General features: G+C 39.4%; 5 protein-coding genes and 1 long non-coding RNA gene across 12 annotated transcripts; 3 read left to right on the top strand and 3 right to left on the bottom strand.

Moving 5' to 3' along the window:
• Nucleotides 1–6,310: 6,310 nt before the first annotated feature.
• On the top strand, nt 6,311–7,511 carry LOC112174706. Its single transcript, XM_024312502.2, has one exon. The coding sequence runs from the start codon at nt 6,559–6,561 to the stop codon at nt 7,018–7,020; it is 462 nt and encodes a 153-aa protein (XP_024168270.1). The 5' UTR covers nt 6,311–6,558; the 3' UTR covers nt 7,021–7,511.
• A 9,960-nt stretch (nt 7,512–17,471) lies between these two features.
• Nucleotides 17,472–19,463, top strand: LOC112174373. 2 transcript variants are annotated; one of them, XR_005802318.1, is made up of 4 exons: nt 17,472–17,643; nt 17,728–17,822; nt 18,724–18,786; nt 18,945–19,463. It is a non-coding gene; the product is annotated as an uncharacterized LOC112174373 (long non-coding RNA). The 2 variants fall into 2 exon arrangements; XR_002925997.2 differs by lacking the exons at nt 17,472–17,643; nt 17,728–17,822 and having other exon boundaries at nt 18,477–18,786.
• A 10,155-nt stretch (nt 19,464–29,618) lies between these two features.
• LOC112174070 (probable disease resistance protein At1g61300) lies at nt 29,619–37,443 on the bottom strand. 4 transcript variants are annotated; one of them, XM_040507732.1, is made up of 4 exons: nt 36,954–37,443; nt 33,438–36,360; nt 30,005–30,778; nt 29,619–29,886 (listed from the first exon to the last, which is right to left on the bottom strand). In XM_040507732.1, exons 2-3 carry the CDS (start codon nt 36,348–36,350, stop codon nt 30,029–30,031), a joined length of 3,663 nt encoding a protein of 1,220 aa, XP_040363666.1. In that variant the 5' UTR covers nt 36,351–36,360; nt 36,954–37,443; the 3' UTR covers nt 29,619–29,886; nt 30,005–30,028. The 4 variants fall into 4 exon arrangements, with proteins under 4 accessions (XP_040363666.1, XP_024167536.2, XP_040363667.1 ...); XM_024311768.2 differs by having other exon boundaries at nt 33,438–37,443; XM_040507733.1 differs by having other exon boundaries at nt 29,619–29,863; nt 33,438–37,443.
• A 13-nt stretch (nt 37,444–37,456) lies between these two features.
• LOC112169384 lies at nt 37,457–40,233 on the top strand. Its single transcript, XM_024306408.2, has 4 exons — nt 37,457–37,821; nt 38,201–38,841; nt 39,458–39,655; nt 39,900–40,233. Exons 1-4 carry the CDS (start codon nt 37,572–37,574, stop codon nt 39,930–39,932), a joined length of 1,122 nt encoding a protein of 373 aa, XP_024162176.1. The 5' UTR covers nt 37,457–37,571; the 3' UTR covers nt 39,933–40,233.
• Nucleotides 40,234–40,960: 727 nt separating this feature from the next.
• Nucleotides 40,961–45,656, bottom strand: LOC112169383 (calcium-dependent protein kinase 26). Of its 3 annotated transcripts, none has more exons than XM_024306407.1 (8): nt 44,146–44,911; nt 43,662–43,805; nt 43,430–43,582; nt 42,876–42,991; nt 42,529–42,696; nt 42,158–42,382; nt 41,501–41,670; nt 40,961–41,349 (listed from the first exon to the last, which is right to left on the bottom strand). In XM_024306407.1, exons 1-7 carry the CDS (start codon nt 44,909–44,911, stop codon nt 41,536–41,538), a joined length of 1,707 nt encoding a protein of 568 aa, XP_024162175.1. In that variant the 3' UTR covers nt 40,961–41,349; nt 41,501–41,535. The 3 variants fall into 3 exon arrangements, with proteins under 3 accessions (XP_024162175.1, XP_024162173.1, XP_024162174.1); XM_024306405.1 differs by having other exon boundaries at nt 40,961–41,254; XM_024306406.2 differs by lacking the exon at nt 40,961–41,349 and adding an exon at nt 45,429–45,656 and having other exon boundaries at nt 41,536–41,670; nt 44,146–44,984.
• Nucleotides 45,657–49,236: 3,580 nt separating this feature from the next.
• LOC112172664 (mitochondrial phosphate carrier protein 1, mitochondrial) lies at nt 49,237–52,698 on the bottom strand. The gene is made up of 6 exons (XM_024310099.2): nt 52,441–52,698; nt 51,228–51,577; nt 51,106–51,149; nt 50,048–50,262; nt 49,832–49,956; nt 49,237–49,737 (listed from the first exon to the last, which is right to left on the bottom strand). Exons 1-6 carry the CDS (start codon nt 52,579–52,581, stop codon nt 49,683–49,685), a joined length of 930 nt encoding a protein of 309 aa, XP_024165867.1. The 5' UTR covers nt 52,582–52,698; the 3' UTR covers nt 49,237–49,682.
• Between the last annotated feature and the right edge of the window lie 14,363 nt (nt 52,699–67,061).

Genomic DNA, 67,061 nt, shown 5'->3' with positions numbered 1-67,061 from the left:
TTTCCAATTGCCTTCGCCGCTTGATCGAGGCTGTCTGGGATGTCCAAAGGGTGCGTCCGGCACCCGCAGCGCAGCGATCACCTCCTTCCCAACACCGGAGGAGGGACATCCGCACTTTTTCACCTCTCGATCGAGGCCGGAGCAGCGACATCTGCACTTTTTCTGGGTTGCGGACGTCCTCTCTCAAACGGTGTGTATATATATATATATATATTGGAGATATTTTAGAAAACAGTTAATTTACTGGATTTACATGTAAATTTAGATGAATTTTAACTTCATCTACATCCAAAGAGAGAATCTAAGTGGTTGAAAAGTCACTCATTCGTCTTTGAAACTATAATAATCAAATCAAAACATGTGACCCGTACAGTATGACTTGTAGTGTATGATAGTCATAAATCTTTTTGGAGTTGCTGACTATTTCTCTTATAAGAGGATAATAAAGATGAATCTAATGGATGACTCGTCATGTACTTCTCTACATTTTTTTTTTTGAAAGTAATGAATATATTCATAGCAAACACAGGCTAGAATGGCCCAATACATAGTTCTTGTCAGGGGATAGGTGCCATTACACTTGAAATAATTCCGCTCTTTTTGCAGGAGCCTAGCAGAATAACATAATTCTAAACTAAGAATAGTAGCAGGCAAAGGTCCTGGTGCCAATGCGCTCAATTGCGGTACACCAAAAAAACTTTGCATCTAGATGTGTAGAATCACTGATCATTCTGTAGGCAAAGTACCAAAGCGATGATCTCTAAAAACATAGGGAATTATTGAAAGTAAACAAAGCTACTAACATAAAGTTGGGCCAAAGTCAAAACAACCTAGCCCAAAATAGTAGTCCAGCTAGGGCTGGGCGTTCGGACCCGAAAGACCGAGGACCCGACCCGAACCGAGGAAAAAAGCCCGATTCGGTTCGGTTTTAGAATAGAAATTTTCGGTTCGGTCTAAAGCCCGACCCGAATTCATGTAATCGGTTCGGTCTCGGGTTCCATATTTTCAGGGCCCGAAAGCCCGAACCGACCCGAAAGTTTTCCTTACATAAGTTTTCCTTTCTCTTTTCTTTGCAGGATGACTTGTAAAACGTTCCAATGTACAACCTAGAAAGGTTCCCTTGTAGTTTCCATTAGGATAGTTATATTCTTGTGATACTTTACAATTTATATATTACAACACAGTGACACACCTTATATTAGGTTGCCAGAAAGAGACCTATCCAGGGGCCCCGTGGCTGCTGGTGGCCTTTGATTTTGTAGCTAAATGAAATCTTTATCTTGATCACATGTAACATATACAATGATGTGGTGTTGGGCATTAGAAAAGGAAAAAAAAAAGTTTCGTTTTTGTTTTTCGGTGGAAAACTGAAAATAAATGTTTGGGCCTGAAAAAGCCCGAAAACCGAACCGGCCGGAATGGGTTCGGTTTCTGTCGGTTTTCAGTTTACAAAAAGACCGAACCGGCCCGAACCGACATTTTCGGGTTCGGTCTCGGTCTCACTAATTTTCGGGCCCGGCCCGACCCGAGCCCAGCCCTAAGTCCAGCAGCCCCAAGAAAGAAAAACCAACTCCGGCCCAAACAAAGGGTGGCTTGACCCAAGCCCAACCCATCTCCAGCCTCAACTGTGCAACCGCCACAACCCGAAGCTTGATGTCGCCGCTGTAAAAACCGAAGCCAGCCCCCGTCGCTGCAACCTACAGCCTCAACGCCCTTCCTAAACCTCGTTGCCACAAAAACCTCAGCGAAATTCGAGCAAGTCACGTCGAAACCGAAACCAGTTCGAAGCAGTCTGATGCATCACGCCACTACCACCGTCTAGTCCCTCCATCATGTCACCGATCGTGAAGGTGCCTCGACGACGCTCACCCCGCGTTGTACCTCCTCCCACCGAGTCGAAGACCTCGTCTGGTGTTGGTCACCAACAACCACCCAATTCGCACCAAAGTCAGAAACTCTCTCCAAGAAGCACCAGTCCTCTAGTCATCAAATTCCCCGTCCAGCAGCAGTCACTGGCCGGTGAGGCAAGCCCCCTCCACCCATGGCTGCCACCGGACAAGAAGAGAGGTTTGCAACCGTAGACCAAAAACCAGTCCGAGTTTTTTGGATCTCTCCCGTAGAGTATGTTTAATATCCGCTTTCTTATGTAGTTCTCTACATTGATTATATCTATAGGCGTCATAGCCAAATTGATTGTTACCTTCATCAGATTCATTTGAGGTCCCATTGCACTTTGTGCCTAAACTGATAAAGTCAAAACTTAAGGCAACTGAAACAACATCAAATGAGCTACTTTGATCATCAGTTGCACCTCTAGTCCTCCTCCCATGAACAATATTCTCTTGAGCACCATAACTAATTGTTCTATAGTTTTGTGTCTTATCTTAGGTGGCATGATCCATATAATTGAGAAAGATGAAGTGAGTGAGTTGCTTTTTGAAACATGTCTCCATTAGGTTTGTTTTCTTTTGCTGATATTGCTCCATCATGAATTCTCCTCACCCGAATTCCCCTCAAGAGGATTACTTCTCACCCAGATTCGTCTTTAGGAGATTTCTCCTCACCTATATTCGCCTTGATAGGATTTATCGTCACACAGATTTGCTTTTAGAGAATTAATTCTCACCTAGACTCACCTTGAGGGGATTTCTTCTCCCCCAGATTCGTTTTGAGGAGATTTTTCTCACCCAAATTTGCCTTGAGATGATTATTCCTCTCCTATATTCCCCTTGAGATGATTTCTCCTCACATAGATTCCCCTTTAGAGAATTACTTCTCACCTAGATACGCTTTGAGGATATTTCTTCTTATCTAAATCCGCCTTGAGAGAATTTCACCCCACCTAGATCCATCTTGGGAGGTTTCACCCCAAATAATTTATTCCAAACAAGTTGTGCTACCTCTCTATTAGACAATTTCCTAATTAGAAATTGTTGTTAAAATTTTACACCCACATAATCTCCATGTTCCATAATATATGTTTGGTAACTTTTTGATTTTTTTTTTCTCATTAGAATTTGCAGATATTTCTTCATTTTATTGAGATATATCTTAAATATCTTATACATTGAGGATATTTAACTACATTGGAGAAATTTGACAGAAATGGTGGAAGATAAATTATTTTTTGTATAATATATCAGTCACTCTAAAAAATATATATATATATATTTAGGAATATATTAGAGGTTTTGCATATATTTAGGAATATATTAGAGGTTTTTTGGTCAAGACGGACTAGGCTGACCCCAAAAAAGTTTATATATGAAAAGTTGCACGCTTTTACCTGATTTAGAGCATCTTTAGAAGACTATTTATTTTGGCTCTTTAGTTATTTTAGAGAGCATGTTTAGTTTTTTATTTATTTTAGCAATTGCACCAGACTCCTAAGTGGCTCTCCATTATAACTTTTAGTCATCTCACTCCTAAATATGGAGAGCGAGATAAGAGTCTCTATACTTTAAAACATTATTTTTGAGTTATTTTATGTAATTTATAAATATATTTAAATTATTTAATCTTCATTAAAAAATAATATAAATTCAAAATTTGCTAAAATAGAGAGCATTGATATAGACATATTTGTAAAGTGGTTAGTCAAAATAACTTTTTAACTACTTTGGCTAATACTTGACTCAAACATGATTAGTATTGCTAAAGATGCTCTTATTTGTCTCATGTAAAAAATAAATATAAATGAACTGTACATTTATTGATGAAAACTTTGTTAGTGACAACTCCCATTAAAAATTAATTAAGAGGAACAAATTTTTTTTTTTTGCTGATCACTGGAAGGTAAAAATTCATAAATGGAAGAGAATGATTACAAATTTAATTTCAGCTCCAACTTCTTCAATTTTCCTCTCTTCAGTAGCTGGAATTGAAGTTTGAAGTTTTTTCATAGATAATATTATTGTTTTATGCATGTTATGAAATTAATATTTTATTTTTAGATTTTTAATAATTTGATCTTAGTCCTCAGTTTGAGAAAACTGTTTTTGATTCATTTATGTATTGTGCATGTTATGCAATCTTTATTTTTAATTAATTCAATCTAATCAAAAGAAAAAATTATTCAATATATTGAAAGATTTCGAGCACCCTAAATTTATTTCTCCTTGAATTCCCGAATTCTCAAAATTTGCCCAAGAATGATTGATGTGTACATAGTGAAGAGTCTGTATAGAAGTGTAGGTACTAGTATTAGTGTAGCATTATTTGTGCACATTAACAACGTTGAATGAACACTAATGCAAGCAATGAAAGAGAGGGAATGTATCGAAATATTTAAGCGGCAGATCCAGACTTTACAACCGACAATTGAAAGGTGGACCCTGCAATCACACTCCGGCTCCTTCTCCCCACGTTTTCTGGCCGATACGATAAATTTCTGAATATCTCGCGATATATTCCTTTATATTATTGCTTTGCTTTGTGGTAATTATGAAGGCATCGATGCGTATTATGTTTAATCATTGAGTCTTGGTGATCATTGGGTGAGCAACAATGCCAACAACCCGTCCCAGCCAGAAATAACGGCTAAAACGAACAACGCAACAAAAATTTGTTTGTTATGTGTCACTAGCTTAGTAATGCACCAACCAAAACTCCATTCCTACCACGTAAACCTATGATTCACGAGGTGTAGTAGTCTAATTTTATGTCTCTTTCAATTGAAGTATTACAAAGCTATCCAGTCATTCAATGTAATTAAGACTAAATAATTTACTAACGTGTAAAATGATTCCATATTGTTCTAACTATTTTTTATTTTTTTTGAAAGTATCTCGTCTTTTATTTAAATAGTAACAGAGAATACAACAATGTCTTCCGAACTTGATGGTTAGGAGAACCATTATTCCATCACAGAGCTGGTGCCCAACCATATTTACTACACAACATGTATAATTAATTGAAACATTAAAAAGAGCATCCAAATGTGCAGGGGCCAACCTTAGGTCTAATTAGAAAAGATATGAGTCTAGAAAAAATTTATTTATAAAAAGAAATGTACTTTTGCTGATGAATTATTCGTATGTGAGGTGAATTAGGTAAGGATAAAGAAAAAGAAAAAGAAATAGATGCAAAAATGTATAGAAAAGTAGAAAGTAATAAAGCAAACTAAGATATATAGATGCATGAAAAATAAACGTAAATAACCACAACCAAATGTCATGAGATATCGACCAACACACTGCAAATGTTAGTTGAGCAATGGAGATTGTAATTGTATTTGTAACAATAATCAATGTAAACTATTCAACAATATTGCTTCTTTTTTTTTTTATCTGAATTCAACAATATTGCTAGTGTGGAAATATTTGAAAATAAACATTGTAAAGCGGTGATCCAAAAACCAAGAAGACACCTACCAAGTGTGTCAGGGACTTGGTGGATGGCAAATGAACTCTTTAGAACCAAAAATGAAGACTCGAAACCTTGCCAAGAACAATGATTTGCCATAGTTCGGTTCCAACCCAAAAGCTTGCTCAGAAATCAACATAAACCCTCTGAATTCGCTGTAGGATACGACTTGGCCACTATTCAATACTCTAGGTTTTGCCATCGCCATTTTCAAAATATTGCACAGTAAAGATTTTTTTTTTTTTAATTAAGAGCATCTTTAGCAGACTCTCTATTTTGGCTCCTTAGCTATTTTGGAGAGCATGTTTAGCTTTTTCTGTATTTTAGCAGCTGCACCAGACTCCTAAGTGGCTCTCTATTATAACTTTTAGCTATCTCGCTCCTAAATATAGAGAGCGGGATGAGGCTCTCTATAATTTAAAACATTCCTTTTAAGTTATTTTATGTAATTTATAAATACATTTAAACTATTTAATATTCATTTAAAAAATAATATAAATTCAAAACTAGTTAAAATAGAGAACATTGCTGCAGATGTAATTCTAAAGTGGCTAGCTAAAATAACTTTTTAGCTACTTTAGCTAAAATTTGACTAAAAAATGACTAGCATTGCTAAAGATGCTCTAATAAAGTAATCTAAAGTTAGAAATTAGTGCTTTATTACCCATTCTAGTTGAGGAGTTAACCGAATACTCACCATATTTAAAAAGGTATTCATGGACCCAGAAATGAGAAATCTTTAAATTTAGATTTTAAGAATAGTACTAATTGATGACTCCAGCTAAATTAAACCTGTTCTCCATTTTAAGAACCCTATTCCAATTAGCACTTAAACCCCCAAATAAAGAACCCTATTTTAATTAGCACTTAACCCCCAAATCAAGACCCCCCCTTCAAACATATCGCGAGAACGAACCTATAAACTCCCGTGATTCCAAGAAAACACGCCCCCTCCCTCTGTCCTGTCTCCCATCACAGAGGAGAAAATGCTGTAAATCGCAGAATTCAGAATTCCGAAGAAGAAATGGACCCCACCAGAACCCAAGCCCCACAACTCGAATACGAATAAGAACAGCCTGTTATGGAGGAGCTCTGATCACAACCCCTCACCACCCCCTTCACACATAAACACCACCAAACCCCATTTTCCTTCCTTCATTCTCTCTCTTCTTCTCCTCCTCCTCCATCTTCATCATGAGCTCCATTGTTCAGAGCCTCCAGAAGAGAATGCCCACAAACCAGGGCGCCCTACCCGTCTCCCAGGGCTCCGGCCTCGACCAGGCTCCTGCTCTCCGGCGAAGGCTGTCGTCCCTCTCCCTCAAGCTCCAGCCCATCTCCTCCCCGGCCACCACCTGGGCCCTGCAGCGGTCCAAGTCCGTCTCCGCCATGGGCGAGTACGCCGGCGGGTCCATTAAGAGGTGGTGGGACTGGGGCTGGACTTGGGTCCTCTCCAGAAAGCCCATCTTCGCTCAGGATCTGGAGATGAACGAAGAGGAGACCAAGATTCTCGGCTCCGACAACAGAGGCAGCTGGCGACATGTCTTCTTCAAAGTCCGGTCCGAGCTCCGGAAGCTCGTGAGCTCCGACAACGTCACCACTCTTCCTCAAACTTACAGGCCCTACAACTCGTTGAACTACCCCAAGTCGAAGAAGTGAGGATCGGAATAAGGTTGCTATGTTCTTGTTCGGAAATCCAGAATGAATGAAGAAGATTGATTATATGATTGTAATTAGATGATATCTTTTCTTGTTCTATTATGTGTCTGTGGGGACTGCTTGTTATGGAACTACGTACTTGCTGCTTTGGTCGTTGCTCATCGGATCGAAATCCTCTTGGATTCTCTGCAATTTTTTCTGTCGGTGCGGGTCTCGGGATCCGGAAGAAACGAGTTCCGGTCGTCGGCGCCGGTGATGATCCAACTGAAGGAAATTGAGGGTTTTGCTGGTGCTTATTATCATCTTCTTAATTAGATTTAGACAGCATTTCATTCATTAGTAAATACCGATTTATTATGATTGTTATTATCTTTAATTTTTTTGGATTAAAGGCAATTACTTTTCCAGACAACCTCCCATTATTAATTTGTATCAAATATTATGTGCTAGTTTTTCTAGTGATTATGGAATATTTATTAGCTGTTCTTTCATTCTTCCTGGAGATCTTGCTTTTAGTCCACATTTCTGAATATAAATACATGTTCTTATTGCGGTGGTAGATCTAAGGTGAGGGATATGCCTTGCGAGTGAAGTTAGCTTTGTCTTTCCAATTCATTGAAAGTCTTTGTTACTTCGTAAAACCCCTAGGAAACCTTTAAAAGTGTCATATATGTTTCTCTTCACTCGCAAGGAACTAACATGAAATATTTGGGTTTACAATTTATTTCACGCAGCTTATGTTTTGGAGTACTTTACGTGTGTTTTTCTTCTCCTATATCTCAAATGAGTATGTTAATTTTTTTTTTCTACCTTAAAATCGTAGACAAAGCCAAAAATATAGTTGTGTTTGGCATTTCAATTATAGAAATTTGGATCGTCGGTGATGTATGTCATACATTGCCACCAAACAAATAACATCATGAACAACTTTCTGTAGACAAAGACTACCCATGAAAGTTCAATTCTGATTCTGCGTTTATACTCTCCTTGAATTCGTACCAAAATTTAGTATTGTGGGGTACGTTGACATGTTATATGTAAGTATGTAACTAGAGATTTTCATGACAAAATAATTGGGGTGAAGGACTAGTCCTTCTTTTTCGTTTACAGCTGAAAGCCTGAACCTGGACCAAGTAGAAAGTGTCGGTTGTGTATAATTGGAGGGGTAATTCTGTGTCCAAAACACAAAATGATAAAAAGGGCAAAGAGATTATATATGTGATTTGTTTTAGTTTTGTGAGTAAGCTTTCTCTTTTCAATCCATTGATGAGGAAAAGTCTTGTGAAACCCTCAAAAAACTTTTGAAGTATCATGTTTCTCTTCACCCGTAAGGAATTAACATGAAGTATTTTGAGTTTATAAATTATAACTCATTTCACACATCATATGTTCTAGGGTACTTTACGCGTCTTATATCTCAAATGTGTATGTTAGTGTATTTTTTTTTTTTTTTCAAATACCTAAAAAATGTAGACAAAGCCAAAGATGTAGTTGTGTTTGGCATTTCAATTATAAAAATTTAATTCGTCGGTGATGTATGCCAGACATTGCCACCAAACAAATGTTATGAACAACTAATTTCTATAGACAAAGATTACCCCATGAAAGTTCAATTCCGATTCTGTGTTTATACTCTCCTTGAATTCGTACCAAAATTTAGCATTGTGGGGTTGACATGTTACATGTAACTACAGATTTTCATGACAAAATAATTTGGGTGAAGGACTCGTCCTTCTTTTTCGTTTACAGCTGAAACAAGCAGAAAGTGTCGGTTGTGTATAACTGGAGGGATAATTCTGTCCAAAACACAAGATGATAAAAAGGGCAAAGAGATTATATATGTGATTTGTTTTAGTTTTGTGAGTTTGACCAAAGCATGGAAGCACATGGATCCCATGATTTGCACCGACTAAATAGTTGGAAGAGAACGAACTTATTTGAAAGTCAATTATGCTCTGATCGAGCTGCCAAATGCCAATCATCGGTTTCTTTCTTCCTTAATTTAATACTAATCTATTACGATGAGGGATTGCAGGACGGACATGCTAACCAATATGTATTGTTAATCTATCAAAACTTGTCCTGGAGGACCACATTCATAAGCTTCTATGAATCACATTTTAATAACTGAAATGGTTAATTTGCGGTCGCCGGAAGACGAATCCACCGCACAAAGTAAGGCTCATTTTCAGTTTATTACGGTAATTTCGTAAAGTGAGGGATTGCATGCGAGGTCAAATACTCAATCTCGTTTAGATGATTCGCATTCTTCATTTTCACAATGTTTTCCTGAAAAGAAAATAGAAAAGACAGTAATTTGGGTGTCTTTGAATTGGATGGTACCAATTGATAGCAATCCAAATTGCCAAAACAAAGCACGACATGTGTAGGTGATTGCAGGGCATACTTAACATAATAACTATCAATTTCCTAACCTTATAGTCAAATTGAGATTACAAATTGAACACCATGGACGGGTTGAGATTACCTTAAGAGTGAACCGATCTCAATCTAAATTCCAAAGTCCAAGCTTCTACGTTTGGCAGCAAGAGGAGATGGGGACTTTGGTGACTTCTAGGGCCGGTCCTGAGATTCTGAAGGCCTAAGGCGAGAAATTAAAATGTGGCCTCCTACACACACACACACAAAAATAACTAAACAAAATAATGTGTCTTGAATAAAAGTAAAAATAAAAAAACAAAAGTATATGAATTGAATGATTGGACAAATAATTGAATATATATGTGGAGATTTTTTTTGCTAGGCTTGCTGCTCAAAAAAGCTTGGGCATGATCTTAGCAGTGGCCATGGTAAGTTAGAAAAATCCAATGTATGAGTTATTAACTTATTTCATTAGAAATGAAAAAAAAAAGAAATGACAAGTAGGTAGTAAGAATCGAACCTAGGCTGCTATGACATGGACTTGTTGCAGTAACGCTGGAGTAACACAATGGAACATATTTAAAACATCAAAAATAATATATATATATATATATATACACACACTAAGTTTAATGTATGTACATAATCTACGGAGGCCCCCAGAATCCAGTGGCCTGAGACTGCTGCCTCAGGTAGCAGCCCTCAGGGCCGGCCCTGGTGGCTTCTAACCCGTTGCCATGGCTGGTTTCTCCGTTCTTGGAAAGGTTGGGTAAGAAAGGTGATTGAGTTTTGGGTGGATGCAGATGAGATGTAATCTGTGGTTTCTGAGAAGTGAAGGAGTATGGTTTGCATGCAAGTGACAGAAAAGTCGAGAGTTATAGGTGGAGAGTGGTGTCAGTAAGATGGTAAGTGTTGTCTGCAGATAATCTCAATGCGTGGAAGTCTCAAGCCAGGTGTTTCCCCTTCTGGCTCCTTAATCTCAAGTAGGTTATTGTAAGCTCTCATAATAAGGGAAAATTTTAAGAACAGTACATGAAGTATAGGCTATTCCGAAGTTCAGTGTATTTGGTTTCAAAGAATTAACTTTGGTACATGAAGTTCCAATCCCGACCCACTTTTAGTACATGACGTCAATAACACCGTTAAACCTATGAAATTATTCAATTTTCAAAGGGTAATTTTGGGTTTTCATCTCTCTCTCTCTCTCTCTCTCTCTCTCTCTCTCTCTCTCTCTCTCTCTCTCTCTCTCTCTCTCTCTCTCTCTCTCTCTCTCTCTCTCTCTCTCTCTCTCTCTCTCTCTCTCTCTCGGACACCCATTTCTAGGTATCTTTCTTCTTCTTCCTCCTTTTTCTCCTTCTTCTTCTTCTTCTTATTCCTTCTTCTTTCTCTCTCCCTCCCTCTCTCGGACACCCATTTCTGGGTATCTTTCTCCTTCCTTCTTCTTCTTCTTCTTCCTTCTTCTTCCTCTCTCTCTCCTATTTGATTTGGATACCCAGATTATTTGATTTTTTCCTCCTCCTTATTCTTCTTCCTTCTTCCTTCTCCTCCTCCTTCTTCTTCCTTCCTTCCTCCCTCCCTCCCTCTCCGATATCAAGTTTTATTTGGACACCAAATCTAATTTTCTTCTCCTTCTCCTTCTTCTTCTTCTTCTTCTTCTTCTTCGTTCTTCTTCCTCCCTCCCTCCCCGATTTGATTTGGACACCCAAAATCTGGGTACCCAAATATGATTTTCTTCTTCTCCTCCTTCTTCCCTCTTCTTTTTCTTCTTCTTCTTCTGCAATTTTTCTTCTTCCTTCTCCTTCTTCTTCTTCTGCAATTTTTCTTCTTCTTCTCCTTCTTCTTCCTTCTCCTCCTTCTCCTTCTTCTTCCTTCTCCTTCTCCTTCTTCTTCTGCAATTTTTCTCCTTCTCCTTCTTCTTCCTCCTTCTCCTTCTCCTTCTTCCTCCTTCTCCTTCTTCTTCCTTCTCCTCCTTCTTCCCTCTTCTTTTTCTTCTTCTTCTTCCTTCTCCTCCTCCTTCGTCTTCCTTCTCCTTCTCCTTCTTCTTCCCTCTCCTCCTTCTTCCCTCTTCTTTTTCTTCTTCTTCTTCCTTCTCCTCCTCCTTCTTCGTCTTCCTTCTCCTTCTTCCTCCTTCTCCTTCTTCTTCCTTCTTCTTCTTCTGCAAATTTTTTTTGTTAATTCATGAAGAGACGAATTTGCCCTTACAAATTTGACTAAAATCAGATTGACTAACGGGGGCCGTAACTGCATACACCGATTTTGGGTCGGGATTGTAATGTCATGTACCAAAGTTAATTCTTTAAAACCAAATACACCGAACTTCGGAACGGCCTATACTTCATGTGCTGTTCTTAAAATTTTTCCTCATAATAATTCCTCTAAGCTGATCACTTACCTCCTTGAGCCCAAGTTACAAACAAATCACACTATTACTATTACTTCCTAGCTCAGTTTAACCGAAACAAGCCCAACATTATTATTACTTCCTAGCTCAAATATTTTGGAACTAACTCAACTTCCAAATTCTTGGAAATAAAATTCGAAACCAAAGCTTAAGAAAATTCAAAGTAACTAAACAAAATCACCAGGGTTCACAATAACAAAGTGATGAGGAAGAGTTTCATTTTGCTTGATTAGAGATACAATATAATTTAGCATGAAGCATATATGATTGGCTTGATTGGATCCACAAAATGCATCTACTTGGTACTAAATTATGTGGATAATGAAGAACTTTCCTCAGAGAGCTGGTATTTTGCTACAATACTAGTGGAATGGAAAATATGGTTTGAAAATGAATTGCGGTGTAGAGTGGATATTGGAAAACAAAAATGTCTATAGCAGTAAGACAAACTTGAAACATGGAGTTCCTCATAACATAAGGTTATTTGGCTATGGCAGGTGAGCCTATGGTGCTGAAGCTTTTGGCTGGCAAAGAAGGAATGAATTTTAGCTTGCTGGACTTTGGTTGGAGATTTTCTGAAGCCAAGAACATCACTGAAGTGATGGGGGAGTAAAAATCAAGGATTTAAACCAGCCTCCAGTAGAGTCGCTCAAACTCTGGGATCTAAACCCAGGGATGTAAATCATAAATCAAGAACTTCCTACAGCACATCCCTCACACTCAAAGGGATAGATAAAATCAGTGACAAAATGCATTGGCTAGAGAAAGGCTTGTAATAAGAATTTTGGTTTTACTTCAAACATATCTCTCCTTGGTTATTATAGTGAAAACTTGTATATTAAATTTGGTTTAATAAAGGCTTGAAATAGTTGGTTTGATTTGATATCAAGCTTATTTTACTTTGAGCTTGAATAGTTTCATTACTGCAAGTAAGGTTTTGGTAACTGCGGTGAGAGCTTTGACTCTGATGGTAGATGTTTTGGTTTGACTTTTCACATCAGGCTTATTTAGGTACAAAAGAAGGAGGTTTTGGTTACATAATGGAAGTTTTAGTTGTGGCATAATCTGCTTTGGCTGAGGAGGCTTGTAATAAGGATTTTGCAAACTATAGTGGAAATTATTACTATGCCTTGATTTTGGTAATGGGAATGAAATATTTGACTATAGCTGTGAATATTTCCTTTTGGAAATGCTAGAATGTGGTAAAGCATGAATTGATTAAATCTTCATTTGGCATGAACATGAGTGAATGATACTGACCAAGAGTTGAACCTTCACCCCTCAGCTCCCAAGTTCATTAGCATGAATACAAATGTAAATCTAGGTATACTTAAATATAATTCAACATTGTACAATGTTCTTAATGTAGATCACATAGAAGTGCAACTTCTAATCAAGCTTGTTGGCGAGGCTTGAGTTGCTGTGGTGAACTATAACTGCGGGGCATCAATGCTTCTCTTCTGAGATTGATTGAGCACAATCATTTTTTTTAGGGAAACAATAATTGCTTGTTGATCTGCACTGAGTATAATGGATTAACTAACATGAGGATCTTGTTAATTGCACATCGCTTGAGTGTTAACCTTATTTGCATCTCCTTCATTTTGAAATACAATCCACTGTAGTGCAATGATACCATAGTAAAAGTACAATTTTCAAGATTCATCAAGTGTGTGTTATAACAGCAGAGGTTTTGTCTAGATTTTGGTATACTAGTTTTTATTGCAATAGGAGATTTGGCTAAGAGGATAAAACTTTGGGTAGGCATTGAAAGTTTTAGATCTAAGACAAGCTTGTAATAAAGATTTCTGGTTTGAAACATTTTTGAATATGGCAGTGAAAATTTTGGTTAATTCTTTGAAGACTCATGCTTTGGCAAGGAAGGGTACAGCTTGGAAAAGAGACTTGCATCAAGAACTATTTTATTTCGACATTAGGCTAACTCTGGCTATAAGGCTGAATATAATGACGACTGCAAATTAGATCTTAAATATTGCAGTGGAAACCTTGGCTCTATAATGAATTTTTTAGTTTGTGAAACACTTGCAGCAATGGTTTTGGTATTGCATAACCTTATTTGGCTAAGATGACAATTTTTTCTCTAGAAATATATATTGGTTTGAAGAAAGCTTGGAGTAAATGGTCTTAAGTGGAATGAAGTATGGTTACTACAGTAGAATTTTTAGCAATGCTTGCAGTGGACATTTTCTATTAACCGCAGTAAAGGAGGGCTTGAATATGAGTGTGAGTAGATGGTTGCTTTACCTCTTACTATGGTTTTGAATGCTTCTTCTTGTGATGACCTGGATTTTCGTTATTTAATTTTGGTAATTAATAATGGACCAGTTGTACGAATAATTGTTATTGTGCTTTATTCGTAAGTTGTATGTGAAGTGGAATGGTTTTCGTACGTATAATTATTCGAATTTCACGGTTTGGGGGTCGTGTGAAGTTTGAATTTTTATACGTTGGGATACTCAAAACTTCCTTCACGAAAGTTGTAGAGCATGTCAATACGAGTTCGTGGACATGAGGAACGCGTCAATCGGAGTTCGTATGAGAAAGTTATGGTCTGCGGAAGTTTTGGAAAAGTTCTATAAATAGGGGTTTCCATTTTTAGAAACTTACTATTTTCATTTTCTCACTTTCCATTTCCGGAAATCAGAAAACTCTCCGTTCTCTCTCCTCACCCGCGACTGACTCGACCCGGACCCGATGTTCCAACCTGACTTTTTCAGTGAGCTCCGGCGGTCTCCAGCAGTGAAACTTTCCAGATCAGCTCGTCTCCTTCGTGCACTCCTCCTTGTGGCATCCTCTAGCCTCGATTCTCAGTGGCAACGACGCAGCAAGGCGGCAAAAGTTGGTGTATTCGGACCTGGTCTGAAAACGCAGTTCCGGTGACGTCGTGGCTTCATGCTTCCTGTTATGAGTTCGTAGAAGCCTCCCTGATCGATCTGTGGTGGTTGTTTGAATCGATTTACGTGGAAATTGGTTCAACTCAGATTGAACAGTGATTCACGGTTTGTGAGGTAGTTTTCGACCCTTTTTGCTTAGATTCTGACTTGAGGCTAATAATGAAAGTTGATAAGCATGCTGAGATGAAGATCTTTGATGTTGGGAGTTTTGTGAAATAGTGAGTTTTGGCCGGCGGCAGTGCGCCACCCCTTGTGGTGGCATTCTGGCGGCTTTCCGGTCGTTTAAGGGACCGTTTCTGGTATTATATATCTTCTACTCGTCGATACGACCGTTTCAATATATAATACGCAATTTTTGAAGTTCGTATGAATTTGTTATGATTTTTACTGTTGCAGACCGTTTGATTTATTCAATCCGTGAGGATCCGAGATTCCGATCGACATGTGGTTTGGGCATATCGATTGTGGAAGTATTACGGAGACTTTGGGAAGTCTCAGAAGTGGTTTCACCTAAATTGACGTTACTTTGAAATTTTAGTTCGATTTGGGGATTCGAACTTTATTTAATTGTGATTCGTTGACTAAATCAAGGTACTTCCTTAGGTGCTTGACATAGAGCGTTCTGTAAGCAGTCTAGTGGTGTGAAGACACAGCAGGAATTTCAAGGTGAGTAATCTCACAAGGTTCATTTACAAACAGAATTACCTTTATCATTTCGAGAGTTATTTATTTAACTACAAACTATAGTTGATATTAGTAGGCATTCCTGAGCGGATGACTACGTGTGTGTGTGTGTGTGTGTGTACATATTGACGTGAATATATATGTGTTGTTGGATTTTGTTGATTTATGAAAACAATATGCATGAATGATGCTTTTTATTGTTTTGTGTTGTGGCTTTTCGGAAAACAAATGATTGTGGAATTGTTGATTCGATTTGTTTTGAAAACCGTTGAGATTTGTGTAACATTTTGAGTCCTGTGCGACTTCTTTAATGTTTTATTCCGAGGCACTGAGAAATCCGAGGAATGAAGGTCTATGAGCAACCTTGGGCAGCATATCAGGTAATCACGTCTTTGGCCGGACGAGTGGTTACGAATTCAGTTAGAGCTCTAGTCTGTCTACCAATTGTGATTCATGGGGTAATGGGGCAAAGTTATATCTAACTCATGAGATTACGTGTTTTTAGGGAACAAAGTGTGAGTTACTTCCTTATTAATAGTTTTTAAGGGGACAAGGTGCAAGGTGTTTTCCTTATTAACGATCTGATAGAAATCAAGGAGTGAGTTGCTTTCTATGTTACGTTTTGATAGAAACCAAAGAGTGAGTTGCTTTCTATGTTACTTGCTTTTAGGGAATCAAAATGTGAGTTATTTTCCTTATTTCCAGTGTGAGTTGTGTTGATTGTTTTGAGTTACTCATACGAGCTTTCACAAGCTTACTGAGTTTGTTGTGTGACAACCCGGTGCACTATTCAATGGTGTAGGGGTTAATCCTGCAGGTCAGGATAATCGTGGCTGAAGTTGGGGAAGCATACCTGTAGCTTAACGGTAGGAAGCCAATTTTATGACTTTACCGTTATTTGGACTTCCGTTGTAGTAAGCTCTGAGGAGCATTTACGTTTTATTTTGTTGTTGACAATTTAATTCGTAAGCTGTGTAATATATAACTCTGTGAGCTAGTGTATATTGACATAGTGGGTTTAGGGCATCAGTATATACTTGGTTTAAAGGGGAAAATGATTTCCAGGTATTTTGTATTGATGGCTGTTGGGTTAAAAATTGCACAGAGTGTAAAATGTCACCCAACGTAATTTCATTCGTATTCATTAACAGAATAGAGTTTTAATTATTTCGGGTTCAACCCATTTAAGACAGAATGTGTCTCTTAATTACAATCTCTTGTTACAAGAGAAACACCCTTTGATTCCATTTATAAAGAAACCAATGTGTGGTTGTTTGTTTTTGCGGCTGCACCCGAATTTTGAAATGGGTTGCCTACGTACCCAGGAGGGGATCAAGCCACTCGTAGTTCAAGAGTTCCAATAAGTGAATGACCCATTGGAAGGCTTGGATTTTGGAATAGGAATAGTGTTTAGGATGCGGTTGCATCTAGATTATTTAATTCTAGATTGCCTACATACCCTTGCGGGATCAAACCACATGTGGTTCCAGCATTTGGAATTTAAATGGGTAGATGACCCATTTATTTTTGGATTTGTCTTTGGGATATTTGTGAGGGTTTAGAGCCCTTGCATTTGCTTTTGGGTAATTTGGAAATGATTTTATTTTTCTGGTGTTTGGGTGAATTTGACTGGTGGAGTCAGGGATTCGATTTGAATTTGTGGTTGCATCTAGTGGGTCGCTAGATTGCCTACATACCCTGTGAAGGGATCAAACCATTGTAGTTCTGACGTTTTGGGGATTTTGGATTTTTCTTGGTTTTGTACCAAAATGATATTTTTTAGGTTCCGGAGCATTTTTTACGAAACCAAAGCCTGGGAATTTGGAAATGGAACCCATAGCATCGAGTAAACTCCTAGTTGCACTTTTAAATTTTTGCCTGAAGATCGGAGGCACCCATCGAGGTTTTCTTTTTCTCTTTTGGACACCCAGATTTATTATGGGTCACCATCAGAAGCTCCATGGAGGCCCAAAGTGATACAGAGGCCCAGCTGCTATATTTTCCCAATTTCCTTTTTCACCTCCTTTTTTCACTTCTTATATTTCTTTCTTTCTTTCCACCGTCTTTACCCAAAACCCAGATAGAACATGAGCTCGGCCCTACTGCCAAGTCGAATTGGAGATGGGTCCGAAGATGGAATGTGATTTGGAGATGGGAGCACGCATGGATCTTCAACTAGAGGAAATCTCTCAACACTTAGAAGCTTGAAATTTGCTGTTGTGCTTCCCTGTGAGAAATTGGGTAAGAATACTCCCCACTCAGTTCTTCCGGCTTCGTGATTTAAGGACCCAGGTGCTAATCTCCCCTTTGTATTGCATTTGACAGTGGTTGTGACAGAAGTATTAGCTAGAGCTTAGCCTTAGCGTGCATTGGGTGGGCACTCAATTCAAAGACTCCGTCGTATTCTGGGTGAGTGGTAGGTGAGGCCAAATTCCCTTTTATCACCAGCCAAATCAATTGTGAATTGAAAATTGTGATTGTCTGGGTCTTCTTCCTTTGTGTTCACAAGCCCAGCTCTACATCAATTTAATTGTTGCACTTAATTAAACCTCTTGTCTTATGCATAGCTTAATTAAGAGCTTGCATGAATTGATGGTCTGCAATGCCACTTTGTCAGCTTCTGCAATTGTGTTGGACACTTTATTAATTATGCCCTTTTGTTTTATGCATAGCTTAATTAATCTATCTCATGGCCTGCACATCACCAGAGCACTCGTTCTTCGTTTTTTCTTTATACATATATATTGCTTTATGCTTTGTCAAGTTCTGGGATGGTTTGGATCACATTGACCATACTTAAATTAAAGGTCCATGCCCAGATAAAAGTGCCACCGCCAAGACTTTTTTCATTTGGCTTTTATATTGGCACCGCTTCGAAGCTTTTTGGGACGCAAATATTTCAAAGCTACTGCATTGAACTTTGAAGTTTGCTTAGTCACCTTCGCTGCAAATTCTCATCTTTCTTTCTTCCCTTGACACGCTGCATCCACGAACACATACTTGTCACCTCTTGAAATCAAGTCTAGACTGCCTCATTTGATCGTCTTGGCCTTTTGCAAGTATAATATATAACCTGTGCATCAGATTTGTCTTGGAATTGGCTGCCACAAAGTGTGTGTTTAATTTTGACAACTTGAGACTCGCCTTGCAATTCCACTGCACAGCTTTCTTTCTTGCCTGTCATCTTTTGGTGTTAAAAGCCTCAGACTGCCTCTGACTATTTTGGCCTTCTACAAACATAAAGACTTGTGCACCAAATTTGTTTTTAATTGGATGCTTCAAAGCTTGTATTCAATTTTAACAAATTTGTTTGTTGTGCAGGTTCAAGCAGGACAAGTGATTGTAGTCACAGTAGTTTTAAAGTCTCGAAGCTTTATTTTGAGGGTGAGCTTCCTTGTTTATGTTTCTTTGCACCGATTATGCTTCTTCCTTTTTTTTTTTGAATTGGTGCTTCTGGAAATGAAGTATGGACTCGGGGAAGGCTTTTGGGCTTTTGTGGTATTCAAGGAATGAATTATGGTTTTGTTGTTGTTTGGCAGCAGATTCGGTGAAGCATGTAGCTTTGAGTTTCTTTATGGTTTGAAACTGCTACAGAGACGCTGCTGCCAGGATTTGAGAGAGCAAGGCTTGTTGCTGCTACAATATAGGAAGGCCCGCTGCTGGGATTTGAAAGCGCAAGGCCTACACCAGAAGCGCCACTACGATATGTTCATCGGGACGCTGCCCGACATGTTCATCGGGACGCTGCCCGGCATGTTGGTTTTGACATCATTGACACCCGAAGGTGCCGCTGTGAGGAGGGCCTGCAACAGAAAAGAGAAGGTGGTGAAGAGCTATGGAATGAGGTCCTGAACCTTTTGTCTTCCAAGATCCTTTGCTGCTTTCTCCTTATGCTTTTCCACCCTTGCTGTGCTCCGTTGCGTCCTCCTGTGCCTCTTCACGTTGCGGCCTTCTCCCCCCTTTTTCTTTTCATGTGGTGCTTATATACTGCACTAGAGATGAGTTTGGCTTGTGTACCACGTTGAAAGTTTTAGAGTTCAACTTGAAGTGAAATGGCTGGACACCTTATCTCCTTTCTCTTTTGACGTCCAGATTGGAACTTTTTTTGTAACTGCTTGTCTAGAGTTTCAAACAAGCTAGAAGTCAGATGCAAACCCAATACAAGTAGCTTAAAAACTCTACAGTTTTTTTTGTTTTGTTTAGAGTTTTATTAGCTAATCAACTTGTCCGTCCTTTTTCTTAATTAGAGGCTTTTAAACTTGTTTAAATAAAGCACTCATATTTCTTCCCATGAACGAAATTAATTGCAATTGGGTCTGCATTTTTTCCATTTCAACAATGGCTGAACGATCACGCATGTATAATTATGGGATTGTATATCGATTTTTATTTATGTTAAAAATCAGGGACGTGACACTGGCGTGACACTTCCAAAGAGAGCTTGAATTTGGTGACCATAAATAGAAGAAAATTTCATTCTAGCATGAACATAATTTGATGGTTGTGGTGATAAAAAATTGAACCTCCATCTAGATTCATTAAGAAAATGCATGTATCCATAGCCACAAGGATGTTTGCTTGTCTGTATTGAGTAGCAGATTAACAAGTGGCCTTGTTAATTGCATAAAACATGATGTCAAGTATGGCTGCATCTACTTAACTATGGAAATGAAATACTACTTGCTGCAGTGGTTTGCCACCACTATAAATTCTTGTTTCCAACTTTCATAGTTGAAGTCCCAAGTCTGCAACTGAATATGAAACTGTACTGAGTAAACAATATTAACAAGGAAGCCTCTGCTAGTTTCATCCAACAATAATTGTGAATAACACGAGCATGCTTGAATTGAAGAGTTGCAGGACGAACAAATTATCTGAATCACAACTTAGTCCCACCGTGATAGCCAAAATGTGAGGGTTCTTTTAGAATTAAGCATTGACTATGCCAAAATCAACCCAATAATTGATTAATTGGAAAATTTTGTGTGTGATTCAGATAATGAACAGAGCTTGAAGGCGCAAAGCGTGGTGTGGGAGCTAGATATACATTGCTGTGAGAGAATTTGAGGGTTTTTAGATATGGGGATTCTGGAAAAGTGGATTTGAAGAAGGTTTGGGGAGAAAATGGCCAAGAGCTGGGTTTATGCTTGAAGGCTTGATTGCTTTGGTGCTTCTAAGTTTTCTGGGTTTTGCTCGATGCCAATTCCAGTCCCAAATCTCCCTTTATATTGGCTTCATTAGGAACACATGATTTCTGGATAAAACATTTCTTCTTCAACCTAGACACAATTTCTGTCCTAAAATTGGGGAAAGATGTGCTTACTTGAGAGATGAGGATTTGGGAGAAAGCAAAAGTTGCTACAGCAGTGGACAATCGCTGCAACAGAGGCAACCGTAGTGACATGAAACCTGGAACGAGGTAAACGAGGAAAGTTGAGGATTTTGCCCTCATGGTTTAAGGAGGAAGAAGAAGAATGTTCTATAACTGGTCAGAAGGTTTGCCTTTCACTACCTAGCAGAAGGAATCGATTGTTCTTGAGGATTCTTAGTTCGATCTGTGTGTATACAATTCTGCGGGGAAGAAGGCAAGATTACAATGAAGAGGAAGAAAGTTGGGCTTTGAGTTTTAAAGAAAAAGGTTGGCATAAATCTCATATTCACAATTTCGCTATCGATTTAAGTCATTGGGCTTGGATTTTGTAACTCCCCAAACTGCACCTCACCAGGTTGAGCACATGACAGTGCCGCGAGTCTCTAAAACATAAACCGAATACCAAATTTACGTTCTAGAGAACCGCAAGGCATTTTTGTTTGATAAATTTTTCGTAAAATGCACAGCGAAGATTTGAAATACTTTTGAGGTGAAAACTTCTTGAAATTACAAAATTCAATTTGCTCATCTAGAACTTTGTCATTTTCGAATAGTTGAGGAATAATAGACTTAACAACACAGTGACCATAACAAGTGGCAAGGAACAAGATCGAGATTGACATTTGGAACCTGGCTTCCGTTAGAAGGAGTTATTGAATTCTGCACATCCAGCTCCATCCGCTACGATCCCGTTACCAATGCAAGGTACCTGCAACCACATTGTTGTAGGGGTGAGCGTTCGTCCTCGCTGCTCAGTAGGGGCTTCACCCCGGTTAGGTTTGAAAACTTTTAACTTTAGTAGTGCACCAATATGAAAACATAATCAAACCATTTTACTTAAAGAAACAACAAACTTTTAAAAAAAAATTTGACTCAAAACCGATGCATGAGACATAAATAAATACAGCGCTACATATTACCTGATGGCCGGTCCCATAGACCCACTACACGACCTTACCTCACATTATAATTTAAAACCAGGTAAGCGTAGCGAGAGTGTCCACTACCTAGCTACACACACAGAACTGGGTCGTCATTACGTTCGCGCACCTCCGACCGGTGTAGCTAACCCTCCGGAGGTTAAGGGGATCGAACCCAAGGAAGTCAGTGTCACCCTTCGTTCTCAAGCCATCACACATTTTCTCACGGTTTGGTTAGTATGCATTGCATTTTAACGTAACCAAGCCATTCAACACATCATGCATCATAACCAAATTAAATATGAAAATAACTAACCGAGTGAGTGCCGAATCCCCTACCTGGATTCCGAAACTTTACCATTTTGCGTTGTCCGGAATTCACGAATCTTCCATTCCTCGGGTGACTGGAGTCTTAAGTTCCAACATCGTAAGTGACTAAGTGTTAACAACTCGCCGAATCAAATATTTAAAGTCTCGACAATTAAAATAGTCGTCCGACCAACTTTTTCTTGTTTGACCAGGATATGACCAACATTGACCCATAGTTGACCAATCTTGACAAGTTCGATAACTATCTAAATTATCGAACATTTTCCTTGGAACTAGAATATCAACCACTTACAACGAATCATGTCTTAAATGAAATTATTTCACTTTCATATTCATTGCGCCCAATTTACTAAGCGCACCCAACATTTTAACATACCATGACGAACTTTCTATTTAGATAACAGAGTCTCAGTGTGTAGCGTTCAACATGCAGACAAGCCAAGATAAATAAACCATGATTATGCCAAATTGCCAAGTCAATTTCACCTCTATCCAATATATCATAACATACCTTAGTTAATTTTTAATAACAAAAATGGAACAACCACGTGCAATTCAACCACACATATCCAAAATTTCCATCAACCACACATAGTCGAGAACCTTTAAACAATGATTTGATTCTCAAACTCCAACTGTTCTCAAGCAGCATCACCATTTATATGATTATTCAAAACCAAGCATTGAAGTTAATAACTGCTCAACACAACCATCATCCAGTACATATCCACTCCAAATTCGAAATTCATGACCATCAAACTCACAGGAAATCATCGGATATCAAGTTCACCATTCAAAACTATATTCTGGACAAAACAACCAAGTCGCACAATTTGATTCTCATAATCCCCAGAAAACCTAAAATAAAAAGAATGTAAAACTAGCCTAAAAATATGAAATCACGAATCGGATAATTAAGACGATACATTTTGGCCTAAATCTGATAGGGCTCACTAAAGTGAGTCTTGAAGATCTCGTCGTTCCCATTCTGAAAAGCTATCATACGTCTCAAACGGACATTCTGGTCAAAAGTTAGTCAAATCTGATTCAAAATAAAAACCTGACTTTTTGTACGAGTAACTCGAAAGGTCCAAAACCAAATCTTCTTGAATATTCCAGCGGCTAATAATCTCATTACGCGTGAGTTACCTATTTTCCAATCACTCTTCTCGATTCTACGCCGCTTCTTTGCTTTTATGGTTTTCTGGCTAAACTGGGCACATTCTCGTCCTACATCAGCTCCTCCGACGAAGAACACAGCAACCGAAGGAATTCTTCCAACTTAACCATTCAATTACCAACAAGCCGGTTAGCTTCCAAGATTAACAAACCAACCTCGAATTCAACAAGGAAGTAACGAGAATGGTTTACCTTAACTAGGTTAATCACGGCTCCAAGCAGAAAGCATTCAGATTTCAAGGTCGATAGTCTTGCTACTCTTCGATCACGCTCGGGTTTGCTTCCCACTTCTCAAATGATGAAATTTAGCGTGACCAAGCCCGAGTTCCTGCTCTAGGTTCATTATCAACATCGAAATTAAAGCAAGGAGCCTAGAAAATCTGCTGTGCACGGTGGTTTCGACAGAACCCGTAAACGCCCAAAACCAAATCATTCAAAACTTAAACGATTTCAGAAACAAATTGATGTAGGACGAGAATGGACCCAGTTTAGCCGAAAAACCATAAAAGTAAAGAAGCGGCGTAGAATCAAGAAAAGTGATTGGAAAATAGGTAACTCACGCTTAATCAGGTTACTAGCCGCTAGAATATTCAAGAAGATTTGGTTTTGGACTTTTCGGGTTTCTCGTGCTAAAAGTCAGGTTTTGATTTTAAATCAGATTTGACTAACTTTTGGCCAGAATGTCCGTTTGAGACGCATGATTCCTTTCCAGAATGGGAACGACGAGATCTTCAAGACTCACTTTAGTGAGCCCTATCAGATTTAGGCCAAAATGTATAATCTTAATTATCCGATTCGTGATTTAATATTTTTAGGCTAGTTTTACATTCTTTTTATTTTAGGTTTTCTAGTTTATTTTGGATTTGTTTTGTTTTAATCCGTGGGCTTTAGGATTTCATTGTTAGTCGCCCCAGGGTTTCTTTTCCCATATATAAGCAACCTTAAACAGCTGCAGAACTATCTTATCATCTTTTATCAATAAAATTGAGATTATTCTCTTTTATCTCTGGTGGACTCCAGAATCTTTATTTTTGGTTTCTTGTTGGTAAACCTAGTTATCAATCCGTCTGCGTCAGGTGGTATCAGAGCAGGTCTTCCCTGTCTCTCCTATTTACCTTGGTAGCAATGGGTGAAGTTACAAAATTAGATATCGAAACTCTCACAGCAGCGTTTACCGCTGCCATCAACACCATGAACAATCGGATGGACCAGCAGATTGGAGAAATTCGCGGGTTGTTGGGAGAGAGAAACAACCACAACAACAACGATCAGAATAGAGGCAGGGAAGGAGGCCAGCGAGTTAGGGCTCCACGTGGTGAAGTTGTTGTTAATACTTCAGAGTCTGAGTCTGAAGAAGAAATTGTGCAACATGAACACCAAGGACAAGCTGACCAGGATTACAAAGTCAAGGCTGAGATTCCTTTCTTTTCAGGCAACTTGGGTGTAGAAGATTTTCTGGATTGGCAGGTTGAAGTGGATAACTTCTTTGAGATCATGGAGGTTCCAAAACACAAGCAGGCTAAGATGGTTTCTCGGAAGCTAAAAAAAGATGCTGCTTATTGGTGGAATCAATTGCAGAGTTCTCGTCAGAGGCAAGGAAAAAAGCGTGTTCAAACATGGAGGAAGATGAAAGGTCTTCTTAACGAAAAATTTTTGCCTAGAGATTTTTCGATCAAGAATTACCCTCCTAAGGTTTTTGAGAAGAAGTTAAAGTCCAAAGAGTTTTCTTTGCCTGTTGACATTAATAGTTTATCTGAAGAAAAGTCAGAAGAATTTCTAATGGAAGATGCTCCACAAGAAATCATCCATCATGACCAAGAAGAGGTTAAAGATGAAATTGTTCATGTAGACATGGTTATTAATAATGAAGAAGTCTTGGAGCCTGAAATAAATCACTCAGAACCAGATATCATTCAAGAATGCAACCTTGAGAGCGAGACGAATCTACGAAGGTTGCGTATGAGAGCCAAAATGCATATGACAGACTCATCTTTGGCGTTGGGTTCATGATTGTGCCATCAAAATTTGCAGAGGATCAGGCCAATAATCCACAGGTTCAATTGTCTAATTTTTTCTCAGGTCTTTTGTCTACCTATTCTTGTCTTTTATTCAAGATGAACTCGAGGGCGAGTTCCGTCATAGTGGAGGAGAATGATGTAGGACGAGAATGTGCCCAGTTTAGCCAGAAAACCATAAAAGCAAAGAAGTGGTGTAGAATCAAGAAGAGTGATTGGAAAATAGGTAACTCACGCGTAATGAGATTATTAGCCGCTGGAATATTCAAGAAGATTTGGTTTTGGACCTTTCGAGTTACTCGTACAAAAAGTCAGGTTTTGATTTTGAATCAGATTTGACTAACTTTTGGCCAGAATGTCCGTTTGAGACGCATGATAGCTTTCCAGAATGGGAACGACGAGATCTTCAAGACTCACTTTGGTGAGCCCTATCAGATTTAGGCCAAAATGTATCGTCTTAATTATCCGATTCGTGATTTCATATTTTTAGGCTAGTTTTACATTCTTTTTATTTTAGGTTTTCTAGTTTATTTTGGATTTGTTTTGTTTTAATCCGTGGGCTTTAGGGTTTCATTGTTAGTCGCCCTAGGGTTTCTTTCCCATATATAAGCAACCTTAAACGGCTGCAGAACTATCTTTTATCATATTATCAATCAAAATTGAGAATTTTCTCTTTTATCTCTAGTGGACTCCAGAACCTTTTTGTTGGGTTTATTGCTGGTAAACCTAGTTATCAATCTGACTGCGTCAACTGGGCACATTCTCGTCCTACATCACAAATCATAGTACGACGAAGAGGACGACGAGAGGAGTATTTTTCCTACCACATGCAGATCTTTCCATCGCCGGAATTTGTTGAAGAACAGTCGGAAAACACGAAGCTTCCCGACTTCAATTTTCTTCCCGGAGCCGTCGGTTGGACAATCTGACTCCAGAGAGACGTCGGCGACGAGGAGAGGAAGCTATTGATGCGGTTTCGCCGTCGCGAGGTGGTCGGACGGAGGAGATTCCGTCTGATCTCATTTGCGGAAGCACTATTTATAGCCTCCTTAATTGAATTTCAACGGCTACGATGAAGAGGTGGGAATTTGGACGCCTTCGATTGCACCATGAGTTTTCTTTTTTACTTAAAATGAATTTCTATAATTCTCCAACTTTAGAAATTCATAATAAATAGTTCCTAAGTCCGAAAAATTTTCCAAAAATACTGACGGACTCTTGACATTGTGTACTTCAATGTCAGACCCTTAAATTGAAGATGTAACCTTGTGAAAAATTTCAATAATTTATCCCAAGCATCTTACTAATTACCAAGATTATAAATTCAGTCTAGAATAATTTCACTTTACTACCTTAAATATTTCCAGGGCTCATAGATCTCGGGCCCAAAATCGAGATCACTAACGACGCTAAATCAATAAATGAGCATTATATATTTCCGTAACCTTCCATATTACACACACTTCTGTAAGCCCCAAGATCGTAGTTGTAGCTTGAGCCACATGCGTGGCATGACACTTAATAAGGCATAATCGAAAGAGAATTACAAGATTGAGAGTTTTTTTCTAACATAATGGGTTTTAAGCTATTAAAGCCCATAATTTGTAGTTTTGCGTATTAATGTCATCTATATTTTTGTATTGGACTTTAAATGTCTATTGGACATGAATATTAATTTTCTTGGTATTAACAACTTGTGCCATAAAATGTGTGTTAGTCGAGGGGAGGGGTGTATTCGCATGTAATCAATCAAGACTTCTGACGTCAATCATAGAATGACTTCATAAGTTTACTCCCTTTCTTTGAATTTCTCGCCTAGAATTGAAGATATACATTGAGAGGATTGTCCTTTAGTTTTCGGAAGAAAATTTTACACTAAAAATATTATTCTAATGATTCTTTTTTTGGCATAACAGTTATCATGTATTAAAAAGAAACAGGGCAAATTACAAAAGAAGACCCACCTGGGCCAACTAAGACAAAACTGAAACAAAAGCCCAATGGCAAAGATTCAAATTGAGTAGGCCATCACCTTGTAATCCAAAGGAATACTAAAGCCATCACTGCCTGCAATTTTTTTGATACAATCAAAATATAACCATGAAAACCTTATTTAATGCAATTCAAAACCAATTAGGTCAGTCCTCTGAATGAAATAAAAGTACATACACAAATAACAAAAACATCTCATCTTACAAAATAGGGACACCCATATCTTCAAACAAAAGTTTCTCTCTCACCTCGAGAAACCCTAAGGTCCGAAACCGCTTGAATCCCTTCCCGTCCGGCGGCGCCAGGGCATTGGCGTTGGCCTCCGGCCTCGCCGCCGCCATGGGGTTTGCTGTCAAATGGGAGATCTACATGTCCATAGGAGTCGGTCGGAGGAATATGCACGGGCTTCGTCAGATGGTTCGGCTGGGAGGGTGGCAACGGCGGTGTTAGTGCTTTACGGTTTGGTAAACGATCTCTGCTGCTTGGTTTGGATCGCCGGTGCAATGGTTGATTGGTGGTGGGTTTCGAGGCCTGGATCAAGAATTGTTTCTGGGCTGATGCATGTCGCGACAGCCGGGCACGGAATGGCTTCTATCGCTGGGATTAGGGGTCATCATGGGCCGGGCTAGGGCCGGCCCTACCCTAAATTTTAGGGCTTAGGGTAGGGCCGGGCAGGGCCTAGTCAAAGTCAACAAAATTTAGGGCCGGGTAGGGTAGGGTCGAGGCTTAAATATGCTAACCTTTACCCGCCTGAAAAGCCCGAGTCACTAGGGCCGAAAGGGCCGGGTCGGGCCGGCCTTCCAAATAGGGCCGAAATGGGCCTAAAAGGGCTTTAATTTGTTTAAGTTTAACAAAAAGAAATACATTATTTTTTTTCCTTAAAATGTGTCTCCATAGTCATATAGGCAATATAAGACTCATTGTTTTTTGTTGATCATATTTAATATATATATATATATATATATTGAGATTAGTTTATAAGTTATAACATTTATAAATATTAGTTAATGAGGTTATATTTAATTAACTATCTCTCTAAATCTCTAAATTAATTTTTATTTAACAAAGGAAACAAGAATTAGAGAAAATAAAGCTTAGGAAATCAATTACCAAAAAAAAGATAAGTTGTATGTTATAGAAAAAAAGAAATTTATTTTTTAAATAGAAAATAATTAGGGCTTAAACGAGCGGGCCTAGAGGGCCGGGCCGGGCTTGGCCCTAACGGGCTCAAACGGGTAGGGCCGAAGGGCCGGGCCGGGTTTCAATTGCATGGCCCTTACCCTACCCTATTTGAGAAAGGGTCGGGCCGGCCCGCCCTAATGCAAGGGTAGGGTAGGGCTTCGGCCCTATGGGCCGGGCGGGCTTTGGGCGGGCTTAGGGCCGAAGGGCCAAATGATGACCCCTAGCTGGGATGCTGGCGTGGCAGGGCGGCTTGTGGTGTTGCCGGTTGGGTGATGTGGGTCGGCCGGACCTAGGCCGGATGGTGATGCACGACGGGGCTTTGGTGGAGAAGTTAGACTAGACCTTACCAGATTGATGGGCCTGGTGCTATTCCTTAGTGGATCACCTTATTGGGCCACGAGCAGTTGGGCTTGGGTTCTGACCTAGTCCATTATTTTGGGCTAGGTTTTAGGCCCTTAGTCCAACCCTATATTTATTAGCTTTTGTCTAATTTCTATGTAGGTCTTTTCTGGGGCAGTCTAGTGGATTTTTTCCTATCTAGTTTAGTATTGGATCTTGGTCTTGTCGACTTAAGTCTCAGTGTCTCTAGTTGTACACCAATTGAGGTCTCTAGGCGACTAAATTCACTGGTTTCAAAGTTAGGTTGGGAGGGTCAGATTCTTCTATTTTCTAGCGCCGCCGGCGTAGTACCACATGGGGATCCCTCTATGTCTACGATGTATTCAATGTCAAATGAGTGACCTAGTTCTATGTACCACTGTAAGTACTAACACATCTTCTTGTCTGTCTTATGGCAGCGGAAGGGTATGTTAGGCCATCTTCAACCCTGGGCTAAGGGGTTGGTATAGCCCAAAAAACACCATTTTCCATCTCCAACCCAAGGCTATGCTATAACAAAAACTAATTTGGGGGGCTAAAAGGGCTAAGGGCTGGGCTAAACATAGCCCTTTGTTTAGCCCTTGGGCTTCTTCTTCATGGGGACCACGCTGGTGGCCCAAAATTTTGATCAACAAAACCAATGGCTGAGATTAAAGGACAAACAATAAAATAACATGATATTTAAATTTATAGCCCTAAGGGTTGGAGATGGTAGAAATTATAGCCCTTACCATTTGCATGAATAGTGATTATCGGGGGCTAAAATTTAGCCGGGGGGCTTAAACCCCCACAGCTGGAGATGGCCTAAGAGTCATTCTGGCTTTTGATCAATATATTGACTTTTGTCTTCTTTTCAAAAAAAAAAAAAATCTCATCTTACAAAATAAACAAATGACACACCTTTTTTTTCTTTCTTTTTTCTTTTATCACACAACTATCAATCTTATTGTCTACTAGGTGGACGTAAGTTCGCTTATTCAGGAATTCTTGCAAACACATGTAACAATCTCTCAATGGCCCCAAATTGTGAAATAAACAGCTCTTCTGCCGGAGGAAAAAAAAAAACAACTGCTCCAGATTCACTCCTGCACGCGCTGAAATGCAACTCTATCAAAATCTGAAAATTTGACACATACGACATTTTCTAAGTGGCACGTACATTAATACATGCAGCAGCGCAAAAGTAGTAAAAATTACAGATGATAGTACTGAAGAAAAGAGTTGCAATTACGAACCTGTTAGGGATCTAAAAATTCAGATCAGGCTTTCCTATTACTCATGTCAAGCTCCCTGTGAATATTCTCATCAACTTCACCACTTATTTTTATTTTCATTTTCATTGCTGTGGTAAGCGATCCTGAACAGAATTTCTTCATTTCGGGGCAGTCCTTTATAGTTATGTCTTCCATGGATGGCCAATCTAAAGCACATTTTTCTCTGGAAAAACTTACGAGATTTGGTAGATATTGAAGAGTCAAAAGTCTGAGATGAGGGAACATGTTGTTATCCTCTGCTTTTTCACCCTCTTCTGCTGCTACTATTTCTTCCAACCTGTTGCACTTACTGATTTCTAGTTTTTCGAGGTTCACAAGACTTCTTGCAATGGAAGAAGAGCACACTTTTCTCAAGCTTTCACATCTATAGACGGATAAATTTGTTAGATGCTGAAAGATTTTGATGTCCATGATCTGATTATTTATTTGTAGTATTCCTTGATCAGGTTGGTAAATATTTGACGGTGTTTCCCTTGATCCTTCATCTTCGTTGACCCTCGACCTCCTCAATTCAAAAATCTCTTGTAGCGAAGAACACTTGGACACATGTATCTTCTCCAATTTCTGCAATCTGTTTTGCATATATGTTGGTACCAAATGTGATATTTTGTCACAACTTTCCACCTTTAGTTCTCTTAGTTCGCAGAATGAGTAGGGAGAGAGTTGGTTGTGCCATATCTCTTCAAAGTTGTGCATATGTTCAAGATACAGAAGTCTCAAGAGTGGAAAATCAACCTGCAAATACCACCTAGTCTGTAATTACTTTTCACTACATCAATTTCCTCTTAGGCTGCATTAGTAATAGACATCTTAAAAAACTGAACGAATTCATGGATGTAACAAATACTGTATGATTGATTCAAGGCTTAACACCATACTAATTAAGATGATCAATGTAAAATAATGGCAATGATTTTGACACTTCATTTTTCAATATATTTATTATTTGCATTACATATTTACAAGTGCAGTGCAAGTGTAAAACTGAAACGTCAAAATGAAAAAATCATCTCCCTAAGATTATCTCTACTACTATAAATGGAAACCATTCTTTTGGTGTCAAAGGCTTCACCAAAATTTTGATTGACATATATGCCTTTTGAATAAAATAAACCTTAATTCATATAAAACACATTGAAATGTCATTATGGTAAAATATCAGAATCAAATAAAAGAATATCAGAAAAGAAGAAAAGAGTGGGTTAAAAACACAATTTCAATTCATAAATTGTTGCATGTAGTTTCTTAACTTTTATTCTCTTTTGTGACTGAAATTTGAGACCAAAACGTATCAAATTTTTTACTATTACCCTGGGCATCGCACATATATGAAGCTAGTACCATTAAGGGAAAATGCTCATTTACCCAATTTTAGCTTAAAATTTGCCCACTTGCTCCACTAACTGTTTTTTAACCCCGTTTACCCAAAACACTCTAAGGGATTATTTCCCCTTTACCCAATTAATTCTTTTTTTCTTCTTTTTATTTATTTTTGGGACTTTTTTACCCTCTCCCCCCTCACCGATTTCTCTCTCCTCCCCCCTCACCGATCTCTCTCTCTCTCTCTCTCTCTCTCTCCAGACGACGTCGGATTTCTCTCTCCCTCCCTCCATCCCTCCAGCAGGTTGCCCACGACGCCTGCTCTCGCCATCGTGGCGCCGAAACTCGTCGTCGTGCTCTCCGCGGCCAAGCTCGACGCTAAGCCAACGGTCCTCGTCGCTTAGAAGCTCGGCAAGGCCGGGGTTGACCTTCTGAAGGAATCGACTATGGACTGAAAACTGTTATCTGGGACTGAAAACTGCCATCTGCTATTGTGCAGTCATAACCATAAAAGTTGTTACATTAGTGCCCCCCAGTAGACTTTGTATTGGGGGCCAATGATGACTGCTTTATTTATTGACGGACTGAAAACTGCTATTCCAAAGTAAATGTAATGTTAAATTGCAGTAGTCGATAAATGAAAAAAATTGTGTGGTTTGTGTCAGTCTAGTGGGGGGCAGTAGACAGAATATTGACCCTCAAAATGTGGGTTTTTAGACATTATCTGTTGTTTTGAATGTGAATAACTTTTATAATCTGTGAAACATAGGAAGCGGTGTAATGTTTGATGGTCTATTGGGGGGCAGTAGACACATTAGTGCTACCCAATAATGTCTTTCTTAGGAGATAGTAATCATCTCTTGTTGATTTGTTTGTGATAAAGTGCAATACACTGTGAATCCTTGAAACTGGTGCAAGTTTTAATGGTTTAGTGGGGGGCAGTAGGCACATTACTGCCCCCAAATAATGTCTTCATACGATGTCAAAACCCTTCACTTAACTGGTGCAAGTTTTAATGGTTTAGTGGGGGGCAGTAGACACATTACTGCCCCCAAATAATGTCTTCGTTTTAAGTCAGAACCCTTCACTTAACTATCATTGACAGATTATTGTACTTTAATAAACTCAAAACAACATAAGACTTATCAAAACTCTAATTTCAATGATTAATTAACCACAGTTAAGAAATTAGTGGGGGGCAATAATCTGTCTATTACCCCCCAATAGACCACAGTTTTGACGTCGTCCGAGACCTGCAAGGGAAGCCCAGACCCGATTCCGGCGTGGAGCTTCGGAGCTTCCTGGACATCTGACGAACAAAACCGGCGAAGCCCAGAAGGGTTGGGATCGTGGAGTTAGATGGCGTCATCCTCTGGTGGTCCGACGGTGGGACGGAGCGGCGGCGGTGGAGGCCGACATCGATAGTGGAGTGGTGGGCATGGTGGCTCAGAGAGAGAGAGAGAGAGAGAGAGAGAGAGAGAGAGAGAGAGAGAGAGAGAGAGAGAGAGAGAGAGAGAGAGAGAGAGAGAGAGAAATCGATGAGGGGGAGGAGAAAGAGATATGAGTTTAATTTGTTAATTAAAATGAGAGCAATACTGTCAAACACTGTTAGATTGGGTAAATGGGGTTAAAAAACTCTTAGTGGAGTAAGTGGGCAATTTTTGGCCAAAAATTGGGTAAGTGGTCACAGCCCCTACTATTAAATAGGGGCCAAAGGCCAGGCATTTAGCTGTAATTTTCTTGATCAAGTTACATTATATAATGTTTATCGATCTTTTCTTTGTTTTGTTTTTTGGTTAACAAACATTGGGCCCATACCAACATAGAGCCACTACTGAAACATGGTGACCAGTGATAATGTATGTACCTGCAGACATGTAACAATTACCTATCATTTAGAGTTTTAGACATTTACTTCCATGCAATAATCTTTTGTTTTTCTAATTTAAAGTGCCACATTCAGACCGAATATAAAAATTAAAAAAACAAAAGTGCCAGACACACGTATCATCTTTTCTAAACATTCTTCAGAAATGCAATTTTACCGGAAAAGAAAAGGAAAAAAAAAAAGTACCTTGGGGTCGAATAGATGTTGTACATCGACATCATTCGAGTTACTTGTTGGAGCCAAACCATTCAACCACTGACCACTGAATCGCGGAAGCGTTCTGAGTTGTAAATCTAACAATTTAGAGAAGTTGAGCTTGCAGACTTTTTTACTACATATCCCAACGAGGCTTGGTAGTTCTGCAAGTTCCAACTGTGTCAAATTAGGGAAGTTGATCTCCTTGGCTTCTTCCTCATGATGATGTCCCGATTCTTGCCAAGCAACAATAACTTGCAACGATTGGCAGTCGGTTAATGTTAGACTTTCCAGGCGGTCAAACTGGCTTTCTGTCTTCCAAACATGCCTTAATGCATCCGCCCGGTGTATGATTAAACGTCGTAGTGATTTAAGCGACCCCACTGGCAGTAATCCATGAAAAATCTCCTGCAACCTCTGTGCACCATAGATCTTCAGTGAAGCCAAGACAGGAAAAACTACAGGAGTAGTTTCAGCACGTGTCAAGTCAACGAGATATTCCAGAGCATCACAGTGTGTGACCGTAAGACCCTTCAAGTTTCCACCGCACTCTGCATCTACTACATTGAAAGGGTGGGCCAAAGTTTCATTTCCTAGGTGTAGAAAATGAGTTGTCTTTAGCAACACAGAGACTTCCAGAAGAGAGCAGTCTGCGCCAAGATCTTCAAGTCTCAAGAGGTTGTCACGAGGATTTGCAGGCAATTTGTAAAGTGGTATACTGCGGAGAAACTTGGGTACACGTCTTTTATTTTTTAGTATACAGAGCCTAAATCTTTTAAGCTTAGCAAATAGATGCCTGCTGTTTTGCAGAATATCAACAGACAGAGTGGTTTCTAAACTCGTCAACAAAGACAACTGCAGTAGCTCCGATGAAAGTTGAATAATCCGCACATCATTCCAGTCCTCGAAGCTACCCCACAAGTACAATTCTTCTAGTTTGGTTAAACTTGATATGACACCTGATGAGATTTCTTGAAGTTCCGAACAATCCGCCAAATCTAGCAACTTTAGATTGCACAAGTTTTTAAATTCCTCAGGTACATACTGTATGGAAGATCCACCTAGGCGGAGTATCGTGAGTGTCCGTAGGTCCCCAATCATAGAAATTGTTTCCAATCTGAGTTCTAAACCCCTTAGACACAGTGTTTGAATGTTTCTCATAAGTATCGGAAGTGATTCCAATCTTGTTCTAGACATAATAGCAAACGTTATCCATGTATAAAGACCCTTATAAGGAACTGAGATGTCTAAGACTTTAAGATCTTCCACTCCATTCAATGTGCCTAGTGTGCCCACATTGGACCTCTCTTCATCATTTGTGCGTGACAACAACAAAAGCTCATGAGTACTTTTATTGGCTGTTAGTGAAGTACAAATGTATCCCCGGGACCAATTCTCCAGTGGCACTCCGTGTCTTACAAGAAATGTGCCTTCACTCTCATCAGAGGCTATCCGTAAGCCTACGGCACGCACCACGTCATGCATTCTTACACACTCTTCTTTGCCACTGTCCAACAATAAATAGCAACTTTTGAGTGTGTAAACCAAGGCTTCTACACCATCCCTTGCTTTTTCAACTTTATCAATTCTTTGAAAGACCCGAAGCCCAAACGCATGCGTCACCAAATCTTCAACAGGTATATCAGTGCTTTCTCGAAATATACAACACAGCAGAAACAAGGATTTGACCCGCTCACTTTCCAGAAAGTCGTAACTCAACCTAATTGGATGATACACGTTCTTCTTCATTCCTTGAATCTCTCCCTCAAAAGGTTGAATGTCTCCCTCAAAAGGATTTTGTAACAGTCCGAGTGCATAATTCCAGCTCGCTCTCGGTTTCCCCCGTAGTGCGCTTCCCAAAGTCGAAATTGCAACTGGTAATCCATCACATTTCTCGAGTACCTGTTCTGCTATCGAACGCAGCTCGGGATCAGATTCAATATCATCTCCAGCCATCTTCTTAAACAGACTCCATGCATCACTTTCGGGCAAAACGTCAATGGGGAATTTCTTTCTAGCTTCTTCCATATCATTGAAGATATCTTGGTTTCGTGATGTTACCAAGATTTTACAACTGTTTAGACCACTGGGAATCCCTATTTCCCGCAAATCCAGCGTTTCCCAAACATTATCTAATACTACAAGAACTCTCTTAGCAGATAATCTATTAAATAACTTATCTGCTCTTGATTCTAAAACCTGTTCTTCAAGTTTCAGGCCCAGCAATTCTGCAATATCAGATTGAATCTTACTTATATCAGGTTTGTCATTAACAACTACCTTTGCATGCTCATCAACTAGACCCTCCTTCTTTGCTCTGATAACAACTTCTTTCACCATTGTTGTCTTGCCAATTCCGCCCATGCCGCATATGACAATCAGATTGACTTGATTCCCTTTCAGAGCTTCCATCACACCTTCAATGATTGATTTTCTTGATTCAAAATTCATAATGTTGGATGCCTGGGAGGAGCTGGCCCCTTCATGTCTGGCAGCGAAGCCTACAACCTCAAACTTGTTATCAATGAGGCTATCGACATCCGGAGTCATCTTCTTCGCTTTCCTACTCAAGGAATGCCGTATCTTCAAATTGGGGAACCAGCCATTTGAGCAGCATTCCGCCTTTGCTGTTCGCTCGTTTTCAAAACATGTATCCTTGTCTCGTAAGGTTCGATCCACCTGGTCCAACCAGATCTCAACTTGGTGAAGAATAGTCTCTGAATTCCTGGTCGCTGCTTCAATTTTTTCTGCCACGTCGCGTCTTTGGGCATTCAGCCTCTCAACTTGGTTATTGAGACGAGCAACGTTACTCTCATAGTGAATCAGATAACCAAACTGTCGCAGAACCGGTTCAACTGTGTACTCTGCTAGTTTTCCAAGAACTGATGAAACGATAGCTTCCATTTCTTTGAAACTTTTTTTTTTTTTTTTTTTTTGTGTAGGGCCAGAAGTGAAACAAACGAATAATAGAAAGATCAGAAGGGAGGGAAGGAAGGAAGGAACGACACACGAAGAATTGAATCGAGGAATGATAACAAGAAGCTGAGGAGGAAAGAGAGAGGAACAACTAACGAAAGCAATAAAGGTGTACACAGAACAACTGCAATCTCGAAGAGTCGATGGTAAGGGAAAAAAAAAACACTAGGAAAAGGATGCTGTGTTTTTTAATGAAATCATTTACAGACGAACATGGAAGCGAATGAAAGTAATCTACGAAGACAATCACCTTTTTTTTCTTTTTTTCTTTTTCTTTTTGTGGATAAATACAGATGCACAGGGAACAGATGAAGCAATCACAATTCACAAACACAGCAAAATGGAAGAAAGAATCAACTCAAAGTCATCTCAAGCCATAATAAATAGTTTTTACTCGTTCTTTTCCGATTTTTCTTGACTAGAGAATACAGATCACTAGGCAGAGCAATACCAAAGACCAGAAGGACTCAATGGAAAGCAACATAAGAAAGTGAGATCAATAAAATTGAATTGCATGCAAGACGTACGTACCTCTGCCTTTCTCTGCTGAATTTTTTCCCTAGATCAGATCCAGAAATGCAGAATCTAGACAACACCGGATATAAAGTGAGAGAGCACAGACAAACGAGTCAGTAGTGGAGACATGATTTGATTTTAGGTGGGGCATTCAAAAGTTCAGATAATCTTAAAATTTTGAAATTCCCCGAGGCAAAGTTCCTCTATCAGTATTGGCGTAAGATTTACCATCTTACTCAAATTGCAACCAGTATAGAATAGAGGGGAGGTAGAGCAGCAAAAATAACCTTTTCACTGCAGCTTCTTTGCTCCTCCTCCTCCCTCTGCTCTCACTGCAAACACCAACCCAGTAAAAACCCTATCTTATCTTCTGATCAAACAAAGTCGGGTTTTTACTGAACTACGAAATGGGAAGAAATGGACAAGCGTGATACGACACCGTTTCAAATCAAGGCCAGTCCAGTAATTTCCCTTCTTCGATTCTCCACCTAAGAATATTCCATCATCTTCTTCTTGTTTGTGTAGCCAAGCTCATAAACAAGGCTACAACTCTTGTCTTTCTTTCTCAGCTCCATTGGTGGTTGCTGAGGATAAATAAGACCACTCAGACCCATCATACCTTACCAAATTCACATGGCTATGGCTTTAAACAGTGTAATCCCCCACACTAGAGCTTTAAGCTTTAGCACTTCCTTGCCTTCTTCTCCTCATAAAAAGCCTTCAAGCCCTCAATTTCCACACCCACAAAATCGTCGCACTGCTACTCAAATTGTCCAGAGCGCTGCCTCTTCCTCTACCAAGACCAGCCTCTCTGACCTTGAACACCAACTTCATGAGGATGACCGCAGTAACAGCTTCAATCCCACCTCCACTTCTGCCTCTGGTTAGTTTATTCTAAACCCAGAAATTTTACTCATGATTCTGCTTATTTGCTTCTATATTTTTCTGGGTTTCAATAAAAGCATCTGATTACTATCTCCAGCATCAAAAGATTTCATCTTTCGTTTTAGTAGTCAAAGCAGAGCAGTTGAAGCTATTAGCTTTTGATTGTATAGAGGTAACTTGTATAATGGAAAGAAAAGCTTAATTTCTGTACAATTTTCTAGACAGAGAAAATGCCCAGTTTTTTTGGATAATAGATGTTGGGGTTAAATATCTCTAATCTTCCTTTTGAATGATGAAGTGTAGAATGTAATCTTGAAGAGATTAAGATGTATTATGATTCAATTTGTCTTTTGTGAATATCTTTTATTTGTTCAAAGCGTGGTCCGAATTTGCCAGAAATGTGTCCGGTGAATGGGATGGCTATGGAGCAGACTTCACAACCGAAGGGAACCCAATTGAACTCCCAGAAAGGGTTGTGCCTGATGCTTACAGGGAGTGGGAGGTTAAGGTTTTCGACTGGCAGACTCAATGTCCCACTCTTGCTGACCCAGAAGACCAAGTTGTTACCTACAAGACGATAGAGCTGCTTCCCACAGTTGGATGTGAAGCCGATGCTGCTACGCGGTACAGCATCCTCGAGAGGAATGTGGGTGGTGTGAACAACAAAGTTTCTGCCTTTGCGTATCAGGCTAGTGGATGTTATGTGTCTGTTTTGCCAGTGGAGGATAAGAGTTTGAATAAGTTGTTGGAAGTGGAGTATTGCTTGATCAATCCTCAAGATAAGGAGTCTCGTGTGAGGATAATTCAGGTGATTTGCATAGACAATATGAAGATGGTATTGCAGAGTCTTAGGGTTCTTTGTGAACAGTGGTATGGGCCATTCAGAAATGGGGAGCAATTAGGTGGATGTGCCATCCGTGATTCTGCTTTTGCTTCTACGCCCGCATTGGAAGCTTCAAAAGTTGTTGGTACTTGGCAGAGCTCCAGTGCTGTTGCCAATTTTAATGGTTCTCAAAATGTGAGTTATCAAAATCCAAGTTATTTTGGTTTTGTGTGTATGATCTGCATGTTAATATTATGCTGAAATGAAACTCAAATCCTTGAATATATTTGTGTGCCATAACTCTTCTTTGGTGCTATTTTGCTTATATCCATGCATGATATGGTGCTATTTGCTCATTAAGCTTGCTGTAGACGTTCAAGTACTTATTAATTATTTTATTTGGTTGAAAGTCTGTAATTTTATTCAGGGAAGTGGTTCATTTCATTTATTCCTTTTGCAAATGTGGGAATCACATTCAAACTTTGCATCTTTACATTCTATTCAAACTCTTTAGATTTTCAGATATCATTTTGATGCCCTTTTCTGTGCAATACGGTATAGCATTAAGATTTGTTTCAGAAGGATCTATGGAACAATAGGTGTATAATTTAATAGAACCAATCAGAAGCAGAAGTTTTCAGAGTGATGACTGTATCTAGGTTTATTAGATGAATATGAAACCCATATTTTGATCCCCTGGAGCATATTATTGACTGATGACTTGCATCAACATAATTGCACATCAATACATGTCCAAAAACTTGCAACTCCATGGTCCAATTAGTAACTAATGTAAACTTGATAAATGCAGAACTTTCAAGAACTTTCAGGGGACAGTGAGCAGAACTCAGTAAGAGATGAAAGTGGTCTCATATTGCTTCCCAAGCAATTGTGGTGTTCAGTAAAAGAAGGTAAAGATGGCAGTACTTACAGCGAGGTGGGATGGCTATTTGATGAAGGACGTGCCATCACATCAAGATGCACCTTCTCAAGCGCAGCAACTCTGAAGGCAAGTTTGCATTTATAAACTAGTTTACTTTTGGCTTCTAATTTCTAAGTAATGATTCAGCATCCAATGGCTAGAACAAACAGGCTAAGGATTCAGTCCAAACATATATGACTTGATCATAGTGTTGCTATCGACGGTTTCAGAAATGTTAATTTAGATGAATATATCAGGTCTTACAGCTTCTCGTGTTCCTGAAAAAAGCAGTGTAATGCTTATTTTGACATCATTTCATCTTCTCTTGCAGGAAATCTCAGTAGCCTCTGAAACTGTAGCTTGAATGACAGATGGCCTTTTATGACATTTCGGATCAGCTTTAATATGGGACCATAATTGTGATGCAAGTCAACTTCAAAGTTTAAACACATTGGATTCGTAAGCAATTTATCTATTTTTTTTTTTTCCCCGAATAAATGGATCACAATAAGATCTGCATCACATGGCCTATCGTCATGTAACTACAAAACTTGTCTTCGACTTTGATTCAAATTCATAGCATGCAGCACATGCTCTGGATGAATATGCTACTGGTTCCCAGATTTATATAAATAGAAAACAGCCTGCTGGTGATTTGTACCTTATTCTCTGGCCTGGCTTTGTACACTAGAATTGGTATTGCTGCATGTTAAATACTGACAACAACATTCCCCAAAAAGCAAGGAGTTATTTGGCTTCTTGCCTAGATTACTTGACAGAGAGTGATAACGGATCTTGTAAGTGACACTAAAAACTTGACCAGAAGAGACAAATAGCCGCCACCCACCATTCATTTATGGTCATATTCTCTATTTCGCGCATGTTAACTACCAAACGTGAAACTACCCTCCAAATGTTGTCTTTCTGTTGGCATCACTGTGTCAAAGCGAATGAAGCAGCCAGTAAAACACTCTTTGCTAGTTGATGCTTGTTGGAATACACATCTACTGTAGAGATTTCTGATAATATTTTGAAAAATACTTTAGATGCTTATTATAATATGCCCCCCCCCCCCCCCCCCCCCGGTCTTCTTTTTTTGTATTTGACAATTTCATTAATCAAGACTTAAGAACTGCTGCATCAGTCCTTTACTCAAAAGATAATAATAATAATAATAATATTACCAAAGGTGAAACTACCCTCCAAATGTTGATAAAAACAGAATAATTCTACCATTGACACAATTACCATAATTTCTTTATCAGAAAGGATTTACAAACATTTTTCAGATGTTACAAGGCTGATTTTCCTTTCACCATATATCATCCGAATTCAGCATTATCAATATGGTGAGCCTGAAGTGGTAGATACCTTTAGAACAATCATAGGAAGAGCAATATAAAACCTTTTAAAATGAAAATACCACAAAAAAAAATTAGCATCTTCAATAGTGGTAAACATTTCACACACTGGAGTCAACAAAGCTTACAACATGTTTTGTGGTCATACAGCAATACAATAGCATCACTATCTAGAAAAAGAAATAGCAGAATTTCCACAACCCAAATCTTCTGAATCTCCCCAACTCAAATCTTGGGAGTCCTATAGCAATCTAACTGAAGTTGAGGAATGCAAAATGTTTCTTAAACTTCTACCACCAAATCTCCTCTTGCTTTGCTGTACAACCTGCCAATGGGCCAAGGTATGAGTATAGGATGCAGAGGTTCGAATAGTCCAACCCACCATAAACACTGCCAACTTGTTCTCTAATATGCAGAATACTGAAAAGAAACTCAGCCAAAGAAACAAACATTATCAAATGCAATCTTCAATCACCCCAAAAAGTTCATATGATCCAGTTCATGATCTAAATGCAAATGATGTTGTCTGGAACTATTAAATGGAACGGCATCAAATACAGAAGATGGATACCTTTACATGATGCTGCTGACGTGTTTAGTTGGAAGCTAAAGGGCTCCTGGTGCATCTCTCATGCTCAAATTCAAACTGTTCCTCATAGTCCGTCTTCCAATAGCTATATGGCCTTTCACATTGCCTTTTTGCATCATGGCAACAAATTCGCCGTAGTCAATTCTTCCATCCTACATGCAGGAAAGAATTGAAGGCTGAGTTAACATCGCTCAGAGAGGCCTAAAGTTGACATAGATAGTATAGCATTTATTTCTCCACATACACACCCACAGTATAAATAAATATATGTCATCCAGAATGTCTATAAGCACATCCTTCATGGGAAATATTTAAATGGAAATCAAACCTTCCAGGTCTAACATGCAAACATAAGAATCATAAGTATATTGAGTTGCAAACAAGCCAGACACCACCGACATCACAATATTTTTAACATAGAAAGATATCTAAAATTTTGGAAATCAAGTTAGAAAAATTACTGAGATTGAGGACGTCACATGTATAGTGTTATCATCTGCCAGCTCTAGTTTCTATGTCCACATTATTTCCTCTTTCTGTCTTTGACAATTTTATATACATCTTAATAACTCCAAACTCTGGTCTACTATTTGATCAAGCAAAATAATGCACCTCCCTCTTAGAGTTTTAATGACTTACATTATCTTGATCAACTTCTTTGATAATATCTTCAAGAAGAACGTCAGTCATATTATGCTCTGCACAAGCTTGCTGGAGCTCATCAACTGTAATATAGCCACTTCCATCCTTGTCAAAGTATCTGAAGGCAGCAACAAGATGTTCTTCACGTTCTAGTTTGTTGAGATGGACTGTAGCAGCTATAAATTCCCCATAATCAATAGTCCCACTGTTGTCAACATCAGCCTGAAAAGAACCAAATCAGCTCAGCTCTTTGAAGCATTAACAATGTAAAACCTAATTATTTTTTGCGGCCCAAAAAACAACAACTAAGAAGTAACACAGCTACAATGCCAACCATATTCTAATCTGTTTGGAAAGAAGAATCTTACTGCATCCATAAGATCACGGATCTCTGCATCCTTCATGGTAGAGCCATATTTTCGCAACCCCGCTTTGAGTTCATCAAATGTGATTGCACCACTATTATCAGTATCCATTGCCTTGAACATCTCTCGCAGCCCAGCAATCTCTTCCTCAGAAAGGCTTTCAGCTATTACCTGATGAAACATAAGGATGGAACTTAACATCACAATATTACCAGTGCTCAAGCCTAATTAAGGGGCATGCCAAAAGTTAACCTCAAGTTCATATGTCCTTTTCAAATTGAAAACCAATAACTGCAAAGTAGATATCAGAAGTGCCTAACAAAATGTTTTAATCTCCAATCTGCACTTACCCGCAAAGCCATCTTCTTTAACTTGTTCATAGCAGAAAACTGTTTGAGACGAGAAAGTACAGCTGGATCTAGTGCTCTGTCAGGAGCAACACCATTTTCACAAATCCAAGGGTGACCTAGAGAATGAAGATATATCACTTAAAAACTTGTGGTAAGAAAAATGGAACTCCACCTACAATGGAGACTATAATTATGATTAATTCCACTTCAGCAAATTCTTTCTGGTTCTCAATTTCCTAAAATTTGGGAAGCCTCATATTAACAAGGAAGGTGATAATTTTGCTGTCATAAACGTGCAAAACTTTGAATTTTTTTTTTTTTAGTTTGCTTGAGAAATATAGCTCTTGTCTTTAAATAATGATTGCACCAAGTTCACCTTAAAACTAAGCTTAAAAGGTAAGATAGTCATCACTGTTTCGGTGCCTTGGCTGCTTAGTAATAATGTTGGCCTTCCAACATCACCACATAAAGGAAAGCTTCCTATTCTAGTCGCATCACATTGTGCAAATTATTCACCGAAATTAGCTTAAAACAGAAAGATGGTTTGAACATACATAAAACTTCATGAGCAGACAAGCGGTCTTTAGGCCGGGAACATAACATCTTCCGTATAATGTCTTTTGCACTGTCAGATATCACGGGCCATGGATCTGACTCGAAGTCAATATATCCCTTCAACACCGCATCAAAGATTCCCTGCTGAGTTTCTGCACACCAAAAACACACAGAAAAATCAGTAATAGCACAAGATGATATATTTTCCTCTCACTAGGAAACTACCCTGACCTGCCCAAAATGGCGGCACGCCACTTAGCAAAATATATAGTATGACGCCAGCAGTCCACACATCCGCTTCTGGTCCATAATGCTTGAGGAGTACTTCAGGAGCGACGTAGTATGGGCTTCCAACCACATCAGTGAAAACTTGACCTGAGTCATACTTGTAGAGTTAACAGACATGAAACTCAAGCTAGCGAGACTAAATGGATTTTGAGCTCCTCAATTACTATCTAGAGGTAGTAGGAATAATTTCTGAACATGAATTATGAACGTTTACTACCATATATGCACAAATAAGTCTAGTTACTCACATGCCTCTGACCAGAATTAAACCGTTTCACCTAAATAGGACGTAGACAGCCATATTCAATAATATAAGACGTGGCATTTATACAATTAATGGATATTAATATAAATGAGTAGTTACTGTATTTATAGAATGATCAAGACTGGATCCAAATAGAGCACACATTCCTTTTCTTTTCTTTACCTGGTTTGAAGAAGACTGAGAGCCCAAAATCAATGGCCTTGAGTGAGAAATCATCATCCTTGTTAACCAACAAGAAGTTTTCGGGCTTCAGATCTCTATGCATAACTCCAAGTGAATGGCAAGCTTCAACAACCCCAACAATAATCTTTGTCAGCTCAGCTGCCTTCCTCTCACTGTAATGTCCCCTCTGGATGATCCGGTCAAACAACTCACCCCCAGCGCAAAGCTCCATTACAATATGAACATACAGCGGATCCTCATATGCACCTTTGATAGTCACAATGTTCTTGTGACCAGCCAAATGGTGCATTATCTGAATCTCCCTCCTAACGTCATCCACATCCTCCTTTGAGATCAACTTCCTCTTGGAGATAGACTTACACGCATACTGAGAGCCGGTGGAAATCTCAGTGCACAAATAAGTAGTCCCAAATTGTCCCTGTCCTAACTTCTGACCCAAAGTATAAAGATCACGAATGTTGGCAGTCTTATGGCCCAAAACATAGTAAGTTTGGTTCTCATGGCCTCTCCTCATGGCGTTGTCTTTTCTAGGACTACTGAGGGGTAGATTATTGTTGTTACTCTTGTCTTTGGGCTTGGGGCTGGGGCTTCCTTTGGTTAGTTCTTGAGATTTTGAGGAGGTATCGGAAATGGAAAGGTCAGTAGGGGTGCTACGCTTGGTATTGGAAGCAGTGGATTGTTCTTCGGGCTGATTGGCGCCAAGGAAAAATTTGCCCCTGGAAGATCCACGGCATGTGTTGCCCATGAAACAATCACAATTCCCCTCAAGACTTCTCCACACACTTTTCCTCACCCAATTGGTTTCTCATCAATTCACACTGCAAACCAAACCAACAAAATAAGAAGCACAGTCAAACTCAAAACATAACCAACAAGCATATCTAACAAAACCCCAGATTAAAGCACCCAAACTATATGCAGATCAGACCTATACATGGGGTCCACAACTATGAATCCATAACCGTAAACAAGCAAAGCATTCAAATTCAGAATTCCATTTCACCCAAAAAAAACAAGACCCTTTTATTTTTTCCTACTTTCCTCATTAGATTACCCTTTCCATTTTCCCTGGAAACAAACACAAACCCAGCAGAACACCAACTAAGACCAAAGTTCGAATCTTGAATCAGAAGAAAGCAACCCATCAAGCCAGAGAACAAACAGACCAAGATTCAGATACACCCACATAAAGATAAAGCCAGAAAAAGCAAGAAAGCATATGCATTTCTGAAACAAAAAACAGAGAAAGATGGGTCCTTTACCAGTTGCAAAAACGTAGCGAGTGGATTGTGAATGAATATGGAGATGAAGAACTAGTAAGTTATGATCTGAAAACAAATCAAATAAAAAGGAGGAGAATTTCTGATTGGAAAAATCTTTTCTTTACAGCTACTAGTATATTTTGTTACTTGTTATTTTGGGACGGTGGTGCTGAGAAAGATCGGAGGTCAGTGCTGACCAGCTATTCCAAATTTCTAATAAAAGTTCCTTTTTTTTTTTCTTTTTTTTTTTGGGATAAAATTTTAATTAAAACGAAAACCATAAGATCCTTCGCGTTTTTTAATGGCGGCCTTTATGTCGATTTTTACCACGGGAATTGGTGAAAAGGCGGGCAAAGTTACCGCGTTGACCTGCCGGTGGATGCGCGGTGAAAAAGGTAAGTTTCTGTGTTTTGTGGGGTTTGGATTGGTGCGTGGAGAGCACGCGCGGGAAAAGAGGTTGGGGTTAGTTGGGTCAAAATATAGCAGCTGGTTTTTGTGGGGGACAAGTCTAAAATCTAGCAGCTATATTTGGACAGGTTTTGTTCTTGTCACTGGCGGTGGTGGATTCTCTGAACACATCTTGTTATGGTATGGACTCCAATATTGAATGTTCCCACTTCTTTTTTTCAGGGGAAAAATACAAGAAATAAATAAATAGAAAAGTTGGTATCTTGTTATGGTATGGACTCCAATATTGAATGTTCCCACTTCTTTTTTTCAGGGGAAAAATACAAGAAATAAATAAATAGAAAAGTTGGTATTTATAAACAATTTTTTTTCTTGAGCAACTTCTAAAACATCCCATATGTTTTGACTAGGAAAAATTTAGAACACCCCATTTGTTGAGATTTGAAACACATCATTTCCATAACATTTCATATGCAAGCATCATGCAAGAAGTTGAAGTTAGGGAATTTCTTTATGTTTTTGTTAAGAGATCAAATTTCGTATATAAAATTGGTGGTTATTGACTTTATAAGATTTTGAAATTTAGAGAATACATGATCAATTCAACATTACACATGAAAGTTTTAAATGATGCACGAACATGGTTTTGGGATAACAAGATTGATAATGTATGTATTGGTTTGATTTTTCGGAGCTTGCACGACATTTCGAGTTCTAATTTTTCTTTTTCTTTTGTAGTATGAAAATCTTCAATACAACATTATAGTAATATATTAATGTTATATTAACATCTGGAGAGAAGAAGCTAGTTACGTGGTGGTAGACTAATCCTGTCTAAGTAATTAATCACTACAAAAAGTTGGTCTATTATTGCATGTGTGATCAATTATTAACGTATTAATAGTGTCACATTATACTGTCTTCTTTCTATCTAATATTGATTTTTTTCTTTCTTAGAATAATAATGCGTTATTTTTAAGTCAAAATTTATCATTCAGTATCTTTTAACTTTTTTGATGACTTATAATGGGCTAACGTGGTGAAGAGGGTAGAGATTATGGTTAAGATTTAGCAAGATCAGTTGATCAAGTATTCGATCCCCCTCCACAGTAACAAAAAAAGTAGAATTGCACCTAGAACAGTTTAGGATTTTCAAATATTAACATTTATAAATTTCAGATTGTTTCACAATTAGTTGTTAAACTCTTTTCTTTCATATAGAAAAAGACATGTAGAGAAGACTTGAGAAGATAGAGGAGTCCCACAACTATGAAAAAGGACTTTTCCAAAATCTTATATTTTACTCAATAAATACATGGAAATATTGATTGGGGAGATTTTTTTTTTCTTTTGCATTTGATCTAGTAAATATATATATATATATTTTTTTATAAATGAGGGATCTAAGTTCTATGCAATGGAAATTGTTTTGTAATTCTAACTCATTATCAAAAGAGAGTAAAAAAAAAAAAAAAATCTGGTGAATTTCCACCACCATGGTTTGTTTTTTTGATACGATTTCCACCACCATGGTTGGCTTTCCCCACTTGTTTGAGGATCAGCAATGGTCAATCCTCTGACCACAATAAGAAAAATGTAATACCCCAACCATTGCTATTTTAACTTTTTGTTTTTGTTTTTCCTTCCAATTTCTGTTGATTGCTAAGGATTCCAAAACCAAGTGGGTGGTCCGCTATCAGCTTGAAGTATTCAACTATCTAAAATTGTAGAAATTTTTTTGAGTCAACTCACTGGACACCCAACAAAACTTGGATGTAGATGTACAAGGGCAAATCACACACTTCATCTGAGGTTGACAAAGCCTACAAAAATATGAGCCATGGACTTGACTTAGGTAATGCATGAGTCCCCTGACAAGCTTTAGATTCATATTCAGCAGATTGAATGTTACTCATTTCTAATGCAGATGTGCAGTGGTAGTTATTTTGCCCCCATTTAAAAGCTTTGCTTTTTTTATAAATACAAAGCAAAAGCTTCAGTTTTTTGGTTAAGAAAGCATCCATTTTTTCCAGCCTAAAGCTATCACAACCAACATTGCACATGGAACGTGCCCTACGCCCTAGGAAAGGTTCTTGACCACTTAGCTTTTGGCCAACTGATCAATTTTGTAACATTAATTCCCTAGGTTTCACCTTTGACTCCGGTGGCTTTAGTTTTTGAATAGAAATTGATATCATTAAGATCAATAGCCGACAAACTGCCAATGGCTAGAGTCTAACTGTACTTACAACAAGATAGCCGGCAAGATAATCCGGAAACCATATTCTAAGCAAAACAGACTCATTACAAGTCGATGATAAGCTTGCTAAAATTAGTGAACTTATAAACAAAGAAACTCCGTGTCTTGTAGGGCAAAATCATTGACTAGCATCCTCATTGGCCAGGCGCGCAATTGTGGTACCAACAGAAAGCCACTTACTAGCAAACAAATAGGAGCACCTCCTTATTCATAAGCCGCTATAAAAAAAAACGCCGATCATATTCCAGATAATTACCAACTTCCATAGCAGCCATGATCCGAAATTAATTGGTCATGGACCATATGTCGACCCAAATACCCAAGAAGGTCCCCATCTCAGGCTAGGCCCACCATCAACATTAAGTGATAAATGAGGGTGACTTTAGTTGTTTTGCAACACAAATCAAGTTTGTGTCAATTGTAATCCTCTATTTTCTAGTTATTTTGATCAATTTTGTGTCACTCTATCACTTGAAACCATTTTCCCTTTGGTTTATAGTGGTGCGGCCGAGTGAAACTTCAAAATGATAAAGTTTTTTCTTAATATAATTAGAAATATACGATACTGTTTCTTTTGGTTCATAGATTTTAAGGTTTGAGAAAATAAATTTATTCTTTTTCTATATTTGGTAGACACAAGAATAGAAACAAGTTTCTCAGAGGGAAAAAGTGAGAGAGTAAATCCTACCATACCCCAAAGATTCATTTCCACCACTATTTCTCTACATTAATTACTCACGTTCTTGCATTAATGATTGAATATTTGTTACTTTTTTCGGCGTTGCCAAACAACTGAAATGAAAACTTGCATAAAAGAGGCTAAAAATTGATTTTGTTTCCACAAACGAAACAAGGCCTCGAGTTGTCTTCGAATTGGCGAACTCCGCAGCCGCATCATAGAGGAGCAGCTCCTTAATATGCACTACAACCAACCCCCTCCTAATTGATCAAATTATATCGTAGATTAAATTTCATTTGACCGTCTGCGGCTCCTTTGCGTGTGCTTGGGGTAGAAGTTTTGTTTGTAACATCAAGAAACCACAAGGATATTCTTGGCTTAACTTAAACGTAGCGGGAACAAAACTAAAACCTATCAAACTATAGGATCAATTATCATTGAGCAGTTGATATTTACAAAGTTTAGCTAATAAATGAGGTTCAACAGTTACTTACACCCATGAGCCCTTTCCTTTCATGCCACTATGTATGCCTCTGTCTATGTATTATGAAACCAAAAAGTTTCAACGAATACAGAATATCTTAGAAGCTAACATTTTGTAATTGCTGCTGCACTTGAACATGAGCATGGAAGTCTTACGTACCCAAAATCATATTCTCTTGAAACTAGACTGTATATCTGTGAAATATACAGATAAAACCCCTGGGAAAAAAATAAAACAATTCGTTCTAATACACCTATAGGGCTACTATAGTGCAAAGAACAATCAGAGTTGAAAAGTTCTGATAGTGTTAGCCGTCTGAGGAATGAGTAGTATCATATTCCAGTGAAACTATAGAGATTGATGAAAGATGTGCCTCTCAAAGCGATTGATCCGATTGAACTGCTCTTTATTTTTACCATAATCTTAAGCCGATAGGTTAGCTTCTTCGAGACGTCTGCTGAGCCCTCCACTGGGTGGCCTAAGTTTTGAACCATAAAATTTCATTAGATGAAAGGAGGAAAAAAATATATTTATGTGTTCGTGTGTGTTTGATTCAAGTATACTGCACTTACAATCCACTTAGCACTTTAATGGTGTCATAGAAAAACCACTGCAAAGTAACAACAGGGCCAACAAGTGTAATTCGAACAGGAAGGCTTCTAGTAAATAGGTTAGCAAAGCCAATGTTCCTCACAGCCTGAAGACAAGATAAGAAAATCCCATGATTTGCTGCTTTTAACATCGAATACAAGAAATAAGCTGAAGAAGAGCTTAATTCAAAGTGTTACCTGCATCACACTGTCGGCCTTTTTATTGTACAAAGCGGAGACGATATTGTCTGCAGGGTTAGAGACAACGGTACCAACAGCTCCTGCTGCATAGCCCGCTAAACATGTCACACCAAGCTGTTGGGCAATTGAGCAATCTTCTTTTCTTTTTTGAATAAAGTTGTGATAAATCAGATCCACCGAATGCTCAAATGTCGTGAACATTATCATTGAGACTGTAAAAGTAGTATTCCCGTTGGGCAAATTAATAATATTTCCTTCATATTGACAACGTCACACATACTAACATCTATTGAATGCTTGATGACAGTAACAGATAAAGATAACAATTCTGACAAAGCAATAAATCTGAGAAAGTCCATAGTGCATTCCTTTTACCAGCAGTGCCAAAACCCTCATGATCTCTGTTCTGACAACATTCACCCAAAATTTCCATCCCTTGTTTTCAAATTCCCAATCACTATACTTGCACAAATAACTCAAACATGAAGGTTTGGTCAAGGCCAAAACATTGCCTTGAGATTTTTTGTATATTGGGAAAACAAAGCTAATCAATTAGAAGCAATGTGTTCACAACAATCCCAGTATTGGTGTCAAGTGCCTTTTTATTTGGTGGAATTAAAAAGAGATCCCCTGCATTAAGTTTCCTTAAGTTTCAAAGGAAATTAGCAAAGGAAGATGCAATCATCAGAATGAATGGGAAGTAATCAGCCAAAAGAAGCGACCAGACATACTAAGAAATGACTCTACTATCTACCATAACAGTGCATGCTTAATGTCATACAGCCAGCAAACAGCAATCACCATACTTTCACAACGAGATGCTGATTGTGCAGACACAAAGTGGGATATTAATCCATTTCTTTAAGTAATAAGACAGCATGACCCTCAACAATGTGTTGTCTTGTCCACCTTACTGGACATATCAAGGCTACATATAAACACCCTTGATTTTCTAATCTCACAAACAACAAAAATTGATTATTTTACTTCATAAGATGTGATCCTACCAAACAAGCATATTAAACTTTGATGAGGAAGAGATATAGAGACATTACATGGCAGATTTCGACCCCAAAGTGGTAAAAGTCCTTTGTAAAAGCTACAGTCATTAGATAAGCTGGTAAGGTAATTGAGAAACAAAAAGGTCAAAGTAATCAAGTTTTCTGGGGTAACTTACCCAGCTAGCCCTTCAGTTGAATATAGTTTTGGAAACCCATCAACCAAGCCCTTTGCAAATCTGGGCTGTGTTTGAACGCGAACTTTGACGGCTTCAAATGGACAGAGAGCAATATCAGCAAATACTTGAGCAGAGGCACTGCCGAGAAAGAATATGGTACTCCTGTTCTGATTTATCAATACATCGGAGTAAAGCTTCTTAAAGTATTCGTATAGACCAAATCTGCAGCCACCCTGAACACCATATCCAAACAATTTTCCAGACCAACCTCTCCAAAGGGAAGAAGGGCCTTGTTCTCTCCAGAGAATAGAAAACCCTGAAGCCATCCTGTTATATTTAACTGGATTGACCTACAGGTAAAGAGAAAAACTTATTAGAGACTTTCTAAATATAATTAGTCCTGACTCTTGAGCTATCAAAACCTCCAGAAATACTAGTTTACAACATGAAAATAAAAACTTGGGGACCCTTAGAACATCAATTTGCATTCACTAGAAATGAAATGGAAATTTGTCAATGGATATACAAGAACAATTGCAATTAGAAATCTGTCAATGGCAGAAGAGAAAGAGATTCATATATCCAGTAAGTTACTCTTAGAAAGCTAATTATGTGCATAAAACAATGTAGTTTATTGTCTCAATCTCTGACCTGTGTGCCTTTGATTACTACCTATTTCAAGAAACTCCACCCTTTTTGCAAACTTGAACCAACTCTCCTATTTCCCCCTTCCCATTTTGGAGACTCCTATTCCTCAAATACATGACTCAAGACTAGGTTTTGATCACTAAAAGAAAACTTCAAAGTTGGGTGTCTTTACTATCTCAAACATTAACCTAACTTCTATCCTGCCAATCTTTGCATTTAGTACCATTTCATCATAAAACTACCACTAAGATCTACATCTAGTCCATAACCCTCAGCAGCTAGTTTAACACTATTACCACAATTGATCAGACATCCAGTGGCATTTACTAAACTAATGTGTATCAACATAAACACAGAAACTAGAAAGAAACTAATACTAAACTCCTGTAAAGTAAACTAAAAATGAATGCTTTACCCAACAGAGAAAAAAAAAAAAAAACAGAGTCACTGCAGCTATGCCCCAGACACAGTAGCAAAACCCCTGTTTAAACCCAAAGAATCCCAAGCTAAAAATGTTAACAAGAAAACCCAGCAAGGATCAGTGAACTAAATAAGTAAAACTCACCTGCATATTAACTTTCAAAACATCGAGAGGCGTGATTGCAAGATGGGTAGCGCCAGCACTGAGCATTCCACCCGCAGTGCACAGCCCATAATACGCAGGCGAGAACTCCTCACACAGCCTTCTTCCCTCGGCACCCCTCATTTTTCTCTCTTCACCTCTAATCTAAGCTCCATGAAACCCAAAACCCATTTGAAAGAACAAGGGACCCAAAATGGGAACAGCGGCTGTGCAACAGAGAGAGGAGAGGTTACATGGTACTAGGGTGTTGGGGAATATAAAAGGTTCTTGGTGTTACGTGTCACTGGGGGCGAAGAAAGTTCGATTCCATGGACTACATAGACGTCCACGTCTTCGGTTCCAAATATATGGCGTTGCTTTATAGTTAACGCCGACCCAACCTTTACTTTGCTTTAATTGATTAACGTGACCAGTCAGCCAATAGTGAATGACTTCGTTTTGTTGGGCTTTGAAGTCTTCCTACTTCTTGTTCCATAAGTTGTGATGGGGATGCCAAGTTCAAGTTTTCAACACTCAATCTTGCATCCAAGAAAAATTTCGTAACTTCGTTTTTCTTGTTTAGTTTCTACTTTTGCATTGTACATTTCTTTCCTTGTGCTTTTCAATCCTCCAATGTAGCTAGGCACTTGTTTTTTTGTTTTGTTTTTTGTTTTACTTTTTGTTCGAGAAATATATGAAGTGTGAATGTAATTACAGATTTGAAGAACAAGTTTGACTCGTCGTATATGACAATTCAGATTTCAATCTTAGTTACAAGTCTCAAAATTATTATTGGCGGAAAAAAAAAAAAAAAAACTATTTTGATCAAAGAAATAGAATGACCGGACGTTAAGAATGAGTTTTGTGATTTGGGGTAATGTTACTTTGATATTTGAAAATGTCGAGCAAGATCATTATTCCTGTGTCTGAATCAAGTAAAATGCACTCATTAAATTCTGCCATAATGCAGAAATTCTTCACTTTCATCCAAAGCTTAGCCCAGTTCATGTTCATGATCTATACTACAGTACCTTGGTCCTTGATGATTGCTGCATCAAAAGTCCCTAGTAAGAATAAGAAGGCATGTATTGCCATACTGCTCAGCATCATTTGTTATGAAATTCCAGTATGGTTTTTTTTTTTTTGAAAGGAAGACGACAAACTATATTAAGTGAAAATTGAGGATTACATGGAGTGATGCATAAAACATCAAAAGAAAGCAATAAAACATAACAAGATGCACAAACGCATCTATAATGAAGAAAAAACAATAAAGCATAATTAGATGCACAATCGCATCGAGAATAAAAGGTAACCAGGTAACCATGTGACTTGATGCCGTAAGGCATTGCTGCACTGCATATGTCACTAAAGCAGTGTAAATAGAAGAGTAACCGTAACTGTAACCGGTGATATGACCACCTAGGAAAGGCGATTCGCTCACCAAGAGATCGAAAGCGACCAACGGTGTCAGAACCTCGGATTTAGGCAGACGAACTCTGAAGAACCAGAACCAATACCAGAACAATATGAGCAGCTGTTTCGGATCCAAGATCCGAAATAGAATACTACCTGGATCCCAAATGCGGATCCAAATCCGGCCTGAGACCAAAGTCAAATATGCCAAAGCAGACTCGACAAAAGCCCAAGCCCATCTGAATCTGATTTGGACACCCAAGTACATGGGCACCCTATCAGACCTTCTCTGGGCACCCACACATCTACTCTCCCACTGCAGCCGTCGAATGCCACCAGTGGAAGGACCCACGGCGCCGCCTCCACCATCCACGCACAGCCCTAGAAAGCCTCGTCCTGCTCCTCCGCCCCACACCAGAGCGCGCCGCCAATCCTTGAGAAGATCCGATCTCAGAACCACGAGCCCATGCCGGAAAAGGCCCAACCCCAACCACTGAACCTCCGTCCCACAGTAATCAGATCCTGGCTGATGTAGAGCCGGACGAGAATCCTCATAAGTCAGGCGTGCAACCAAGTGCCCCCGCCACCCAACCTCACAGCCAAAATTCCAAGAAATCTGCAAAGTCCCTGGATCCCAGATCCGGATCCGGCTGAACAAATCTGATTTCCCAGCAAAAGGTCGGCGACCACTTGCCCAAGTCGAGCGCAGCCTTGAATCTCAGGCTGTAAAGACCCAAGAGAAAGAGAACAGATCACGATGCGCCACCGCTGGAGGAGATGTAGACCATTCCTTTGAAAGGCAAACCGGAAGAAAAGAGGAGACGGTATGCACCGCACTCGAGGTATACGACACCCATGGATGTGCCGACATTGATCTCCATCGGAGATGGAGATAGTTGCAGAAACGTCCACCCATCGGGGCGGCGTTCTCTCACTGTCCTTAACCAAGTTTAAATTCCAGTATGGTTGAGTTACGATATCATGTTGGCGTGAGTCATACTTACCTTATTTATGTAGATATTCTGTAATATTCTATGGTCTGTAATATTATGTAATATCTATAGTATTATTAGGTTTACTACTTACCTTAGGAGTAGTACTTGTCTTATTAGGCGCAATTGTAATTTGTATATAATTCTTTCTTATAAGGTGAATGTTACATCTAAGCTATTCAGTCAAAATTATCTCTTGGTTTTCGTTATATTTGACTTGGTATCAGAGCAGAGATCCGATCTTGGACTCTGACTCATTGTTCTTTGATCCTTGACCCTTGTTCTTTGTGCTTAGATTTGTTCCTTGTCCTTTGATCCTTTCATCACCGTTGCCTTCTTATATTTCCAAGTACTTTGTTTTTTTTCCTTCCGCTGTGTATTCACCATGGTGAAAGATCAAGACGTTTCGACCGTGATCAAGCAAGATGGAGATGGTGAGACTTCTCATGGTTCCAACCAAATTTCTATCTCCGTTAAAAATGATTCAACTGGAAGTTATGGGTGTCAAGCTCAATGGCTCTAATTACCGAACCTGGAAGAAGATGATGGAGGCTCACCTTTGTGGAATCGATAAGGTGGGCTATGTTGATTGTTCGATTACTGAACCACCAATTGCAGCCAACAATTATTCAAAATGGAAGACTGCAAATGGCTCGATAACCTCTATTCTTTACAAATCCATGACTGAAGATGTTTCACATATGATTATGGGGTGTAATACAGCTGAAGAAATCTGGGAAAGCCTTAAGGAGATCTACTTTAACGGAACAGATTTTGCCGAGGTTTATGAGTTGAGCACTCAAGCCTCCCGTATGACACAAGATGGAAAACCAGTTGCCATGTATTTTGCAAAACTAAAGGATATTTGGCAAGAAATTGATCAGATGCGTCCATGTCGCATGAAGTGCCCGGATGATGTCAAGATTTATAAGGAGGAGCAGGATCTCATGAGAGTTCATGTTTTTTTGGCTGGCCGAGATCCAATATTTGAGAATGCAAGGAGCGAATTGCTTCACCGGACTACCACACCAACCTTGCAGCAAGCCTTTGCTTATATTCGTAAAGGTTGGACCCAGAGGGTTAGAACTAGAGTAGTTACTTCAGAAGTTGCAAGCCTTGCAATACAATCAAAGCCACCCAATCCCTCAAGTAATCGGTCACTCTCAGGCAATCGGCCTCCTTCTTCTCTGCGTCCCTCTCCTCAAGGTCCTCCTCCAGGGTTTTCCTCAAATCTGACTTGTAATTACTGCAAGAATTCAGGCCAAATCAAGTCAAATTGTTACAGGTTAGTCGGTTTTCCAACAGGCTACTTTGATAGGCCCCGACCTCAGGACAACAAACCCAAGGGAAAGGCTGTTGTTCATCTTGTTCAAGACTAAGATTACTATGCGGTGACAGAACCAGATTACACCAACTTTGCTGGTAAGGATACTGCATCCGTAAGTCACGGTGGTAATGGTAAGATTGGAGTTGCTTTAAAAATTTCTAGCTTTACTGGTGGCAATACTTGGATAATTGATTCTAGAGCATCTGACCATATGACCTATGATCGTAATTTCTTTCTTTTTCTCAATCCACCCTCTATTTCCTCTGTTGTATTGGCTAATGGTGATTCTTTTCCTGTTTTAGGAATAGGGTCTATTCTTCTCACCCCTTCTTTGACACTACATGATGTTCTTTATGTCCCTGATCTCTCTCATCATCTTATATCTGTGTCTCAACTTAATACTCAATCTCAGTGTTCTGTAATATTTTTTCCGTTGTATGTGATTTTTCAGGACCTCCTCACTAAGGAAATAATCGGCAGGGGTTATCTGAGGGGTAGACTATTTCATCTGGATTGCATGTTTGCCGGAATGAAGCGGGAGAAGGCAGTCCAAGCAGCGTTGATTTCAACTGGGGTTACTAATCAAATTGAAGAATTATGGCTATGACATCGGAGATTGGGACATCCTTCCTTTAGTGTCATGAAGAAATCTATGTCATCCTTATTTCTGGGCATTGATGAGTCTAAGTTGCACTGTGAGTCATGTGTCTTAGCTAAAAGTCATCGTGCTAGTTATCCTTTGAGTACTACTAGGAGTTCTTTTCCTTTTGATCTTATTCATTCTGATGTATGGGGACCTTCGCGTGAGTCCACCTTGTCTGGCAAACATTGGTTTGTTTTGTTTATTGATGATTATACCCGTCTTACTTGGGTCTCTTTATTGAAACACAAATATGAAGTCTTCTCTGCTTTCCAAGAATTTTTTGCTCTTGTTCAAAATCAATTTGAGGCCAATATTAAAGTCTTTCGTTCTGAAAATTGGGGGGGGGGGGAGTTTGTCAATTCTCAGTTTCACCAATTCTTTCATTCTCATGGGATTATTCATCAAACTACTTGCCCTCAAACCCCTGAACAAAATGGGGTGTCAGAAAGAAAGAATCATCATGTTCTTGACATAGCCCGGTCTATTCTATTTAGTGCTCATATGCCTAAGTATCTTAGGGGAGATGCAATTCTCACTGCTTGTCATCTCATCAATAGGCTACCTTCCTCTGTTCTCAATGGTCAAACCCCCTATGCTGCCCTTTCAAAACATGTGTCAGTCCCTTCATTTTCTGTTAATGCTCAAAATCCGGCGGTAGCCAATCTTTCGTTTAACGCGGGTCCGGTGGGCGGACCGCTACTTTGAGGACTTGATGGCCTTCGCTAGCTGTCACACGAGAGACAGGGCGTCAGAGGGAGACCGTGTTGGGCGGTCTTCACTTCTCCGATGCCTAAGTCAGTCAATGCATATAGGCAGCATAACAATAAATGAGTAGTAAATGCGTAATTAATGAGGAGAGAGGAGAGAACCTTTTATAGGTGAGGAGAAGGCTGATCTTCTTCTTGTTTTCGATGTGGGACTGATGTGCTTCGATTCCCAGCGTCTGGAGCTTCTGATGCTATCTTGGCGTGGCGCGTGGCTGCTCGTCAGCGGTGATCTGGGGGCAATCCGGGGCTCAGGCGGTAGCTCGCCTAGCAGTGTTTCCATAGGTCACTCCTTTGGTGGAAGTTGGTACCTCTGGCGGTACAATGAGCGTGGCTCATTATAGCTAACTATGATTGCAAATGCACATGTAGGTACAAGTCCCCCAAGTCCCCAGTCAAGGAGGGCAATCTTGGTTGGGGAGTTGATCGGCGGTGTGTATGGACCGGAACTTCTCCAGTCAACAAAACTCCGCCCAACTTGCAAATGTCAACGTCAAACAATTCTGCGCCGTCCACTGAAAAATGACATCACTTACCAGCCGTACACGTGTCCCACGTCTCCACTTACTCTCCCGATTAACTGAGGCGACGCCATAATTACTGGCATTAATGGCAAGAAGACAGCTAGGCTGAGGATACACGCCTCCACACGCCAGCCCTCTATAAGTTAGCCACGTGTCGACCACCATCAGACGAAGCGTCTAATAGAAGTAACCACTTGGGAAGAAATCGCCAATCGTCGGAAGTCTCCGCCAAGCGAAACCCCGCTAGCGGAACTTCTCCATTGTCACCTTCCAAGTGAAGAAGTCTCTGCCAAACGAAACCCCGCTAGCAGAACTTCTCCCTTGTCACCTTTCCAAGTGAAGAAGTCTCCGCTGAGCGAAACCCCGCTAGCGGAACTTCTCCCTTGTCACCTTCCAAGTGAAGAAGTCTCCGCTGAGTGAAACTTCTCTAGCGGAACTTCTCACTAGTCACCTTCCAAGTGATGAATTCTCCGCTGAGCGAAACTTCGCTAGCAGAACTTCTCACTAGTCACCTTCCAAGTGACGAAGTCTCCGCTAGCAGAACTTCCACTCATCAACTTGCAAGAAAGGCAGCCTCTGCTACACGCAACACCGCTGGCAAAACTCCCTTTCCATCTTGCAAACCGCGTACTTTGCTGAGCGCAACACCACTCAATAAAATACCGCCAGGCACGTCTACACGACGCTGCTTCCTGCTACAACCAGCGGGGGGATATCCGCCATGGGCGAATCCCGAGGCTACGCCTCACTCTGACAACGACCGCCACGCGGCGTTACTGTCAGATAGTCCCTACGGGACATGGGGACTTGTCAACAGTCTACGACGGCCCTGATCAGGTACGTTGACCCCCGTCACTTGGGTACTAAAGATTGGGCTCGCTACCCAACAATCTCTGCTCCGTGCAGCTCCCCCTCAACAAACAATTTGCCGACCATCTGGAGGTCCGTCTTGGCTAGGGAGTGGGGGACTCCCTGGCGGGCCTAGCAAGGGCCCACCATAATGGGTATAAAGCGTTTGCTCAGTAAATTCATGGTCGACAACGCACTGATGCTAATTATGCTTTTGCAAGTCTAGCGGAGGTAACGCTTCACACCGCCGATCAACTCCCCAACCAAGATTGCCCTCCTTGACTGGGGACTTGGGGGACTTGTACCTACATGTGCATTTGCAAGAATAATTAGCTATAATGAGCCACGCTCATTGTACCGCCAGAGGTACCAACTCCCACCAAAGGAGTGACCTATGGAAACACTGCCAGGCGGGCTACCGCCTGAGCCCCGGATTGCCCCCAGATCACCGCTGACGCGCCGCCACGCGCCGCGCCAAGATAGCATCAGAAGCTCCAGACGCTGGGAATCGAAGCACATCAGTCCCACATCGAAAACAAGAAGAAGATCAACCTTCTCCTCACCTATAAAAGGTTCTCTCCTCTCTCCTAATTAATTACACATTTACTACTCATTTATTGTTATGCTGCTTATATGCATTGACTGACTTAGGCATCGGAGAAGTGAAGACCGCCCAATGCGGTCTCCCTCTGACGCCCTGTCTCTAGTGTGACAGCTAGCGAAGGCCATCAAGTCCTCAGAGTAGCGGTCCGCCCACCGGACCTGAGTTAAACGAAAGATCGGCTACCGTCGGACTTTGAGCATTAACATTTTCTAATCTCCCTGCTCGTGTCTTTGGGTGTGTTGTGTTTGTCCATGTTCCTATGAATCAACTGTCCAAACTCGATGCTAGGGCATTAAAGTGTGTTTTTGTGGGCTATGGTGTTAATCAGAAGGGCTACAATCAGTGTTTTCATCCTCCTACACAGAAAGTTTTTTGTTACCATAGATGTCACCTTTTATGAGGATGCATGTTACTTTTCTCCCATCAATCCTTCACTTCAGGGGGAGAAACACACTTTTTTGGAAGAGAAGTCTTGTGGGATTAAAATTCAGCCCATTGAAGCCAACGACACTCCTGTAGAAATAGAAAAGGCAATTGTCGAACAGAGCATTACGAGTTCCGAAATGAAAAAGGCAATTGCTGAACAGAGCATTGCTAGTTCTGAAACAGAAACGGCAATTGCTGAATCGTCTACCCTTCGCCAAGCAACTGCCAAATAGAGCATTGCGAGTTCCGAAACAGAAAAGACAATTGCCGAATCATCTACCCTCCAAGAAGGCCAAGCTCCTCCACCCCTCTTAGATACAGATAACCCTTGTCAACCAATCCCTGAGGAGTGTCCCAATCTTGAGGTTAGTGGTGTTTCTTCTAACTCTGATATTGGCGATAGTGTGTATGTTTTGCCTCCTAGGTCCACTCGTGGTAAACCACCTAGTCAATATGAACCAAGTTTAGATGTTAAGTCTAAGTATGCCATAGCTAACTTTGTATCCACCCACAGGTTATCCAAATCTCATGCTTCTTTTGTGAATCAAATATCTTCTGTATGTGTTCCCAGTAAAGTGCAAGATGCTCTCAAGGATCCCAAATGGTCTCAAGCGATGAATAAAGAGATGGAGGCATTGGAGAATAATAATACTTGGGAGTTGCTGCCACCTCCACAAGGAAAGAGAGTTGTTGGATGTAGATGGGTGTACACTATCAAACACAATGCAGATGGTTCAGTGAACAGGTATAAAGCAAGACTTGTTGCGAAGGGATATACTCAAACATATGGCGTGGATTATGAGGAGACCTTTGCTCCAGTAGCAAAGATTAATACTGTTCGAGTGTTGATGTCTCTAGCAGCTAATCTAGTTGGCCCTTGCAACAGTTTGATATGAAGAATGCCTTTTTACATGGAGAGCTATCTGAAGAAGTCTATATGGATCTACCACCAGGATATGAGGCAAGCACAGGAGGTAGATTTGTGTGTAAGTTAAATAAGTCCTTGTATGGACTCAAACAATCACCACGAGCTTGGTTTGGAAGATTCTATCAGGCTATGCGTCGTTTTAGGTACAAGCACAGCAACTCTGACCATACATTGTTTCTGAAACGCTGTGAAGGTAAATTAACTGCCTTGATTATTCATGTTGATGATATGATAATTACTGGTGATAATTCAGAGGAGATTGAAAGATTAAAAGATCTGCTTGCATCAGAGTTTGAGATGAAAGATCTTGGTTCTCTTAAATATTTTTTGGGTATTGAGGTCGCCAGGGGGAGTTCAGGAATTTTCTTATTCCAGAGAAAATATCTGCTTGATTTGTTAACAGAGACAGGAATGCTAGGGTGTAGACCTGCTGATACTCCTATTGAGCATAATCATAAATTGGCTGAGTACCCTAATCAAGCTCTTATAGAGAAGGCTCGCCATTAGAGATTAGTTGGCAGATTAATCTATCTCTCACATACTCGGCCAGACATTTCATTAAAGAGAAGCTCGATGCTAAGCTTATCTCTTTTCTTTTTGTCCACTCAGAAGAACAGTTAGCTGATGTTCTCACAAAGGCAGTATCGAGTAAGGCATTTCATGACTCACTTGACAAGTTGGGCATTCGTGATCTGTATGCGCCTACTTGAGGGGGACTGTTGGCGTGAGTCATACTTACTTTATTTATGTAGATATTCTGTAATATTCTGTGGTCTGTAATATTATGTAATATCTGTAGTATTATTAGGTTTACTCCTTACCTTAGGAGAAGTACTTGTCTTATTAGGCGCAATTGTAATTTGTATATAATTCCTTCTTGTAAGGTGAATGTTACATCTAAGCTATTCAGTCAAAATTATCTCTTGGTTTTCGTTATATTTGACTTATCCGATTATCTCTAATGTCCAAAATGACTCTGTTTTTAGTTCAAGGGTTCATGGTTATGTGTACTCAAGAGTTAAAGGAAGCAAACAAATACAATAACTTAAGTAGAAAACTGAAAACAAAAAATAGAGAAAAGAAAAGTAGGCGGAAAATATGATTCCATACAATGCATCAATGATATAATCTAAATTGAAAAATTATATGCCAACCTGAGCTTCAAGAAAATTAAAGAGTGAGATTGAAGAGGAGAGTCTATAACCCTATATGTGAAGCATCATCATCCTACACCATAGCAGCTCCACACAACTCAAAGCAAAGCTAGCGAGACAATGAGCAACTATAATACGAGAACAAGGTACTTAAAATACATTTTCTACTGGCTAGAGCTATTCTTTAATGACTCGGGAGAATCTAATCATAGCTTTACAGCAGTTCTCCAAGGATTAGAGGAGCATTTAGATCATTTTGGACACTGAGATCGAGCTATTCTCGATGTAGCACTTATTGCAGCTGATACTTAAACTCAAGATACAGAGATGTGCAGCAGAGTCTTGACGAAGTCTATGGCTTGGAGCACTGAAACTGGTACTGCATATGTAGTGATAGGCTGCACATTCATTTTTGGATCATGCTCAGTATTGCTATTCTATTTACTCGTCTCTTAAAGTAGACTAATTTGTTCCCTAAAGGAAATAGACACACGAACCTGTAATGCTTCAGATCATTGGCATCACATTGACCAATTGAAATATCATAAATAAAATTCTTCTTATGTGGAGATTAGAGTACAAAATTGTCCATGAAACCTGAGGAAACCAAGGAAATGAGGTGTTACTTTATATAAAACAAGGCTCGGACTAGGAGAAGCATATGAATCATTTTGCGTAGTACCTCCTGTTTTAAGTTGTTTATTACACCCAGCAATGAAAAGCTTCAAACTATTGATTCATCCAATCTGTAATGAATGAAATTTGAGCTTCAAAATAGACCTTTCATGTTAAGCTAGCTGACAAGAGAAGTTCTCCCACACCGAAGAAATAATAGGAACAACTAGCTTTATATATTAATTGCAAGCATTCAATATCGCCGAGCTTGGTAACGCGAGCTTATAACCCGAGTGGGGACATTAAGGTGTTGGAACGTTGGCTCCGTCTTAGCTGGTCGGGTCAGGCGCAAGCTCATTTCCGACTTGCCCATTCCAAGCAAGGAGTTGGGTTGTGTGGCATGAGCGAAGGCCTGGGTCACATTGTCCCTAAAGCGGAGGGCACAGCGTGAGGCTGGTTTCACAGAGCAGCGATAACCTCCCGCTCCTTGCAGTGGAAGGATAACAGGTCGGTGCTGCCCTGATCCATTGTGGCCCGCTATACTCTGCCAATTCGGACCTTCTCTTTTTCACAAAATTCCAGTCACCTGAAGATTCGAAGGCAAAAGAAGTGAATTTGAATCTGGAAGGTTCATATTTCTTCCAAAATCAATAATGCAGATTTCTTCCAAAATCAATAATGCAGATGATGATGGACAGGCAGATTAAAGTTTGGTGCCCCTCCATGTTGTGAAGTTGGTTCAGGTGTCCCATAGATAGGGAGTTTTGTTAGGTCAGACTGTTCATTTTATTCTATTTCTGCGGTCACAAGAACCTCGTTTCAAAACCTCAGAAACTTTGTTTCCTATCATAATGTTAAAGTTGAACTTGTATTGTATGTTATTATAACGAGAAGGTGATCAATGCATGGTTTATTTTCCAAGGGGCCAATATTGCTGGATTTGTTAATGACAGTGACAGAGGCAATGAAAGAGCACGTGGATTAGAGGTAGTTCATAGGAACTAGCTTTGTACATAAAGATGCGTCGAAGTTGTTCTCAGCATGAAATTGGTGTTTGCTGAACTAGAAGAAATTCAATGCCAGTAGTGCCACTAAGAGCAAGTTCACCCGTTGGGTCATTAGGTCACCCACTATTCACTGCTTTTTAGTGTTAATTTCACCATTTGGGTCACGAGTACAGTGTATTTCGTGCCCTGGGTCACCCTGTACAGTGTTCTAGGTCACCATGGTGACCTGCACAGTGTATTTCATGTCCTGGGTCACGAGCACAGTGTATTTCGTGACCCAAAGAATGAAAATATATACTAAAAAGCAGTGAATATTAAGTGACCCGGTGACCCAATGGGTGAACTTGCTCTAACGGAAGTTCATGCTGAAATTAGAGGTTGCTTTTTCTGATAAGGATGTGGGAGAGGGCACGTCGAACCACATTGACTTGAAAGCACAGCAAATGATGTTATTTCAAGGTTGCATTCTCTTCAGTGATTTTCTTCTCTCAGCACAGTAGCCGTTCTTCTCTATACACTTCTTACTATACAAGCAAAAATTCATTATGGTAAAGAGTAGACACACCAATGAACGTGAAATTTGGGTTTACAGTGTAGAAAACAAAGGAGAGTGCAGATCATAAACAATGTTTGTTTCTATAGTATGTGTCCTTTTCTTTTATATTCGTTGGCATCGTCCCACTGCCGTGGCTCCATTGGAGGTCCCTCACCCAGAAGCCTCGTTTAGTTGCTGGAAAGAAAATTGGTTCCTTCGTCTTTTCCATGAGCATGAGAAAGTAAATTTCCTACTAATTAATTTACCCACCAATGTTTGGAAACGCTGGGAAAGTAATCGGAAAATTTATTTTACTTTTCTTTCCGATGTTTGGTTTGTACATGAATAGGAAAGTAGGTAACATCAATTTTTCAATAATTTCTTTATTATCAAAACATAAACAATTCAAGATTCAAAAGTTTCTTAGAACCATTAAAATAATTTTTAGAGGATGCAATTAATGCAGGAAAAGTATGAGGGAAAATGAATCTCATGGGTGTGAAAAGATCCATTTTCTCCCTATTTTCCCTTCATGCAGGAAAGTTGTTCATTTCCTTAGGTGTGCCAAACACAGGAAAGGATAAAGTTTCCCTTCCCAACCTTTCTATTCCGCAAACCAAAAGAGGCCCGATGGGAGGAAGCCCCTTGTATTTCTTTTTTTGGTCATAAAACCCCTTGTATAGAAAGCCAATGACATGGGAATAAATGATTGCATATTCCGTCAAACTTTTGTCGAGTTATTTTATGTGTAAGTAAAAATATTTGTTGCTTGAAGATATTATCTATAAAAATTTTAAGGGAGGTTCATGTTCATGAATGAATTTTTGGAAAATCTCAAGTCCTAAAGAACATAAGTGCGGTAACATAAATAGTGTATTCCAGCCTAATGGGGTTGGATCAAATAGGCAATACATTATTCACAATCAAACTTAAGATCGCATATTAAATTTAGTCTTATATTGAGATTGAATTATCAAAGGACTCCTAATCAGCTCTGTATATTCTTTTAGGATTGCTGATTATTTGGATCTTGATTTACGATAGCAATATGTTGGAATCAGAAAGACATCTTATCTCGTCTTTGAAACATTACATGGTAGCTAAAGGGGATGTAAGAGTATCCAGAAAGGTGGTTCACCTAACACTATTCTAAAATAATTATAACTAAATGTTTGAAAATATTTCAATACTTCCTAATACAAATACAATGCACTCATTTAAATTATCACACCTTGAAAATTATAGAAAACAATTAGTTTCGCATCAAGTAGTTTAACTTGATTTAGAAACATAATGAGTTGCTTCGATTTGTTTTTACTTTGATTTGAAGGGTGATTTATTTCCAGCACGCAATTTTTAAGACCCACATAAAAGTGGTTTCCTAATTCTTCTAAATTTGACATGTGGAATAAGCCTTGCAACTTGTTGAGTGCCATGTAGCAACTCCTTAAACCAACATGAATTTGATCCACCAACCATATGAGAAGTTTTTATTTTTACTTTTAAAATATTTTACTCTAAAATTGAATATTGTTTAAGGAAAACTGAATTGAGAGAGAATTGAGTCGTACTTTCATTGATAATAGGGGCATCTTTGTATAGAGGATTACAAGCATAGAGATAGAGTTGTACATGGAAACATACCCGTACATTGATTGGATATCTCCTAAGATTCTCCGAGAATATCTCTAATATAAACCTTATTTCAACTAGAGCAAGTAACCTCGAGTTTGGGCCAGACACATATTCTGGATTTACTTGAACACTCCCCCTTGTGACGCCCAAACGTGGTGCTCCTCTCGTTGCCTCATTAAAAACCTTGTCAAGTAACAAAAACCCAGTGAGACAAAAATAACCTCGGTCGAAGGGGAAAAAGAGCACAACACACCCTTCACGTTTCGAGACCATACATGTAGACACCTCCCCCTGATGTCTGCATCTCCCCCTGACGACTACGGTCATTGGAGTTCGGATAACTTCTGCAAATGATTCTACCAACATGTTTCTCGAAAGTGGAATTTAGACAATGACTTAGTGAGCAAGTCTGCCGCACTGTCCTCAGATTGAACCTAGTTCACTTTGATCTTGAGGAGAGTTTGTTGTTGCTGATTATGCTTGGTGTTGTCGCTTTTGATGTAACATTTGCTTCTTTATTCAAAACAAGAAGCATTATCTTAAATGCTCGTAGGCTCATCTGTGGTAAACTTCAAACCACAATTGTTCGAACATGCGTAACTATGGATCCAATCCATATACATTCACGAACTACTTCGTGAAGAGCAAGAATCTCTGCATTATTCGAAGATATAGCGACTAAGGTCTGTTATGTAGACCTTCAAGGTATTTTCCCATGGTGAACACTTAACCAGTTTGGGAATGACCTTTATATGGGTCAGAGAGATACCCAACATCAGCAAAACCTTTCAAAACACTTATGTCGTTTTGGGATGGGGATAGTGGACGCAGGCCCGTGTTGGCGGCATTCCTGGTGTGTGATGGGTTTGAATCCATCGTCTCTCTGTAGGGATAGAACAAGCCCATATCAATTGTACATCTCAAGTACTGAAAGATATATTTTACACCAATCAAATGGCGTCGCGTTGGCGCAGAGCTATATCTTAGCTAACAAGTTCACTGCAAATGAGATGTCCGGTCTTGTGCATTGAGCTAAGTACAATAATGCGCAAATTGTACTCAAGTAAGGCACTTCTACCTCTAGCACCTCTTCGTCATCATCCTTCAGACGAAGAGGATCCTTTTCAGGATCAACACTACAAACGATCATGGGGGTGCTTGAAGGTTTGACATTGTCAAAATGCCTAAGCATCTATCGACACAAT

Source organism: Rosa chinensis, chromosome 6, assembly GCF_002994745.2.
Source record: "Rosa chinensis cultivar Old Blush chromosome 6, RchiOBHm-V2, whole genome shotgun sequence".
NCBI lineage: Eukaryota > Viridiplantae > Streptophyta > Magnoliopsida > Rosales > Rosaceae > Rosa > Rosa chinensis.
This window is presented reverse-complemented; position numbering and strand designations above follow the sequence as displayed.

Coding starts and splice junctions, on each gene's coding strand:
- LOC112174706 (XM_024312502.2), top strand. CDS start 6,559: ATGAGCTCCATTGTTCAGAGCCTCCAGAAGAGAATGCCCACAAACCAG.
- LOC112174070 (XM_024311768.2), bottom strand. CDS start 36,350: ATGGAAGCTATCGTTTCATCAGTTCTTGGAAAACTAGCAGAGTACACA. Junction 30,779..33,437: donor AACATCTATTCGACCCCAAG/GTACTTTTTTTT, acceptor TGGTATTTGCAG/GTTGATTTTCCACTCTTGAG.
- LOC112169384 (XM_024306408.2), top strand. CDS start 37,572: ATGGCTATGGCTTTAAACAGTGTAATCCCCCACACTAGAGCTTTAAGC. Junction 38,842..39,457: donor ATTTTAATGGTTCTCAAAAT/GTGAGTTATCAA, acceptor TGATAAATGCAG/AACTTTCAAGAACTTTCAGG. Junction 39,656..39,899: donor CAAGCGCAGCAACTCTGAAG/GCAAGTTTGCAT, acceptor CTTCTCTTGCAG/GAAATCTCAGTAGCCTCTGA.
- LOC112169383 (XM_024306406.2), bottom strand. CDS start 44,911: ATGGGCAACACATGCCGTGGATCTTCCAGGGGCAAATTTTTCCTTGGC. Junction 43,583..43,661: donor CGTGCCGCCATTTTGGGCAG/GTCAGGGTAGTT, acceptor TTTGGTGTGCAG/AAACTCAGCAGGGAATCTTT. Junction 42,992..43,429: donor GTCTGCTCATGAAGTTTTAT/GTATGTTCAAAC, acceptor TTCATTCTCTAG/GTCACCCTTGGATTTGTGAA.
- LOC112172664 (XM_024310099.2), bottom strand. CDS start 52,581: ATGAGGGGTGCCGAGGGAAGAAGGCTGTGTGAGGAGTTCTCGCCTGCG. Junction 51,578..52,440: donor TTTTGAAAGTTAATATGCAG/GTGAGTTTTACT, acceptor CTTTACCTGTAG/GTCAATCCAGTTAAATATAA. Junction 49,738..49,831: donor ATTAAAGTGCTAAGTGGATT/GTAAGTGCAGTA, acceptor TTCAAAACTTAG/GCCACCCAGTGGAGGGCTCA.